Raw genomic sequence first — 70,621 nt, forward strand, 5'->3', positions numbered from 1 at the left:
CTATTCGTGTGGGTAAGATGAATGTCATTACAGTTTGCTGACTTTTCGTTGTCTATGATTCCTACATATTTATGTTCGACTGTTTGTGAACAGGATCAAAAAAAATGCAAAACATACGATTCTGTTACCTACTGTAAAGATCTCAATGATGTTTGGAACGCGTGTCCAGATTTTAACGAGCTAAATACACTTTTGGTCGATGATTCAGCGGAAAAAATGATTTATAATCCGGTAAGTTGCATTTATGCAATATGTTTTTCCAGTTGAACATGTGTTCAGACATTGATTATTTTACCAACTTATGTGTTTATATAGAAATACAATTACATATGTCCACATACCTTTGACGCTGCTTCCCATTCGAACGACAAAGCTCTAGGTATGACACAAATTTATTCATGCTTATGCGAATTTAATTTATTGTTAGTAAAATTGCACCTCATTAGTTTGATAATTGAAATTATTTATGTATGTCCTCAGAAAAAGGCGGAAACATACGAGAGTATTTGGAAAATTTGTTGAAGGCCTCTAATGTTCCGGACTTCGTTAGAAACAACCCTTTTTCATCGGATTAATTTGTTTGTCGGTACATTATTTGAACATTCTTGTGTATTTATAATTTGGTGTGATTATATTGTGTGTATATTTCATTAATTATTCCATATTCGCTTCTATGTGTACATATACATTTGAGGATTGTTGAAATATCAATACTAATATATTTTACATCTACTTGCAAATGTATCGAAACACATGACTATAGCATTGTTTTCGATATCCACAACAAAGTTTTCACACTTTTTAATATTGTGTCTGTACTTTATGTCCAGAATGAAAGAGAGTTGTGTCGATACCATTTAAAAAAGTGTCGATTGAAAAAACATCGGAACCCAGATTTATAATGTAATAGACAATTTTGTAATATAACCGGTATAAATATACCGGTTTTATGAGCGAATAGGTCTACAACCTATATCGACACTTTCTAATATTGTGTCGGTACTTTATGTCCAGATTGGAATAAAAATGTGTCGATACCATTTAAAAAAGTGTCGACATTTACACATCGGAACCCATATTTATAATGTAATAGATAATTTTGTAATATAACCGGTATAAAAATACCGGTTTTATGAGCGAATAGGTCTACAACCTTTATCGACACTTTCTAATATTGTGTCGGTACTTTATGTTCAGATTGGAAGAAAAATGTGTCGACATTTAAAAAAGTGTCGACATTTACACATCGGAACCCAGATTTATAATGTAATAGATAATTTTGTAATATAACCGGTATAAAAATGTGTCGATACCTTTTTATAAAAGTGTTTATACTTTTTTCACTGTGGAAAACATTAATTTAAGGTTATCTTTTGAGTGAGTTTTAAGATATTAATTTAGTAATTATAGGCGTCTAATGATTAATTTTTTACGTTACGGTATATATTATTATTAAATTAAAAATTCTTAATATTATTTTATAAAATAATCAAAACACTCAACTAATTTTTTGTGCAAATGAAATTATTAAATTAATATTGTAGGTGGAAAACATGAAACATACTTAAAAAATATTGAAACATAAATTACATATCTTTAAAAAAAAGTATCGATCCTTTTTATAAAAAGTATGGACACTTTCAACATATTATAATAAAATAGGTCCATATTGGAAGAAAAATGTGTCGATACGATTTAAAAAAGTGTCGACATTTTACACATCGGAACCCATAATTATAATGTAATAGATAATTTTGTAATATAACCGGTATAAATATACCGGTTTTATGAGCGAATAGGTCTACAACCTATATCGACACTTTATAATGTTGTGTCGGTACTTTATGTCCAGATTGGAATAAAAATGTGTCGATACCATTTAAAAAAGTATCGGTAATTTGAAGTAACGCGGTTTTTCTTCCTTCATTCAAAATATTTATATGTACATACAATAGGAGTGATGTTGATACTTACGATATATTATGGAGATCGTTGTCATTCCATTCCGTCTTCGAAAAAATCAGTTGATGTAGGCTGTGTGCTTGTCCTCAAACTAAGCTTGACTTGAGGACATGTTAGTTTGTTATGCCCCTCACCGTTGCAGTACCCACATCGCCTAATTTTCTTCTCGACCTTGTTCTTCGGCACTTCTTTTCGCTTGCGTTGTTTTCGTTGAGGGTCACGAACATTGTTTACTACAATGCTCTGGTTGACTGAATGATTCAAACCAAACGAGTTTTCTAATTCTTCTATTAGTTTTTTCATCTCATCTCTTGCGGTTTTGAAAGACTCGTCTGTCTTTGATGCAATGTAGCATAACCTACTTGACGTTGAACGTAGAGCAGCGAACCTTGCCATTTGCATCACTTCTGGAGACACATTCAAATCAACATAGCTGGGTGCAGAAGCCTTCGCATCATTAGTCCACCTACTTTGAATCAAAGTCCCGGGCAAATATGTGTAGTCCAATTGCTTCAAAATGTGAAGTTGATGGCGACACGGAAGTCCAACGGTCTCGAATTTTTTGCAGGAGCAAATTAGAGTTTTCGTACGAGAATCAAAACTAATTTCAAATTTCCTATTTTTTCTGCGTACTTTGACAAAATATAATGTTGACATTCATCTGATAAGGACTTAATCTCTGCCTCAATCCGGTACAATGTCTCCCGTATAAGTTCATCTTGGAACACACGAAAAGATTCGCGGGTAAAAATCGCAGCGGCATGGCTTTCAAGGTCGACCAGTTTTGTGATCTGGAAGGGCTTCGTATGGGAACTTAAGTAATCCGCTTTCAACTCGTTCATACGCATTCTACTAATTCCATCTTCAATTGCACGAACAACATCTAAATATGTCTTCTTGTGTTTCAGTGCAATAGCTAGTGAAGCATTCATAGACTCGCACCTTTGTGTTGAGCGAATATTGGCAAAGAAATGACCGGTTAGATATGCTTGTGCCCATAAGTGTCGTGTATTTCCCTTCTCAATCACCCATGGATGCTTTTGGACGTTGAATTCTGAAACAATCGAACGCCATTGAATATCAAATTCCTTGGTTGTCCACCAGGAAGCCATGCATTTTGAGAATGCTGCTGTAAACTTTGGGTCACCAATGTTAGCTTGTGCATTGCGAGAAAGATGCCAAGAACATAATTTGTGCTTAGCATAAGGGATAACAGATTTGATAGCCCTCTGCATTGCCCTATCCCCATCGGTTACAACAGAAATAGGTGATTTATTCATCATGGCTTCTAAAAATTCTGTAGCACCCACTCGAAAGATTGAGACGTTTCGTCAGCGATTATGGCAGTGGCAAACACAATTGTGTTATGGTGATGATTGACACCAACAATAGGCATAATTGGTCGACCATACAAATTATCTTTGTACGTTGTGTCGAACGCAATTACATCACCGAAGCATGTGTAATCCGATCTCGATGTAGAATCCGACCAAATAAGATTATACAATGCCCCCGATTCGTCTACCGAGTATGTCATAAAAAACCGGGATCATCATGTTTCTTATAATCAAAGTAGGCAATAAGCGCATTCACATCCCCATCGACGATTTCCTTTGCTTTACCTCTTTGAAGTGCATTGTAGAGGTCTTTATGTGTAAATCCAACATTATGATAGCCCCCTGCCTGCTGCGTTAAATAGTTCATTACTTGTGACGTGCCAACACCGACCTCTTTCAATGTTGTTGCCTCATCGATATCAGCCTTACTTACAGCTCGATTAGAACGCATAAATGGTGTCATAGCAGATGTGCACAATGCATGATTATGTTTCTGATCAGACTTACTTATAACCCACTGATCGTTTGTATTTGTTGCTGTAACTACGACTCTAGCCTTACATCCTGTTCTTGTGACTGGCGTATGAGCACGTTGACGATCAACAGTATTGACTTTTGATACTCGAAACCCTTCTTTGGAACAACAAAATTCTTGTGTCTTCACATTCCCTTCCACGTCAAGCCGTGTTGTTCCTTACGTGCACTAAACCCATGTTCCCGTGCGAATCCCTTGTAAAAGTGCCAAGCTTGATCACGTGAACAGAAGAGCTGACCAACCAATCTGTCAGATTCATCAACATTATGTACTTCATGGCATTCCTCGGTTGGCTTAACATTGTCTACATCAGTATTATCCATGGCAAAAATTTTGTTGTGCAAGTTCAGTGCTCCAGGAGTTGATGGATATGTAAACGAAGGTTCATTTTGAACATGTTTCTGTCGTGCTGCTTTCAATAGGATGTGGCATTGGTAGTGGTAGTTAAAGGGTGGGTACAACATTAAATTCGCAGTACATATTTAGGTATGTACAATAACTACAAGTATATTATCATTTTAAATTCGCAGTACACTGTTAAAAAAATTGAAACATAAATTACATAAGTTTAAAAAAAAGTATCGATCCTTTTTATAAAAAGTATGGACACTTTCAATATAATAGGTAAACATATGATGTAATAGGTAGCCCTTATATAATGTAATAGGTATCGTTTATATAATGTAATAGGTAGTGGTTATATTTAGTAATTATAGGCGTCTAATGATTTATTTTTTACGTTACGATATATATTATTATTAAATTAAAAATTCTAAATATTATTTTATAAAATATCAAAACAATCAAATAATTTTTTGTGCAAATTAAATTATTAAATTAATATTGTAGGTGGAAAACATGAAACACTGTTAAAGTATCGATCCTTTTTATAAAAAGTATGGACACTTTCAATATAATATAATGTAATAGGTAAATTTGCAATGCTATCGGTATAAATATACCGGTTTACTTATAAAATAGGTAAATATAAGCGCTACCTATTACATTATATAAGCGCTACCTAGTATGTTATTGTACTTTATAATATTTCCGGTTAAATAATATAACATAACCGGTCTAAATTTTAACCGGTCACTTGTTTAACCGGTCACGCCGTATATTAGCCGTTTTTTAGGCGCCGCACCGCAGAACCACCCATCATCTGCACCTCACACATCATCTAGAACAAGAAGGAATATATTTACGAACGTTAAACAAATATATTCGCAAACTCTAAACGAATGAACATAAATATTTTCAAAAATAAATAAATAAAAACAAACAAACAAAATATTAAAAATTTAAACAAATATTAATTAAATACAAACACTTCAAAAAATAAATAAATATAATTTTATTAGTTAAAATTTATTAATTCACACCCTTAAAATGATCGACGGAATGAGAATGAATATTCATTCACACCCTTAAAATGACCCTGGAAGCGTAAATGATGACAAAAGCTTCAATTTTGGGCTTCACTTTTTATAGGCAAATATCATCATCGGCCTAACCCACTGGTACTGATTCCGTCGGTCAAAAAGAAGAAAAACAAAATATAATGGTGGAGGTCTATGATGCTTTCCAGGAGCATATACAACCAAAGATTAAAGTTGTGTTTACAGTTACGTTTTTTTTTTGTTGCGTTACATTTATTGTAGATAATATAAAAAGTATTATTACAAATATTTTGCATATAATAATCATATAATAACAATTTCAAATAGTGCCACTCTTAACTGTCATTATTGAAATAGTGGATCACAAACATTTGGAGACAAGTGTGTGGAATCTTGATAGTGGGGTTCTCTTGGCAGCCAACATCAACAATTTGTTTGACATTCTAATAGTTTAAACAATGAGTAGTGTGACTGAAAGTGAAGATGATGGAATAAAGCCAGGCAGTAGACATGATTGGAGAACCATGGTACGGTAGTTTCTAATACATTTAGTGACGTTGTTGAGACTATTGGTATTCAATTAAGTTGATTTAAAAAAATTAAATTAATTAAATTGACGAATTATATTTTAATATTTGAATCTTATTTAGAGTCTAGTTAATTTTTTTTATTTTTAAAATTTAATTATAAATAATTATAATATTATAATATAAATTGATCAAATTTAACTACTTTTCTGATCATATATATTTTATGATGTTATTAAATAAATCAAATGATACCCAAAATTATAAAATATTTTATAATTTAAATTTTTAAAGAATGAATTTTGGAGAAAAATATTGATGAGAGTATAAAAGAGTTGAGAAAAAGAAATTGAAAAAATAAATTATAGTAAAAAATAAATTGAATAAATCATAAAATTAAGAGATTAAATTATAAAAAATAAATTTATTGTTAAAATTAGAAATTGAAGGTACATAAATATTTGGAATTGAAGTTATATAAATATTTTATAATATTAGAGGAGCGATTCTAATTTGATCAAGTTGGGAGTTAATATTTTAATTAGTTGAATTAATAATTTCAAATTAACCGAGTTAACGAATCATATTTTATCATTTAAATTTTATTTGAAATTTTTAAAATCAAGTCTAATTTTACTCACTGACTAGTAGATTTTGCCTTAGCCACTAAAGAATAAATATTTAGTTTCACATTTTTTTACACGGATAATCTTGAAACAAATTCTCTAAAAAATAGAGATTTAATTATCACATTAATAAGTTTTATATTTCTTTTTTTTTTTAAAGAAAGAATCCTTCAATACAAGTGTAACTCCATTAAAACAGTAAAGAATCTTCACAGTTCATCATGTAAATTGCCTTGTGTGGAACGAAGTTTCAACTCTGCTTTAAGGAGATGGGTGGTAGCCAATGATGCATGAAGAGCAGCACCATAATGAAGAACATCTTCATTGATCATGAAGTGTGGCGTGTGGACTGAGCTGAGCTTTGGTCTGCTCTCATCTTGCATTCCAAGGAAAAAGAAATACCGGGAATCGCCTCTTGGTAAAATGCAAAATCCTCGGATCCCATCAATGGTTTCATGTCATTAACTTTGTCATTGCCAAGCATATCCCCCGCAACGTTCAGGAAATGCTCGTGCAAATCCTTATCATTGACCGTCGGAGGGAAAAAGGGTACCGGTTTATCGTGAAAATCGATGGTTGCATTGCACCTTTGCACGGCAGCTTGCCCTTTGATAACCTGTCAACTTGAGTAAATCAGGTTTCTGAGATAGTAAAACCACAACATATATGAACCTCTTTTGGAACTTTCAGTCATTCACAGAGCTTTTCTTGTCTATTTACCTCCTCGATCCGGTTCTTAAGTTGTACTAAACTCGCTTTCAAAAATGCTCGGAAGGTCCCTCCGATAGTAACGGAATCTGGAATAACATTGAAAGCACTGCCTCCTTGAAACTTTGCAACTGTCACCACCTACAAGGAAATAGTGTCGCAAAAAAGGACGCATTTGAAGAAAGGAGGCAAAAAGATGAGCCAAATCATTTCCTAATGTGCATAGAAAGCAAAGGACTAATGTACCTGGGAATCTAATGGATCAGCTTCGCGCGACACAAGATGTTGTAGGCTGACAATAACATTCGAGGCTGCCAAAATTGGGTCAATCGAATGTTGAGGAATCGCTGCGTGGCCTCCTCTTCCGCTTATTACAGCATTGAATATGCCGCTTCCAGCTAATAAAGAACCCGACTTGGAGGCCACTGTTCCGATCGGATTCTCATGCGTAACATGCAGTCCAAAGATTGCTTCGACATTGTTTAACACACCTTCATCTAACATCTTCTTTGCCCCTCCACCGCCTTCCTCTGCCGGTTGGAAAACAAGAACAACTGTGCCCTGATTAAGAAACAAAACCAAACAGCATCAAGTACCTCATAAGGGAAACATGGAAGCTAACAGGCCTAACACACTTGAAACCGTCGGAGCACAATGTGAAAATCAGTAGGCAAACTGATACCAACAACAGAATCACAGGCTAAATTGACAGTAAGCTATATTCTGCAGTCGGTTTATCGACGATTACTTCAGTTCGACTCGGAACATACTATAAGCATCAACAAGAGGCCTAAAAACCAAACTTAAAGGCTCAATGACATCGGTTTCTGATAAACAAATCAACAATCAAAATCTGCTTAGAGTGAAATGGCATTTGGTACCATTACTAATGCAAAATATGAGCAGCAGACAGATAATTTAATCATAAAACAAACGATTAAGCATAAAGTTTAGCAAGAGAAAATTAACACGACACACCTTCAACTCTTCAAAATGCTCTTTTAGTATTTTTGCAGCACCAAGAAGCATGGAAACATGAGCATCGTGCCCGCAAGCATGCATCTTTCCAGGAATTTTACTCTTGTGCTCCCAATCCACCTCTTCCTGCACATTTAAACAGCTCATTAATGGAAGTTATAGTTGATCAAAACTCAATGATGAACAACACTAACCCAGAAATATGTGAAAAACTGAAAAAATTTCAAACCTGAATAGGGAGAGCATCCATGTCTGCCCTTATAGCAACAAAAGGGGGTTTACCGGTCCCAACAAAGCCGACAACACCAGTGACTGAAACAGGGTAATTATAAGGAATACCCAGTTTATCCAATTCTGATCTGATCAACTTACTAGTCTCAAATTCCTCATACCCCAATTCAGGATTCTCGTGTATTTTCCTCCTGATTCCCACCATCCAATCAACGAGCTCCTTTCGTTTAGCGAAATTGAGAAACTTTTTAGGGATTTCAGACAACCCATTGGAAGAGCTTGAAGACGATGAAAAAACGACTATTGGATTAAGGAGATGAAGTATCAGAACCAAAGAGACCAACTTGGAGAAACCCATGCTTGTTTTCATGGAAAAAATCAAGCTTGAAAAAAGTTGATTGAAGAGATAGCGGAGGAAATGTCCAAACGCTCGCCACTCCAACTGTGCCCTTTGAGTTGTCTGCTTTATAAAAAAGCTGTAGACGACTTTATAGATAGAGAGTTGAAGTTATCGCCGGCCACAGCCTCTACACGTGCTTAATTGTCTTCATTGTTTCTGACATTTCTGGCGGTTGTAATAAGTAGCCCTAAAATCTTGGACAGTAAACAAGGAAGCACGTTTTTTTAACGGACAGTTTCGTCGAAGTGTAAGAGGTGCTGCGTCGTTTGTTCATCTAAATTATGCATTAGAGATTAATGTTAAGCAATATTATACTTCTTTTTCTAAATCCAATGATAAAATTAAATTAAATTTAAGATTTCAACTCGATAATTATCATTGATTTTAATAAAATTATGATACGAACTAAAAATAATTTAAATTATATCTCTTATTTAAGTTAAATATTTTAAAAAAATTGTCAAATTAAATACGTAAACTACGTAAGAGATATAACTTTATACTTATTTTTTTTAATTAAATCTAAAATTATTAATAACTATTCACGATTTTAATTCATTTATTTTAAATATAATATATAAGATTTTTTTATCAAAACTATTAATAATCCACGACGATGATTTTAACAATTATAATAAAAGTATTCTATTATCTTAATTATTTCATTTCTCTGATTCTTTTTTGGTAATAAATCTCTAAATGAAGAAAAATTATGCCACATATGTTGTATAACGAAACACACCATGAATATGATTATACTGAAACATATCACTAATTAAATTATTCTTATTAAGTAAATATTAAAAGGGTAAATTATAAGTTTAGTACTTAAATTATCACTTTTGTTTGTTTTAGTGCCTAAACTTTATTTTTTTCAAAATAATATCTAATGTTTAGTTTAAATTACAATTTGATACCACCATATATTGATTTGTCATGACATGTCAATTTTTCTAATTATTTTTTAATTTCCACATCCCTTTATCTTTTGGTACTTTTAAATTTTTTTTTGGAAGAAATTATTTTTGCTGCCAAAATAAATTGAACCTAGAATACTTGCATGAGATGTAAGGCACTTAACCATTGAATTAAGCCACCCATTTAAGTTAATTTTCGCCACATTTTTTATTTAACTTATATGACAGTATCACTACAAAATAAATATTTTTCGATGATAATAAGATTGGAATATGATACATTTTATATTAATGACTAAAAGTTTAGCCACTCAATTATAGTGTGAATCTTTCTTTATTATACTGAATTTAATACTTATATTATATCCTCCATCAATATTGGTGTTAAATTTTCAACAACGGTGTATCAAATTGTTATTTTAACTAAATATTAAATATGATTTTAAAAAATAAAATAAAATTTAGATATTAAAATTAAATAAAAGTGATAATTTATATATTAAACGAATAATTTATAATTGATAATATATTCGGACAAATCACATATACATCCCTAAATGAACGGTCTTTGTCAATGGGTGTACATGATGTGTTTGGCCGAAATTCTAGGGACCTCAAACGCAAGGACATCTACGGTTACCAAACTGGATAAACATGTTGGGAAACGTGCCCTCTGAAATTATTTCAACTTTTGAAATCTACTCGTATCTTAAAAGTTGACCCCCAATTCATTCACATGCTTGAATTCATTAACACAATTGCCGTGCAATTCTAATTATTACATCAAATAGTGATGTTTTTATTGAACGCTAATTATTAGATTGATCATTCATTATGTTTAAGTTGACAATTGCACTTTAAATTTTCAATCATTAGATATTCAAATATTTTTATATCTGGTATATTCGAATTCAAGACCTTTAATGATTATAATATTTTTTATGTTTTGAAATAATGCAAACAACTTATCGTGAAATTCGTCGAGATTTGATGAAGGTAAGCTTGATTTTGAACCACCAAAACCAGAAAGTAAACCAAGATTCCATGAGGAAGATGATCGTACCACATGAGCAGTTCGATTACTAAAGTCTCTGAAACTTGTCGCCTTCTCCGATTAGGTATCTTCCTTTCCAACTTTCTTGTCATTGTTTATGAAGAATATTGCCATTGTCAACAGAAACTCTAACCTCTACCACCCAAACTTTTTTTAATCTCTTAGGAACTCAATGTGAAATTTAACAGTATAATTTACTTTATAAAAATTTATTTTGCGAGAAAAAAAAAATGAATATGTGATGGATGTTAACATGTTCCATGTATGTAACTCATATGTACTTGGGATATTTCTTAAAGGTTGAATTTTCTCTTCTTCGCTCGTGTTTTTTTGTCATTCTATTTCTTTTTCTTCGATTTGATATTTTTTTTATTACAATTTTATTCAATTTCGTTGGCTGAATTACTTTTTATTCAAATTGAATTATTTGACTCGATATGTATTTATAAAAATGTTATTTTTTTTGTTAGTATAATCATTGGTATTCGATTAATCCAAATCTGGTAATATTAAAGGTTTATCCCTTCCGATTTAATTTTCTTTGTTCTCAACCTTAATATCTGAAATTCTGATCAAAGACTAATATTCCATCCCGTTAAACCAATTGAGAATTAATTCTGGAAATGTTTATTGACGAACCAGAAAAAAGGCAAAAGCATTATTCCCAATTCTCGGAAAGTGCTGGAACTGGCATCTGATTCCAGTTTCTTTCGATATTAGCACCACTTATTTTCCACTACAAACTAAATCTTCTTTGTTTACATCGAAGATCAAACCTCATTGTTTAATCCCAATTCAGCATCTTGTCTTCCAACTTCGGCTGGTTCATATGGTGAGAAAATCCTAAATAACTTTGTGCTTTTCTCCTTGCTTGGCTTCTTAGATAATTGGACATATAGTTAACTTTGCATATGGAACTATCAGTCGAGCAGTAAGAAAAAGATGAGTGTGATGGTAGGACCATGGGGAGGAAATGGTGGAACTGCTTGGGACGATGGGATTTATCACGGCGTAAGAGAAATCACACTCGTTTACGATCGCTGCATCGACTCGATTAAAGTGATTTACGATAAGAATGGTAAGCCTGTTACGGCAGAGAAACACGGCGGTGTAGGAGGAAGCAAGACAGCTGAGGTTAGCCTAAGAACCTTTTTTTTTCGTTTTTTTTCTTTTGATGTGTTATACTCGTTATAATCATTGATTGTTTAAATTGCTATCTAGATTAAGGTGAAATTTCCTGAAGAATTCTTAATCAGTGTAACTGGTCATTACTGTCCTGTGGTTCATGGTGGTAGCCCCGTGATTCGATCACTCACGTTTAAGAGTAACCGAAGAACGTTTGGTCCGTACGGAGTTGAAGAAGGGTCACCATTCTCTTTCTCCGTAGAGGGAGGACGAATCTCGGGGTTCAACGGGAGAAGCGGATGGTATCTTGATTCGGTCGGTTTCCGTCTGTCTCGTGTTCAGTCTCCTAAACTCTTTCAGAAGGTGCAGAAAGGATTTCAAAGGCTTACCAGTAGTGTCTCAAAAGCCTCTGCCTAGCCTTGGAGGATTGTCAAAAATCCCCTTCCCTTTAATGCAAAGAGAATAAAAGTCCAGACCATTATATATATATATATACATGTATATTGGATTCTGTTGTCTTTGGCATGCTATTTGATGTTAGTAAAGAAATGGATTAGTGTTTAGCAAGTTTTTTTTCCATGGAAATGAGCAAATTAAGATCAAAGATCCTAACTCTTTGAGTTCCATAATTATCAACATTAAGCATTAACCTAATCCATAGACTTGATGAACAATAAATGATTGAATCACTTCTCAACCCTCACAATCACAAGAATCAAAACATTCTTTGACCATAGGATTAAAGCCAGAAACACCAATACCAACCTCCCTACCAATGCATTCACACAGATCAAATCATCTCATATACCACATTCTTACAGGAATTTAGAGGAAAATCTAAAGTCAAAACTCACACTTAAGGCATCAACTCATTTATAGGGAACAAGCACGACATATGACATCGGAAAACATAGCCTGAATAAGCAAGATTTACACAGAACAAGATCTTTGAGCATCATTGAACTGCATTCAACCGTTGTTTCAACAGCATTTACCTAATCCATTCACTTGATGAATAAATGATCGAACCACAACCTTCAGAAGCATAAATGCCTTCTTTAATCATGCGATTAAGCTGAAACATCTTGGCCGGAAGCATCAACAACAAACTAGCAAACCTCTCTACCAATGCATTCGCAAACACTAAATCATCCCACATGCCTACATTCACACAGGAATTTCGGGCAAATTTTACAGTGGAAGTTCACACAGAAGGCAACAGCTCATTTATATGAAACAAGCACAAGACGAAACAATCGAAAGAGGAACCCAATTCAGTAATTATATACACATACAACTAGATCTTTAAGCATAAATAATAATCCTAAATATCAGTCTTATCACAAGCGCATTCAAATGGATTCCGCCCCTTAATATTTTTAACCTCTAGCCTTAAGCTCTGCAAGCCGGCTCGACAAATCGTCCTCGTCAACCTTCTCCTGCGTCTTGGTCGGCACGGCATGAGCAGCAGGCTGTGGCAACCCAACAGAGACCTCCAACCCATAATCATCAGCCACTTGTTGCATCAAGCTGTTGACCTCACCTTCTGGCGTGGACAATGAAGTAGAGCCGGACATAGCACTCTCCATAAACTCTGCCTGGACCTCCATATTCACAAATTGCTTCTCGAATTTATCCATTGTCTCCGACATTTTCTGCAAATTGCCTGCATCATACAAAAAAAACCCCTTAAACTTTACCATTTTGATATCAAAATAAAATTTATTTTAAAAAATGAAAGCAATGCTAACAAATCCATAGCGTATTATTTCATATAAATACTTAAAAATTGAAACTTTGAATGATAAATTACCGGTGGCCAGGGAAGATTCGAGAGACTTGACGATGTTACCCATGGACTTGTTGATAGTGGTCATCTTAGCCTGGGTATCGAGCCTGGCGACCACAGCATCGAGTCGGGAAGCGAGACGAAGGTAGTTCATCTGCTCAGTGCGCTTACGGATAGCGTTCTCAGCGTAGATCCGAGCGCCGTCCATGTTTCCTTTCTCGATCGCCTTCTTCACTTTCAATTTCTCGGATTTCTCTTCCTTCTCGCACTTCTTGGCCTGGCGTTGCAGCGATTTGGAGGTGAATTTCAGGTCCATGATCTGGTTCAAGAGCTTCTCAGTATTTCCCATGGGTGGAGTCCTTTGAATGTTCGCAGAGAAGTTTTGAACTTGAGAGAATTTTGGTAATTTTGTGTGTTTTGATTCTTGCCTTCGACTTCTTTTTCGTCAAATTTGTTTATGCTTTGGATCAACAAAAAAAAAAAAAAAAACCAACGAAGGTTGAAAGGCAGGGTGGGCTCAACTTCACATGCAATTTTTGGGCCTTCAAATTTCAACCAAATAAATCTGTAATTAGAGAATAATTCAAATAAACTAGTACAATATACATTTAAAAAAACCATAAACTCAGTTTAAAAAGCTTAATCAAATAATAAGTGTCCATTTTTTATTTTAAGTGTTTAAAATATTTTTCGCTTAAATAGGTATTTATTTTTTATGTTAACATTCTAACTATTTGATTCATTACAATCATTAAAAAATTATTAACCACTCAAAACGAATACGTGTTGACTAACCGTTAGATACTCTCAAACTTATAATTATGATTTTTAAAAAAATATCTCTAAACTTGTAAAAAAATTATAAAATCTCTAATTCCAATCCCCTTATTCAAATCTAATTATCATATGTGCATAAATACATCATACAAAGTCTATAAATTTAAATTAATATTTAATTAACTGATCGCATTAAATTCAATCAAATTTTAAATATAACATAAAAGTTTACAATAAAATAAAAATGAAAAAAATAACAAAATATTACTGAGGTAGACTTTTAAGAACAGTTATATAAAATAATCAAGTTAAGCTCACGTTATGGATTCTTTTTTTCCACTCTCGGAAATTGATATGTGAGCATGTGATGACTGATGCAAAAGTGGATTAGTTATTGGATAATCTGCAGTGCATTAGATATTCAAACATGTGATACGTTGACCTCGTCATTATTCAAAAAAAAAATTTAAAAATTTAAGAATAGAATTATAAAATTTTATTATATAAAATTGAATTATTAATAAAAAATATAAAAATATACTTACATTATATAAAAAATTAAAATATTTAAGAACACAACAACTATCTCAATATCCCCACGGCCAATCACTGAAACTATATACATTCAATATTACAAATCTACGGACTCCAATATTATAACTTCTAATATTAGAAGCCTTCAACACTGTATGCCTTCGACTTGATGTCATATGTCTCTGACTTCATACAAGTCCGAAAATATTATTTTTTGTTTAATATATATTTTTTACTTAACATTTTCTTTTTATAGATTTGTATGACAGCTAAAAATATAAGACAATAATTACATTATTCAAATTATCTAACCATTTCAGAATCAGATAAATAAACAAAATAAGTTGCCAAAAATTCAAATAAAGGAGATAAATCTCATGATAAATTTGAACTCATTATCAGTAGGTTGAATTCAATGTTGGAGGTTTTGGAAAGGGATGTGTTTCCTGGTGAAACTTGTAGTTCATTCATATGCTCTATTACCAACTTGAGTTCATTCTCAAACGAAACGAAGCAAACCAAACCGATCCCCTACTTCCTGGAAAGTTCCTGCTGTCTATTTCCTACAACTTGGAATTGCAAATACACTCCTTTTGTACTTGTAATTTCTTAAGGCTCTGCTAAGTGGGGTTGTTCCAAGGTATATTATTTATTTCTGAGCTCTACAATTTTTTCACAAATTTGTCCTATATATCTGCTGTGAGGTATTGTCTTTTCCGAAAGCAATATCTATTTACCAGATATGAATGCTCTGCAACTCGGTTAAAAGAACACGCATCATTGCTGCCGTCAATATCCAAAAACTAAGGTGACAAGAGAATGATGATGTATGAATCTCAAAAATCACTTTCGTGAACCCAATCTTCAACACCGTATGCAGCTAATTGCAGCAACCGGACAGCACAAAATAATAGACTGGAAAATCAGCCAAGTGGCGATAAGGATATTTTTCTCTGGTTTTTACAGATACAGAAACCAAGAACATAAACAAGCATAAAGGGCCGTGCCTTTCATGGTTGGCATTGCTTAGTTCATCGTTAGATTCATTATATGGTCGTGCCTTTAGAGGATTACGTACTTCCAAACCGGACTCACCCAAAATACAAACAAACAAAAGCTAAAGTGACAAGTCACGTATGACGTGGCGGTTTCTTGTTAAAGCATCCTATCTGTCTCTCTCTGTCTTCAGCTTGAATCTTTTTCCCCAATAGCCGACTACATAGATTTATCCTATGCTATGTACCAATATGTATACATGTAGTTTTCTTCTATGTATATGTGCCTAGTTTTTTTAACAAAAGAAAGAAAAAATTGCTTCTTGAATAGGGTATTTAGAGCTAAAGAGACAGCCACCCACTTCACCCCCCCCCCCCCCACACTCTCATCTGTTGCTTTATTAATTAGGGTAAAAAGGTAGAAAATAGTAACCAATTTAGGCCTTATCTCAGTATTGGGAGAAAATTATTGTCCTTTGAAAGCATTAACCTTTTCGTTGATCCCAAAGGAAATAAACCTTTAGGTTGGTTTGCCTCGAAGTAGACACCTTTTTCTCTTTGATTAGAGAGACCGATTTGCCCTTTTGAGTTGACACTTAGACCCCATTTTTTTTAGTCATTACAACGAAAGTAAAGATTTCACCTTTCGTTACTTTCGAATGCAGGTCGATGGCAGGAAGGGATCCTAAATAGGTTGCTTTTTTAAACCTCATTGGTTCTTTTGAGCTACAGGGTCTAGATTCAGGTGGTGCTTCTCTTTCTTTTTGAATTTGGGCCCTGGAAAATGAATGGGATTGAAGAAGAAGACCCTATTGTTTACGAGATTGCTGTGGTGGTTCCCAGAAGGAACCTCAAATTAGAAAACGAGGGTTATGATTGTGTTGAGGTTCTTGTCAATGAGTTCGGAAATGTGGGTTTTATCGTTGAAAGAGTTCTTGGCCTCCATGATGAATTTATCAAGGTTTGATTTCTTTCTTTCTTTCCTTTTTCTTTCAAGTTTGAACATTTTCTACTTTGTCCCATGGAATCATTTGTCCTTTTCCGTATTGTGTTTTCTTGAAAATATCTTCATTAATAGTTTGTCTCCATCTGCTGGTTGTTGAGGTTAATCTACAATTAATCAAAAAAATGAGGTTAATCTACAATGATCATAGAAGATGTACAAAGTTTGCCTTTGGCTCCTGCCAAGTGTTTTAGCATCTGTGTTGAACATGCAAATATGTCGTAATTTACATTTTTATCAACAAAAATTTCCTTTTATGCAATCCTGGTTTTTATGGGAAAGTTTATTGTATCCTAGTTAATGTTAATGGTTTCCTTCAATGAAAGGAAACTCCATGGTCTTAATTACTTAAGGTTCCTTGCTAGAAAAATGGGATGCATTTAATTGAGGACCACCCCTCCAACCCTCATTTTCCCCTGAGAAGTATAAAAAGATCATTACAAATTTGCTTGGTAGAGCTGGATTAAACATGTTTTTTTTACAATGTATAATGTTATTTTTAAAGTTGAATTTATTGCCTATTATGCTTTATTGCTCAATTTAGTTTGTTGTCGAAATTCATTCTTGAATCTTTAGTGACTGGGAATGGTATATAAAGTAATCTTGAGTTAAGTTGCTTTCTTTCAGCTGGCAGCACCATTAGAGACTTTGGGAATAGTAGCAGCCAGGCTGCATATGAAGAAGACCACTCATATTGGTAATAATTCTCTGGCTTAGATATTGATGGTTCAACGGTTTCTTTTACTTCCTTCAATCCGATTATACACTTTGTTTGCTGAAAATAGCTAATGAAGCTCTGCACTTCAGGAGTTGATTTACCATTTGAGTGGGAAGAGATTGAAGCTTTCATGCGGCAACCTGATGGCTCGTTGTTCAGTTGGTGTGAACGTTTCCAGTGCTACCGTCACTTGATACATGAAACTGTGAGTTATTTAATGTACTCCCATCTTACTTTTCCATTTCTTGATTAACATTACTTCTTTATGAGACATTTAGTCTACATTTACAGGTCTTCATTGGGAGGCAGTAAAAATTAACTTTGTATGGCTTCTTTATCTATCGGCACCTCTTTGTTTATGTTGAACTTTATTTTACAGTGCTTCTCCTTTTCGTTGCAGTCAAATTCAAATACAAATGCATGTTCCTCAATGAGATGCAATCTCTATTGAATTTTATGCTATTTTACTCAACTATCAGCTCATGTTTGAAATGAGCAATGGTTGTAGGTTGTCTTCTGTATTTTAGTTGTTTTAAGCGGCCAGTGCATATGATGGGATCAATTCGGATATCTACTGTTTTGATATTCTCTATATAGTGAAAATTGTTCCCTTCTGGAAGGATGTTTTGTGCCGTAGTGTATGTAAAGAAGTCTTCGAATCTGCTATTACTCTCCGAATACCAGTAACCAGATGGAATATTTACAGGTTAATAAGAAGAACTCAGACATAACTTTAAAATTTGATGGAAAAGAGATCCAATGGGAACCTGGGGAATCATTACTGCAGAGGTTGGAACTTGAAGGAATTGTTAAACAAGTTTTCCCTTTACATGGTATTCATTGTTACGTTTACTAGCAAATTTCCTACGGTTCTGATGGCCTATAAGTGCTGAAGTACAATAAATGTTGCCTGTAGATGAAACAAAGAGGAAGAAACTACTTCGGAGTTGGGCATTAAATTGGTGGGACTTGACAGCTCAACCAATTGATGAGATATATGTTTATTACGGGACTAAGGTAATTATAGATTCATGCTAGCAGCATCTTGCATATTGTTTTTTGCTGTAGTTAGTCTATTGCTTAATCAAGGAATTTTTGCATGGTAGATTGCAGTTTATTTTGCCTTTCTTGGAATGTATACACGTTGGATGATTTTTCCAGCTGCATTTGGTCTTATCTTGCATTTTATTGATTTCGGGTAAGCGTCGCCTTTCCTTCTTCTCGTTAGTTGAACTGCTTCATCCTTGGTTTTAATTTAGTTTCTTGGGTGTATTGATTTATCCAGATCTTTAAAATTACTAGTATTCCCTGCTTTCTTCATAAGCATAGTATTGTGGGCAGTATTGTTTTTCCAGTTCTGGAAACGTAAAAACTCTGCACTTTCAGCCAGGTAAAATGATATCATATTAATAGAAAACCACCTTTCTAAATAACAATTTTGTTTCTTCAGCTTTTCTTATTTAGTTCTCTCTCTCTCTCTGCCGGGGTCGTTTAGGTGGCATCTTAATTTTTCTGTCGGAGCAAGCCATGGATATAAATTATCAGGGAGGGAGTGGAACTGCCTACAGCCTCCCATGGAACTTGTAAAAGATTCGGGAATAGATAAAACAAAAGAGAAAGAAGATTTGCAAAGATACGAATGGTTTGGTTATCTCAGACGATTCAGGAATGATGTTATCGTTATTTTGAGTATCATTTGCCTTCAATTGCCTTTTGAGTTGGCTTATGCTCATCTCTATGAGGTCATCGAGTCTGATATCGTGAAGTAAGATCCTAAGTCTTTCCTTTCTTTTAACTGTAATTGCTGTTTTGGGAGTTCTTTTCCTTCTATAGTATTTAAATCACACGGTTTCTAACTTTATGTGTTTTGGTGTCAGGTTCGGTTTAACTGCAGTTTATCTTCTGGCTATTCAGTACTTCACAAAGATCGGGGGGAAGCTATCAATCCGACTCATCAAGCATGAAAACAATGAAAGCACTGAATATCAAGCTGACAGCTTGGTCTACAAAGTACGATTAGGAAGTAATACGTCAATTTAGTTTTCCCTTTTTCCATGTCGAGAAGTTTTTTTTTGACGGATAATAGTTATGTTTCAGGTGTTTGGTCTTTATTTTATGCAATCATATATTGGGGTTTTTTATCATGCTCTTTTACATCGCAACTTAATGACCCTTCGCCAAGTATTGATCCAGCGTCTCATTCTTTACGAGGTAAAGACGACTATTGTTTTTCGTTGCTTTGTACTAATACCTTGCAACATCTTGGACTCAAATGGTTTTGAACTGCAAAATGTCATTAGGTGTTGGAAAATGTTTTGGAAAATTCTTTGCCGTATCTGAAGTACAACTATAAAAAGTTTAGAGCTGTTAGGTAAGATGTTCCGATTCTAATGCATAAGTTGACATTTCACTCTAATGCATCTCAGTGTACCACATAAGTTGACATTTCACTCTAATGCATCTTTATTATCAAGAAACAAGAAAAAACGCGAGAAAGGTTCAACTGGAAAGATACAATTTGCTACCAGAGTAGAGAAAGAGTACATGAAACCCACATACTCCGCAAGCATTTGTGAAGAACTGGAAGATGGGCTATTTGATGGTAATGTGCCAAATATGTTTTAAACTAATTGCACTTTCGGAAAGCAATTGGATGTATTACTTTGACTATAAAGCACCACCTGAGAAAAACATACGGGATGTAGATTTTTCTTCTTCTTAGTGAAAGTTTAAACCACGTGCAGATTTTTTGGAGTTGACACTACAGTTCGGAATGATCATGATGTTTGCCTGTGCGTTTCCCCTTGCATTGCATTCTCTGCCTTGGTATACAACGCTTTTAACAGTGCTTTCACGACTTGTGTTTTATGGTTTGATGTTGATTTCAGTTTTAATAATCTAAACTAAACTCGATAGTTTGATATATAGAACAACATTGCCGAAATGAGAACGGATGCCCTGAAGCTGCTTGTGATTTTGAGACGGCCTGTTCCACGAGCTGCTGCTACAATTGGGGCTTGGCTGAACATTTTTCAGGTATTTTCTTTTTACCTTAAGAAACTATGGTGCCAATACACCTGCTTTCAACACTAGCATATGGGATTTACTGATATCTTTTAACTTCAAATTTCAGTTCCTAATATTGATGTCGATATGCACCAATTCTGCACTCTTAGTATGGTTATACGATCAGGAAGGAAAATGGAAAATCGAGCCTGGCCTTGCAGCCATTCTCGTAATGGAACATGTTCTTCTATTGATTAAATTCGGATTCTCCCGCTTTGTTCCCGAGGTATCTCCTCCTAGTCAAGCACGTATTAGTTCGAAGAAGTAGGAGTATGCAAAGCACTGACCTCTTTTTCATGTCAGGAACCTGCATGGGTGAGAGAGAAGCGGATGAAGAATGCAACACAAGCGCAAGACATGTGTTCTAAACAGCTTTTGAGGAGCATTTCTGGGGGAGACAAGGCATTTGGTGGATATGTTCCGAAAAAGAAATCTGATAGAACAAACAAATCAGATTAATGCAGAAACTACTGGTTGGTGGTCTCCTAGAGTTCCATCGAACTCATCGCCTGTCGAAACAAAAATCGACAAAGGCAACGGAAGGTTCAATCATTGAACCTAAGCTGACTTACAAAGATGTATAGGTTTTGCTTTTAATCTTTTTTTTCTTGCTTTTTGCTTCGTTTTTTCCTCATGTAAATTCAAGTAATAGTTTTTTTTAGGGATTCCTGCAACAGTTGTTTATCTTCAAATCAGTTGAATCTCAAAACAAGTGCTTTTTTTATTAATTTTTTTGGCAGAATAAAATTCTCAATGTATTTCAACAAAAGAAACATAATATTTCAGAGAATCTCAAAAATCCAAATAAAACTATATACATAAGAATCCAAAACAATGCATCGATAAGAAGAAAAACTGTTTACAAGGCAAACAGGATTGGTTTGAACTTTATATCACCCAAAGATTTGAACCCATTTTTTTTTATTTTTAGTTGGATATCATCAACATATTCTCATAATCTCAGATGTACAGTTCTTCAGCCTTAAACTAGCCATAGCTACCGCATGTGATGAGAGCTTCAGGAGCTCTCATGTCGTCGGTCACTTCTCTTGGTACTCCCGAATCTTCCCACTAACTTGACGAGCATATGCCACAACAGCCTTAGCCCATCTCTTGATCTCAACCTTGAACTTGGTCGAATCGAGGTCTTTTAATGACGACACCAATTCAACCTGAACTTCCTTGAAGGAGAAACACTGGTTAAACCGTCTCCACTTTCTGTTTGTATCAGTAACGTTGCTCTTGATGGCTTCGTCGCCATTGTCAAAAGCCAGAGTTTTGTTGACAGACATGGTTTACATGTGTGCTTTGAGGACCAAAGAAGAATATCTGGAGTTGAAATGACTGGTTTGCAGCCATTGATGAAACATTTATAAGGGTTGGCGTATTAAACTTGGATAAGCAAAGTAAGTACTAGGGAACGTGCGGCAAAAGGAATACTTTGACTTGGAACTTTTCAACATTCCGACAGATATAGGTTCCTATGAAAGTTTGGTTAATGCCATAATAAAACCGTGTTCGCCACCCTAACCTTGTTTATCTTTTTAACTTGGAATACTATTATTAAGATCACAAGTTTCTTTTTTTACCAAATAATAATAATAAAACTTGTTTTGAAGTTTGTATACAAAACACATAAATAAGTAAAACTTCCAATCTTGGTTATGATATAAGGCTTTTATCTTCTATAATATTTCTCTTTCTACCAATCATAATTTAATTATAATAATACAAGTTCAAGGAGATCATTTTCAGTCAAGAGTGAGATAACTTTTACCCAAAATAATTTTGTACAATAAAGATATAAACATTCATGAATACGTTTAAAGATCACAATGCCAACAAGATAATGACAGGAAAATGCTCAAAATGCTACAATATTATATAACTTGGAAAAGAAACCAGCAATGACCATGAATATCTGCTTCACAATCTAGATAAAAAATCCACCACCCCAGCTACAAAGACTGACAATAAGGCAACTTCAAAATTCGGTGTAATAAAGAAATGTCTAGAATGAAAACCATGGCACAACACAACTTAAACTTGCCTAGCTTACTTCCTGCTACGGATATTCAACGCTTGCCTGTTCCTCCTCTTGACACCAGACTTGGCAACTGTCAGGCTCCTGTGCACAGCACTCAGTCGCGCTAGGGCTGCTTTGGTTAAATCAGGCCTGTAGTAGTTGTCTGTCACCTGCAATTAGTAAAAGCATAGAGCATTAGGAGGCAATTGGAATGTGCTATGGTCAGACAACTTAAGACTAAATAGGAAGAGCATTACTGAAAACAAAGAAACCGTGTGTCTCAAAATATCATAAAAAATCTACAACAGAATTTCATGAAAAGAATTTAAGAATATCATTGAATATATATATATGCTCAATTTCCCCCCTGAAGTTATCGTAACTAGCTTAAGTTATGCTTGCCCTTGTGTTAAGTCCTTTCCTCTTTTGTATGATAGGGACATAATACAAAAACAAACATGACATAAGCTAGGTACATAAACCTTGGAGGGGAAATTGAGCACATATGCATGCATGCACGCACACAGAGAGATTTTCAATTATATTATAAAATTCTTTTCAGCAAATATGCACTGTTTAAACTTCAGAAGCTCAGAAGCCAAGCGCAACAACTACATTTCACAGAAGAATCCAACAAATAGATCCCTCTTACATGTTATTGCTTCATCACTGCAAGACAATCTTCCAAGAACAATTAAATTTGGATATACACAAAAACCACACCTCTAGACATTCAAAAGGGACATAATACAAGGGCAAGCATGTAACCAAGCTACATGAACTTTAGAGGGGGTGAAATTCCACATGCACACACACATAGTGCAGATTTGGAATGGTATTCTAAAATGCTTTTCATCAAAAATGAATTGTTTAAATTTTGGATGCTCAGAAGCCAAGCGTAACAAGCACATTTCACAGAAGAGTCCAACAAATGGATCCTTCTTACATGTTATTGCTTCATCAAGGCAAGACAAATCTTCCAAGAAAAATTAAATTTGGTTATGTAAGCAAACTACACTTCTAGACAAATTAAAAAAGGGACATAAGACAAGCACAGGTAATTTTCACAGAAGAATCCAACAAATGGATCCTTTTTACATGTTATTGCTTCATCGAAAATTAAATTCGAAAATGCAAACAAACTGCAAACCACAGATCCAGACAAATCATCATTCAAGCAAGTAATCCAACAACTTCTGCCAGTTGTTTAAGAACTAATATTAGATAAGCAGAAAAAGACTTCTCTCAGCATCATCAACATTATTAAGAAAGAAAAATAAGACTTTTTTCTCTTCAGGACAATAATGAAAAATAGCAAAATATCAATAGGCAAACCTAGAAAAAGAATAAATGGATATCTTTCAAAAGGCTCTCCCAATATACCTGGTTTTTTACTGCCTTCACCATCCTGGGGAACTCCTTTTTCATGACAGATTTATGAAGCAAGGCCGACGGCTTGTTCTGTTTCTTAGTTTTGGTGGTTGCCAGCAGAACAGACTGATCTTTGTCCCCTGGCTGAATGGTGACTGTTTTCTTGTTTGCCAACCCTAAAATTACACGGATCCAACAAAAACAAGAAAATTAAAAACCAGAGGACATATTCTAATGTTCAGAATCGGGAAAAGTTAAGAGATTAAACAATAAATAAAATACAAATACAACATCACAACTAATACAAGTGATAAATTCATGTTTCCCCTTGAAACCATCATCTAGACAACCACAAACTTCTTTTAGATCACTTGATAACTTGTACAAGTTCCACATCAATTACAATATACATACAAAACAATTGCATATGCATATAACATATTTTCTATTTCACTTTTACTCAATAATATCATTTCTTTTGCAACAAGCCTAAGATCAATATCATTGAATCGTCCATGAATAAGGAAAAAGAGAAAACTTTGGGATCAAAAGAATACCAGAGTGTTTGTAGGAGTTGAGATTGTAGAGATTGTTAAGCTCTTTGCTGAACCGAACTCCAGCATTTCCTCTTCCGAACTGCTTCACCAAAAAGCAATTGCTCTTCTTCACTACCTCCCAGATCAACTGTCCTGGAGCTGTCACCATTTTCTCTGCACCTCACTGCACCAGATTCACCACAAAATGAACCTCCTTTGTAAGATTTGAAATACTCAAAAACAAATCAAACAAAATAAAGAATGAACTATTAAAACTGCGAAAATAATAGAAAAATAACCTGTTGGCTTCTAGGGTTTATATTAGGAACACAAAAGTTGCGGCAAGAATGAAATAAATATATCAAATTTATGGAATCCTTTTTAGGGTTTTTAGGATTCCTTTCTAAGGTTAAAGGTTGGATTTTGGGCTTTTCTGGATCATGTTTTACGGCCCAATTGCTTTTGGAAAACTTATTAGATTTAAAAAATGGTATAATGCCAGAATTAATCTCTACCCCTAACGTATCTTAATGATTACTTTAGTTCTGATTTCTTTTAGAGCATTTTAGCGCTCATTGTTTTAATCTTCGATTAAAATGACCCATGTTAGATGTAAACTAATAATTAAACAACGATCAAAGTATGTTATTGATGTAACAATTTCACATGTATTTATATTGATGACTTAACACATGACATATCATCATTTTGAATGACGTGACATGTGTTACACCGATAATTCAATACATGTGAAAATATCACGTCAACAACATACATTAATTGTTAGTCAATTAACGGTTTACATCCGGTAAGGGTCATTTTGACCAAAAATAATAACTTAGGGGCTAAAGTGCTAAAAACCAAGACCAAAATATTCATTTAGACAAATATTAGGATTAATTTTAACATTATGCCTTAAAAAATTTAAAATGAAAAACAATTTCTTTATTATCGTCATTCGATAATTGAGTAATTTCTTTCACTAGTGATTTTGATTAGTTGTCATGTATTTTTCTTATATGATTATTAATATTTCATCTATTAATCGATTAATTTACTTATATATTGTAAAATTTTATTATAGAGACGATATTAATTCAATTTATAACTTCTTGATATAAATATTAGACCTTATTTAAAGGACAAAGGCTTCATCCTATTAGAATTAAATGTGTTCTTCATCATCCTTCATAGTCCTTTTAACAGTTTCCCTCTACAACCACCCAATGTCGTTTGTTCTGTTGGTTTTAAGATAAAAAGGCTAACTACCAGCTGCCGAATTCTTAGTTGAATTTTCGATGTTGTTTTAGATCGCTTACTCATGAATTGCCTGATGTTAAAGATCGCTGCGATTGCCGTGCGAAGCCATTCAATGCTTCTTTTATCCTGCTGAATACTAACTTCAGAGTGATACAAGCTATTACAGGACCTTTGGGCTTCTCGACTACTGGTTTCTTGACGGCCACACCTAGCTTCTGACCAGTCAATGAAGACAACCTTCGAATCTTCTTAGACAATAGTCTAGATCTCTTTGCTTTTTTTTGATTTACAATGTGGGAACTGCAATTGCAATTTTATATGCTTTCTAGGAACTCGTCCACCTTCTGAAGTTTGCTTCGATCCGTGGTCAAGTTTAGTGCACTCCATGGCAACTTCTTAACTCGGGTTGTCATAGTAAACATTGTTCAAAGCCTCAACTGTTAGGGTGATCTACTACGGCTTTACCATCCAGTTTACTCACAAGGGAAACTAATGGAACATGATGTGGCTGATAGTCAGCTTTAACATCAATCTTAATATCATATAATGATGAATAGGCAGAATAAGTTTTTCCAGGGAAATCTGTCATCTGATATCTGGGGTTTACAGTATAGCGGGACTGACCGTACAGAAGCGACCTTTGAGGGTTAATGGAACCATCTCACACAAGGCTGCCGAGACTTCCAGTCCCCGAACCCATCAAGCTGATCTTCAACAGTGTTGCAGTCAACTTTCTGATCAAAGCCCTGGGAAAATCCATCCAAGTGATTTATACCTGCCACACAAGCATTTGGTTCATCAACCGTGTCAGCATATTTTTTAGGGTCGTTTTTTTTCCCACTTATTTGTCTCGACTTCCTCTTTCCTTTTAACTGCCACTCTGCAGCATCTTTCTCTATCCTCCGGCTAATACTAGTTGTTTGAACATCCACTGATCTGGTATAAACAGATTCATGCCCCTCAACTTCAGCTTGTCTTCCTATATCACCGACTTCGGGCGTCTCAGATGAACATGATACAAATATTGGAGTAAAATCTTCCAGAATCAAAATTGATATATCAGTCTCCAACTCTCCATAGAGGAAAAGGTAAATTGTATAGCAGCAAAATACAAGACAGAGTAAATGATAAAGGAATCAGGTACAGGGAGAGACTGCACACACTGAGTGGTCACAAACTGGAGGTATTTGCATGAAAAATCTATAAATGAAACAATCGACAAGGAGTACTTTGTTCAACAAAATGTACAAATCAGACCTTGCACTTAAATCATCGTCTTCACGTTAGAAAAGGAATAACAGACAAAGAAAACAGTGGAAGAAGCAGATCCGGCGATGTAAACTAACCTTATTTCAAACTGAATCAGTTGTACCAGAAACAAATTCTGGTAGAAAAGGTGCATGAAAAAGAAGGAAAAGAAATCCTTAAACAAAGGGAATCTCTTGTCTTTAATCAAACTTGAGTATACAGGTAAATTGCTATTCAAAAGGGACTTCTAGCAGAACAATTCATGTTGTCAGTCAAAATTATGCCCTTATTAACATGCAGTTTTCAGTTCAGCTCTTTATTGTGTGATAGCATAAACATCAACGTGTTTAACTTCCAATCAAATCACATGCTAACTCAATTTTTACAGTTAGAAAATTCATCTCAGGCTTATTCAGGTTCTAATGATATAGTGAACAATACCCTTGACGACACTGATTTAGACATAATCGGCTTCTGGTTTAGCTACTCCTGCATAGTTGTTTCTTTTAGCATTGATTTCATCTCAAGCTAGGAAATTTGTCCTCAAGCCACCAAACTACTAGCAATGGCCTGCAGTTCATTACTTATGGCCATTTAGAAGCCCTAAAGGGCCAATCAAGCTTGAGTCCAGCTAATTTGATTGGTGAACAAAAATTTTGAATAAGTAGGCCAGTTAGTAAACAGTTGCTCCAAATGTTCTGAATTGCCAACACACTCATGTATGTGTGTGTCTTTCTCAGTATGTACTTTCATGGGCACACTACTTCTAAATGCAGCTCTCACCACTACAAAAGCTAAATGCATGCAGAATGTAACATTTTTAACATTTCCGGTTAAAACCGAAAATATTATGAAGAATGTGACATTTTCGGTTGCAGCCAGAAATGTTAAAAAATTAACATTTTAGGTTGCAAAAATGGTAAAAGATTAACATTTTAGGTTACGTTTAACCGAACATATTTAAAAAAAAAGTTTAACATTTCTGATTACGTAATTGATTAACGTTAAATTAGACTATTGTACAACATAACTATCTATTTTAAACATAAACCTTTCAAATTATTATTTTAAACATTTTTTTTTCAAAAAAGGTAAATTACATAATTAACAACTGAACATTTTTCTTACTCCTATTTTGATCATTGTACATTAAAAAAATTCAATTTACTAATTTAACTTTATACATTCAATTTTTTTTATCACTCCGCTGTTTTTTCAATTACACTCTGATAACATGCCTTATTTTATTATTTTCTTCAACCATAGTTTTTCAACTTCCGTGTCATGGAGATCATGTTCTTCTCTATTGTATGTCTCCATCGCTAGTCTCCATTGCATGGAGACCATTACTTATCTATGCTCCAACTTTATATATGGAATATTTTCTCCACGCACTTAAGCTTTTCCTTAACTAGCTGGACCACCTTGAACATCAAATGAACCTAGATTTCGGTTATCATGTCGGTCATCGTTCTAAACACCTCCGACCACCATTTCAGCTAAATTCAATTGAGATTGTCCAATGCTGAAACCAGCTGAGCGTTGTATACACCCACCAGGGGCTCACGAGACTGGAACATCAAAGATATTCCATCCTACTTAGTTTTGTAGTTCAGCAATAAAAGAATCCATGAAGCTTAAACAAACGAAGCAAAAGGTAAAAACAAATAACGACCATCAACCAACCTCTAATAACCCATAAGTAGGGTTAAAAACCAGAAAAAATGAGCATACACTCAGAATATAACAAAAAAGTAATGCAACTTGAGGAAAGAAGGTGATGCATCCCGCTTTTTGGAAGACAAATATTTCTACTCTATGGCCATAAACTATAGACCACAGCAAACCTCTAATGGCCTATTAGTAGGGTTAAAATGACAGCAGAAAATGATAAAAGGAAAAATAAAAAATAAAAAATGTAAATTTAGGGAAGACGGCGCTACAGTTCAAGAAAACTACTCGTTTGACGACAAATATAGCACTCCACGGACTGGATAATACTCATCTCAACAGTTTTTCAACTCACTGTAGCTGGGTGAACTCCTACCAAGGAAATGAAGATCAATATCATAGCAAAAGGGCCAAAACATACTAGAAAGCAGAGAGCTACACATTGTACTCAGCAAGAATCAGTTTTGAAACAGTCAATACAACTCATAACATTCACAATTTTGCAAGAACAAGTTCTGGTCACTATTCTCAGACGAAAATGACCGGCAGTGGTCGGCATGGTGATTGAAATCTGGGTTCATTAAAGTTGAGGAGAGAAATGGAAAGAGAAGGGAAGGAAGAATAAGAAGCAAGGAAAGAGAGGAAAATTAAAGAAAAAATAAAATATTTTTTATTTAAACTCAAATTTAGTAGTTTTGGTCTAAATTTATTTTTTATAAGATTCAAAACTACGTCGTTTTGGTATTAATTGTCATATTATAACACCGTTGAAAAATTAACGGCCAAATGACCCAAAAAATACAATGTATAAAATTGAAAAAAAAAATTAAAAATACAATAAGTGAAATAAAAAAAATAAAATTTAGTAAGTAAATTTATAATTATCCAAAAAATTAATTTAAAAACTTTTTACCATATCAAGCTCATCAAAGTGACAAAATATAGAAGATATTCGCGTCATTAGCTCTAATAATAATAATAATAATAAAAGAATGTTTTATTTCCAATTAATGTTGTTGTCAAAGTATGTGAGAAAGACACGTAGCACTAGAACTTACAATTTTTTTATAGCGAAACTATTACAGGCTGACAGGCAGGCCAAAAAATTAAAATGTTTTCTATTCCAACCTTACAACTATCATCACACATTGCTCGTCCAAATTCCTATTCCAATGAAGTTATAAAATAACAACTCATCCATTTCCATGTCTTGCACTAGGCACTACTACAACATTACATGTATGTTACATTGAGATCAGTCGTGCCTTTTTCTTTTTTTATCCGGTAATGATTCCGACGACGATACGAATACGTTAATAGCTCTCCAGTTTTCTTGCTATGGAGTGAAAGTCTCGAAATGGTGGTCATTGGAACTGATCCACAATAAATAACTTTATTTTTCTATACACATCCTTGATCAGTCATGGCTTGAGCGATGGCCAGAAAGGCGGAGATGACTGCTCCGTGTAGCAAAGCCCTGTTAAACGAAAACGAGGATAGAGAATGTGAACAATAGATCACTTAGAATTCAGAATAACATGATATCAGTAACTACCTATGTCGGTACCCTTGGATGATATTAAGGCCATGAGTAGAGAAAAAAAAATGAATTGTTACCATGTCGGTACGATGCTGGACATACCAAAATGGCATCCAACACTTGCACCCAAGTCTGAAATAACATACGTTACCAGATCTTAGGTTCTCAAGCAACGTATATACCTTCCAAAGCCTGCCAAGATCTTTAGGAAAGTATAAAGATGATCACCAAATAGCCACACTACATAGATTGGCAATAGAATTTTTCTGGTCCAGTGCAAAACTGTATATGTACTGTAGAACTGAACTCGACATTAATAAAAACAGTCGGACAACATTTTGGTGAAATAATCTGGTAATACCAGATCAGCAGCATGTAAAAATTAGTGTTCGATTCATGTACCATGCACCAAAGGAAAAAGAAAAAAATAATGAGCAAAAGGCTTCAACTACGAAGGTAGTGCTAGTGCTAACACCGAAAAAAACCTTACTCGGGACTTTCTTTTTGATAACCGAAATCATTTGCTGCTTTGAGTGCTCTATTGAATGTCTGTTTCATTGCTTCCTGCAAGTTAATAAATACGCAGCGAAAACAAATCTTCACCAAATTTGGTCATAACTAGATACAAAACTACTTAGTCAAGTTTAAAACGGAAGAAATCTTAAAAGTTACGCTTGTAAAACCATAAGAAGCGAACTCAAATTCGCTAGTATCATACTTACATTATGTTTGCAATTTTCAATACTTCCAATCAGGAAAAAAGGTATTATAAGTTATACACATACAGTTGCCAAGAATTGACTATTTCTAAGTTTGAACGACTCTATTACACGCTAACTTCACCTTAAATGAATGGCTTGTGCCGAAGCAAATAAAGGGAAATGTTGCTCAAGAATAAGTCCAATTACACACCCTTCAACAAAGACAAAACTAAATCTTACCTGTAATTTAGATTCGAAGTCTTCCGGAGACCAATGCATTACATTACATTCATGATTTAATTCTATTTCTCCTGCAACAACCTGTGATTAAGTGTCATTGAATCAGAGAATAAAAGTAACACTGTAGATAACATTAATCAATCAAAAGATGATTTTCAAACTTAAAACCCCGTAATTTATGATCAATTTCCTTTTTGCTATCCGAGAATTGGTGGCTCTCTTCTCCTTTCAAAGCATCATATTCCAATACATTGATATGAATATGAACAGTCCGAAAAGTGCCCGTTATGCTTCTAAAATGCATATATTAACTTCACAAGACTTGAGGTTTTGACCCCAAAACTCTAGAATTGCATATTCTTCTGATATCATATAGAATTAAGAAATTATTTCATGAAGATTCTTTTTTCTTTAGAAAGAAAGTCAAGTCTATTCTAATTTGAGCAAAAGCAGATGAAAGGAATGCATCATAATTAAACTATGATAATAAAGATCGATTTCATCAAGATAATGGAGAAAGTAAAGGTCGCACCCCTCCAGCAGCGGCAGCCATGCCAGGAGCAATGATGACATTAGCCTTCTTCAATACATCAACTGCTTCAGGAGTGCAAGGCATATTGGAGCCTACGAAGACCACAATAACACACAGCTATTAGGTAATATAATTAGTATTATAATTCCTCCAGTAGAAAGATGTAAAAATGTTTTGCAATCATATTACAGACTACTACCTTCTACAAGTATACGACAACCTGAATTAACCAAATTAATGGCATCAGCCTGGTCAATTTCATTTTGAGAACCACAGGGAATTGTGATATCACACCTTTCATTCCAAGGCTTTGCTTCATCATAGTACTTCGACCGAGCATAAGTCTTTGAATAATCTCTGCATGCTCAAAATTTAAAATAGCACCTCTCATCTCAAGAATCACCAAAAGAAATGAAATTTACATTTTATGAATGGAAATGAAAGTGAATAAAACATACCTCAAACTTCTTTGTTGAGCTTTGAGATCCCTCAAAAATGATATTTTCATATAATCAAACCCATCCTCATCAACCAAATATCCCTTTGAATCTGTGCCACATTTCAGGCACAGGCATGTGTTAAGATATGGACAGCTGTTTCAACCTGCCTTTATTCACTGATCTAATGATCTTTACTAAGCTAAAAGCGTGATCAACTTTATTTGCTTGCACAGAGACTATTATACGTCATGTAATATCCAAATAATAGCATCTCTCAAGTTTCATTTCACAGTGAAAAGGCAAAAATATGTATGTTTACTGCCAGGACCATTTTCCGAAATTAATTTAAAAGAGTTTAAAGAAAGCAAGTGTAGAGCTACATGTCAAGGAACGTAAAATGAACTTCTTGGCAATAAGAAAAATGAACTTTAATACAATTACTAAGGCACTTTTCTGAAGGAAAACAAAAAGGATAAGGTCCTTTGACCACTTTGAAAAAAGAGCAGTGAGGAACACCAGGTTAACACAACTAAAACACTTGCAAACAAGAAATAGACAAATTAATATGCTTAGTTCAATGGTCAATGCATTAATACATGGTGCAACTGCAACTGTCCAGAAAAAAAGGGTAAGAGGAAAAGAGAAAAAAGGAAAAGAAATTAATGTTTTTACAGAAGGAGCCCATTTGGCCTCACCATGGGCATTTTTCATTAAAATAAGTGAAATCTGCACTGTGACCATATATCTTTTAAGCTAGAATGATAATAAAACCGAAGGAATTATGTAACAATCATCACATAAACTAGCGCACAGAAAGAATATAATGGACGATTTTCCAGATGTACACAGTGTGGAATGGACAATTACCTGATACTGTAATGGGGAGAGCACCAACAGCAACAAGCTTTTCCAGAACGTGCATTGCAATCTTTCCAAAACCACTTACAACACATCTGAAGAAAGATTCAAGGGGAAAATATATATGTCAATACTTTAGTGAAACAACTAGCAATAGTGGACTCATTTGCAATAAATCTACTTTTTGGTATATCAAGCCATTACCAGGTCTTGAAATGAAAAAGGAAAAAAATGGACAGAGTTATTCTATAGAGAAAAGTCCACATTTTCCCGTTTGCACAAATTATCGAAAAGTCTAGAATGAACTGTGATAGACAACAACGTTTTTGAGTATGGCTAATAAAAAGCATCAAGATCAACCTCAGCCCTTTGATATCTTTATTCAACTCCGCAAGAATGAGTCGGGCAAAGAAAACCTGCAGAAATATGCAAACTTTATCAAGTCCCAAGCTATCAGAAAGAGAGATGTACATGGAAACAACAGCACCCATCTTAAAGATGGGCATTCACCCAGATGTTTAACAACCTATCTATGCTTAAATAGTATTGACTACTGAGCAGGGATAAGACATTAATTACCAGCCCATAAGCAGTTGCTTCAGTTCGAAGACTAGAACCTGACCAAAATACCCTTGGCCCTGTAAAACTTCCCTGCATAAGTAGAAATAAATTGAAGACATAAAGACCAAGTCATGACATTAGGCTGCAAACTCTATACCATACAAGCAAGTAGATTATTAGGCTGCAATCTCTATTGATTATTGAGCAGAGATGTGACATTGTTATAATAGTTAAGATCAATCAATGGTATTATGCGGCAATCTCTATAACATACAAGCAAGTAGTGAACATTTCCAGGTTATATTGAAGACTAAAATGGAAGTTTGAGTGTTCAAAATACCTGAAAATTACCAGTTAGACGTCTGTATTGTCCAAAGAGGTAACCCATTTCTCGAATACCAACTCCCATTTCCTCTGATGGAAGATCCTGATAATATACAAATGGATAATCAGATACATAGACCTGCACATTAATGAGCAAATTCAAAATAGGAGCAGTGTCTGTCTCACTTACCTTGTCCGTACCAAAATAACGATATATCTCATTCATGAAACTTTGACAAAACCGCATGATCTGCCAGCGTGGGTTTCATAAACAACTGTAAGAGGAATTGCTAATGTTTCTAAGAAGATTCTTATTAAAGAGACTAATAAAATATAAGAAAGAAACACACCTCGTTATCACTTTTTCCCTTGGGATCAAAATCACTTCCACCTGCTGCTCCTCCTAGTTTGTAAGGTGATAAAGCATTCTTCAATGTCTGCAAACATGTGAAATGAAAATTCCTCATTTCTTAGGAGATAAAAGCCAAATAATTTATGGAAAATTGATACCCATTTTATTATTGTTACCATTCTGAATAAGTAGTTCCTTCTATTAGCAATCAAACAGATTTCTATTTCTATGTATCTTCTGCTGACATATGTTCAGGAGCTGGCCTAACCAACAAATTTGAGTTTCCAAGAGCAACAGTTACCTAGGATGAACTTAAAGATAAAGCTGAAAACTACGCTATATGGAACTTAGTTAAGAATGAGTAAATTAGCATGAAATTGAAAGCTCAGGAAGTACCTGTTGAAAACCAAGAAATTTGGCAACACTTAAGTTCATTTTTGGATGAAACCGAATACCACCCCTACAGGGACCCAATGCCTGATTAAAGTGCACCCTGAAGCCTCGATTGACATGTGTTTCACCTCTATCATCCATCCATGAAACTCGAAAAATAATCATTCGTTCTGGTTCTAACAAACGCTCCATGATGCTGACATAACTGAAGTAAAATGGAGCAAGATGAGACCCATTATACATTTGACTGACTCTTCACTTCAAATAATGAAGAGCAAATCATATATAACTTAAACTCTTTTGACAAAACTCACTGGGAATTTTTTGCAATCACTCTATCTAAAGCATGAACAGCTTCTTGGACAGATTGTATGAACTCAACCTCATGGGGGTCCCTTTTCAGTGCAGCTTCAATAATTGATCCAGCTGTTTTGGACATAAGAGCTTCAATTGTGGAATTTTTTTTCAAAGGAATAGACAAATTAATTTAAAGGTTAGATAATTAATCCTTTTGTTAGAGGTAAAAAGAAACTAAAAGCATCATTTGGAAATATCATTTAAAACAAAATTTTATACCAGAGGTATTTAGTTCATGAAAAAAGTAGTTAAAACCTCCAAACTTCATGCTGACAAATTTCACTGTTAAAGACGCATTATTTCTATTATGCTTTATGCAGCAGTTACTCTTTTTACTAAATATTCCGAAGGGGTAGAGAATTAAAGAATTGTGTAGTCTTCAACAGCCTAATGATATAATGTATTGTCATGCAAAGTGCAAACAAAAACCCTGTTTTGTCATCTGTGTCAGAAAAAAAATTTAATCTATAATGACTGAAACCCATCTTCTGTAACTCATTAAGACTTTTAGTAGTGCACAAACAGAAGCTAGACAGAAAATACCAACTTTCAGAGGGAACTCCCATTAAACTTTTTATTTTAAAAATTAAAACAAATTCTAGCATTTGTATTCTAATGAAGGGCACTCGAAAGCAGTCTTCCAAATTACATACTAGAGCAAGCTCATTCTATGGCGTATTATATTAATCCGAAGTAAATGAATGACTCAAGTTCACTATACTAAACTACGTATAGTAACACCACCTTGCAAATAAAATAATAATAACAGACAACAGCATAAGGGAGCAGTTAAGGCCCCTTGTTGGCATTCCAAATGACCATGGTTCAAACCCTATTGTTGTAATCTCCCCCCTCCCCGCCAAACTTGTAACTCGACTCGGTACCAAAATAATAATAATAGTAGCTAATGCTTGAACAACAAGATTAGAAGAGTTTAAGGTTTCTGTATAAGTGGAAGCTAAAAATAGCAAAATGTAATGGCTTATGATGAGCATGGTTGGCATCAATCTAATCCAGAGAATAAATTTGACAGATTGAGGTGACTAACCTTTTACATAAATGGGTTTATCAACAACAATCTTATCCTTCGAGGCCATTTGGAGACGAAGAGCCTCCTTGTGAAGCAAACTATTATTGTGCTCTTCCAATGCACTCATCTGCATGTTTCTACTTCCTTCATTGCCATAAGGATTCCTTCTATGCTTTCTACCATATTCTTTACAAACAGAACAGAATATCCTTGCCGTTCCTTCCTTCACATCAACATATGCCCACTTGTATGTATCAGCCCATTCCTCTCTCCATCTTTTCACAACCTTCTTCTTCCTTTTTGCAGGTTGCACCTTCAAAATATCTTGATCAGCATTTGGGAGTTGAGATCCCATTGACATCTGCTTACTTTCGTCCTGCTCTTCTGCATAGGGTTCTTGTGATGGGCCACCAAGGAGAGGAGTGTTGGCAAATGAAGGGTCATCATCTCCAGGTCCAATTTCCAAATCAATCTCCTCACCAATATCCCTGACCAGATGTCTTTGTGCTTGAATCAAGTTCATATCATCCATGGAAGGATTCATCCCTAATCCACCACCTGGTAGCAACATTAGCATGACAATCGCATCCACATCTTAAAGAACTAGGTTTCCTGACAACATCAAAAACCACATATTCGAGAAAAAAGTATTACACATATTACTCAGCATCAAACTGATCATAGAGAATCAAAAGTTCGTATTTCTCCCTGAATTAAAAGAAACTATCAAATTTCTGTCATCATTCAAAAAGCAAAAGAACACTTAATAGAAAATCTGGAAGTTTTACCTTCCAAAGATAATGTAATTGCATCAATTGCTTCAAAGTTTTACCTTTTTTGAATTTCAAATGACATAGTATTCAAAATTAAACCTTTTTTCATTGCCTACATTTTTATAGCGATTGTTAAATAAGTGGTGAGTGGTGACTGTAATAAGCATGGAAAAGCTGTGAACTCAAACTAGCTATTATCTTCAACCTCACAACAATTAAGGGTAGATAAACATGGGTCAACTTGACACAAACAAAATCAAGCACATAAAAACCCTACATTCTTGTATCCAAACTTACTTTCCAACATACTTCATAACCTAACCATTTTTTTTTGATAAGAAGATAGGCCTCGTTAAAAACCCCCTTCATGATTAATGGAACAAAAAAATGTTCCTTAATCAGCGGAAGGAGGAAAAGAGTGCCTTAATAACCATTAATAAACAAGAGTTACATAATGTTTAACAACAGAACTCTCCCTTACAATAATAAACCCAAATGCTGAAAGAATCCATACACACTGAGAACTAACCGATACCGGCCTTAGCTAAGCTGTCAGCCTCAACATTAGCTGATCTAGGAACCCATCTAATAATACCATTTAGATCTCTTAACAAAAAACCAATATCTCTCACTAAAACTCTATAAACAACAGGACATCGATCATAGTTCTTGACCCACTCCACTGCTAGTTTGCTATCAGATTCAATAATAAGACGATCCTGAACCCTCGGAAGAAAAGATTCAAAGAAAGATAAACCCTTCTTATTTGCCAAAATCTCCACCAACAGCGGAGGACCTGGACCAGCCGCCTCTAGGAAAGAACCCTTCACCGAGCCATCCTCCAATCTAAGAATGCCACCCACACCACTTTTCCTCCAATCACCACTCACTGTTGCATCCACATTAAGTTTTATAAAACCCTTTGGAGGGGGGGACCAAGACACAGTTTTGATTATCGAGGACCTTGAAAGGGAACAATAATCCCCAAGAGTAGGATCCGAAATAAGAGAGTCCTTCATAATAGAAACATCGTTGAATTTTGCTAAAAACCAATTCGTCAATCTGCACCTTGCCAAAAAGAACAGATCAGTCTGATCTACCCTTCCCCCATCGAACACAATGTCGTTTCTACTCTTCCAAATGGTCCATATAACCACTCCCGGAATGAAGGGTCAGATTTTAGAGTCTAACACCATATCATTCCAAGCAACCATAAAACTTTTAGCATTGTCCTGCAAAGCCGAACACACTCCCCAGAATTTCAAAAATTTGTTCCAAAGAGTCCAAACCACTACACAAGTGAAAAATAAATGTGAAAGAGATTCGGCCTCCTTTTTGCATAAGGGGCAAGCAACATCACCGATAGAGGAGACTCCTCTCCTTAGAAGTTCTTGTTTAACAGGCAGTTTGTTGTGCACCACCTTCCACAAGAATACCTCCACTCTAGGAGGCACCAAACCCATCCAAATATTATTCATCCAAAAAGGGTCTGACGTCGAAACAAGACAGCAAGACTTCACACTGGATTTAACAGAATAAATTCCTTCTCCGTTCCCTCTCCAGACCAACCCATCAGACAACTCAGAAGAAAGAGTTATGTTGTGAATTATAGCCAATAGATCGGTAAACTGACTCAGCTCCCAGTCGCTTAAATTTCTTCTCAATTGAACATGCCACAACCAAATAGAAGATCGAAACTGTCCATACTCATTAAGTTTCCCATCCCTATTTAAAGAGAGGACAAACAGTCTCGGGAAAACATCTTTTAAAGGGAAGTCAAGCGTCCAACTATCAAACCAGAACCTGATTCTCTCACCATTCCCCACTCTAACTTTGAACTGATTTCGAAACCTGGCTCCAAACTGATCCTCATTGAAATGATTGTGAACTACTGATTTCCAGATCCAAGAAGAATGAGAAGGAATATTATCCTTGAAAAACAGAGATCCAATGTCCATATTATACTTAGTGCAAATTACCTTCTTCCACACAGATTCCCTATCATTTGCAAACCTCCACGACCATTTACCTAGTAGGGCTCTATTCATATGATTGAGATCCAAAACGTCAAGACCACCAACTTCTTTAGCAGAGCATACTGTAGACCAATTGATCCAGTGAATTTTTTTAACCTCTGCCCCTCCTCCCCATAAGAAACTGGTTATGATGGAATTTAGTTTTGTCACTACCGAGGAGGGAATTTTGAATAAAGACATGAAATAGATAGGTAGGGAACACAAGACAGACTTCAATAAAATCACTCTCCCTGCCATAGACAAAGTCTTAGCTTTCTATCCGGTTAACTTTTTATGAAATTTCTGGACGATCGGATCCCACAAAAGAATGGAGTTCATAACCTAACCAATAAATAACCCTTCTGGTTCCAAACAAAAGGCTAAGCAAAGTCTGGCTGTAAATTCAATAGTAAACACTGCAAAATTTAAAATTGAAACAACCCCAACGCCAAAAAGAATCAGTAATTACTATATAATTCAAAGTCTACTAGGTGACATACAAAAAATCAAGAACCCCAGAAATAAAAGAGTATAAATTCAAAATTTTCAACGTACCCAGAACTTGATTTGGAAGTTCAAGCAACACCCAGAAGCCAAAATCAAGGGCAACGAAGGAATTATCTTGGAAATTCTGGGTAAAGGTAACAACTTTGAAAAGAAAAGAAAAATGAGCCAAATATTGCAGTCCCTTCAAGAACCGGGCACTTTTATTGTGCCCTGATTCCTCTTTCCTGTTTTGTTTAACAATTCGGGTAAGTGAAAGTGAGATCGGGCTCTGCTTGACGATTGATTCCAGTAAAAGCAGATAATGGTATAAAAATAAATATAAGAAACCTACGCATACAAAGAGGATGACTAGGAACATTGTTTTATTACTGTCTACCTAACTCAATCAAGTTTGTTTTACTTTTTTGAATAAATTATAAATATTATAAAAAAAAACTATTTGATGACTGTGTAAAAATTATTATTGTTTATTTTAATTTTAATTTTATTATTTAATACATTAGTAAAATTTATGTAATTTATATACTTTAATCATAAAACTCAAAATTTAAAATATGGAAATCCTACAACATGAATCCTATATTCTAAAATTTAAATTATAAACTTAAATCTTAAATTTTAAATTTATATACTCTACATCTCAAATAGGATCTTTAGATTCTAAACTAGATAAATTTATATAAATTAAAATTTACATAAACTGTGTATCAAGTTTTTTTAATTTTAAATCACAAAATTAGAGTGAAAATAGTGTAAATAATAACGTTAATTTTATAATTAATATTATGGATATATAAATTGTGTAAAATTGAGGTCTATTAAGAAAATTAATGAATTAACTTAAATAAACTTCAAATAATGAATTTAAAAAAACTTATTCAAATTATTTTGAATATGAATTATCACAAAGATTATATTTTATTTATTTATGAAATCAATCAATATATTTAAATAATGTCTAACTTTTTTTTAAGCAAAATAATGTCTAACTTAAATAAAGTTAAAATATAAATCAATTTCTCATTTAAAATAAAAATAATAATTTGTTTATACTTTTTATTGAAGTATTTAATTGCAAACTCATCCACCGACTCGTAAGCCGTATCCGTGACTAATCGGATAATAACCCGTACCGAGAAGAACAAGGGTCTAAGACGTTTACTATGTTTCTCCATAGAAGCAAAACAAAAGATACAGAGTATCGAAGAACTATTGATTATTGAGATGTTACCTTAAAAGCAATTGATTAAGGTGTCTACGTTGCATTTACCAAAAAAACAAGCAAACTGGAACTTTATGTATTTGAGTTTCCTGGAGCCATTTGACTTTTAAGAAAGATTCGAATTTTTTTTAACTCTATGAGAACCAGGTTTTGCTCAGACTGAGTTCCAAAACTGTTAAAGTAGTCAAGAATGATCAAATTTAAGCTGAAATTTATTTACACGATTTGCTAAGGTGAAACTTTGAACAAAATTCAAAATTCAAGGCTTTATGTTGCAAAATTTAGAAACTGTTTTGAGTGGTGGTTGGTTAGTGAAGGAATCAGCTGTCACTGTGACTAGTTATCTGTTCCATGATGCCATTTTTCCTACCTTAAACTTCAGGCTTTTGTGCGTGATATTATAATGATTTTGGACTCTTAACAATCCTTTTTGAATGTTGCAGTTAGTGTGAAATGGCGAAAGGAGGTATTTAAATCAGTGAAAATTGACACCAGTCAGCCTCCATACGTTTTCAAGTGCCAGTTGTATGATCTGACTGGAGTACCTCCTGAAAGGCAGAAGATTATGGTTAAAGGTGGCTTATTGAAGGTACTTGGCTTTTGTATTGAATAGCTAGAAAAATTGATTGATTACCGATACTTAGCTTCCTTAGTCAGCACATGGTTTCTACTCCTATTTTGAGTATGATTCATGAAATTCTCTTACTTTTTCTTTGACTATGTAGGATGATGCAGATTGGTCAACAGTTGGAGTAAAACAGGTACGATCTCAATAGCATTTACTTTTTCCCCCTTTCTTCCCTTGTTTGTGCACAGTTTCCTAATGAACATGTGCCTTGTTACAAAATGTTTTTTCCAGGGTCTAAAATTGATGATGATGGGCACTGCTGATGAGGTTGTTAAGGCCCCAGAAAAGGGACCTGTTTTTATGGAAGATCTTCCAGAGGAAGAACAAGCACTGTCTCTGGTAAGTGCCAATTTCATCCCCTGCTTTTACTAGCATTTTTCTTGTTATTGTTTCCCTCTTTTAACTGAAAATAGGTTGTTGCATTTTAATTAACAAAAAGATTGGCGTAACTGTAGTATTCCTTGGTTTTATAGGTGCAGTGTGATTTTATTGCATGTTCAGCCGGTGTCAAGTTGTATGCTTACATGTGAGTTACACAGCAGTCTAGCATCTGGTCTATTGATCTCAAAGAACATGAGGAATAGCTAAATATCATTGAGGTTGTTAGTTGACATGTATTTTTTTTTAAGATATAAACTTTAAACCTATTCAATATGTACCAAGATACTTGGATGAAATCATTATATATGTTTCTAAATTTTCCTTGCTTACACTCAAAACATGGCAACAAAGGAACCATTCCTCATATTAAACAAATATTGATGGATTTGCCTATTTTTGTGTTACAGATTTGCCAACTATTCTTATTCACAAATTAGGCTGGCCTGAGTTTCTGTTGTTTGATCTGAATCCTGAAGTGTATTGAGAGCAATTTGTTATTTCTTTTTGTTATGTTAGGGCGATGGGGGAAGGGAATTAGCATGTGGTGATAACTTGACTCGCTCTTTTTGTTTAATATATTTTTCCTTCATCGATTGTTGGTACAATTTTAATCAACTGGAGTCTTAATCTACTTATGGGGTTCACCCTTTGTCCTTTTCTTTAGCCTTGCAACTTAGGGCTCTTACCTGATTAATATTTGTTTCAGGGTCTTAGTGCTGAGCTGTTTAATCTGGGAAATACCTGTTACATGAATTCCACCATACAATGCCTGCATTCTGTCCCCGAGTTGAAGTCTGCTTTGTTAAAGTAAGTTTTTCTTCTGTTTCTAACAATAATTATGTGAAAATCTGAGAATATATTTGCATGGTTTTTTGTATGGTGCAGATTTAATATATACTGTCTTAGTTGTGACCAGGTATTGACATTCGGTAAGAAGCAATGATTTGGATCAGACTTCTCATATGTTGACAGTTGCAACTCGTGACCTATTTAATGAACTTAATAAAAGTGTCAAGCCAGTTGCGCCAATGCAATTTTGGACGGTTTGTTCCCTTTTTCTCTGTCACACATTATTTGAATCTTTATGTTCTCTCTGATCTTGGAAGCTAATAGTATATCATTAGAGGGAGGAAACATGTCTGCTAGAATTTAGGTAAATCCTAGTATGCAGCATGCAGATTTTATGTGTAGGTGAATGATGCTACATTTTGATATTTTCATTAAGTAAACTTCATGTAAGTTGCCTTGTCTGACATTTTCTTTCTTATTCTGTCAAATCTTTCTAGATATTTTCTATCATCCACTCCTGGAGTTTCATGCAAATATCTTTTGTTAGATTATCAACGAATTTGTTGCTATGTTCTTCAAAATTCGTTAGAAGCCTCATTGTTTATGTATGTTTCTATATTGAACTTGGTTGTAGAACTTATTGTTTTTACAAATCTTGGCTTCAGGTATTGCGTAAAAAGTATCCTCAATTCAGCCAGTTGCATAATGGTGTCTTCATGCAGCAGGTTTTTCTCTTAATTATATTCTGTACCTTATACTCTTCCCGTTTTAGATTTCTTTATATGCCAATATATATTTCGGAATATTCTACAGGATGCTGAAGAATGTTGGACACAACTTTTATACACCCTTTCTCAGTCTCTTCAATCACCGGGTTCCAGGTAGTTCTCTTCATCTTTGTTGCTTAGATCACTAATACTAGGTTGTGCCTTCTGACATAAGTTTTGAGCAAATCCATAGTACTTCTCAAAATCGAAAAAGTTTCAAGCAAAATTTTTATTTTTATTTGTTTATTTTTTTTAATTTGTTTTTTATTTTATTTTTATTCTGACTGTTTTCTCGCATAGTTCTTTTATCTACTATGGTGCTTTCCTAGTATGTATCTTTTTGTTCCACTAACCAACATTCTTTCTCTCTTTACAGTGCTAGTGTTGCTAATGTAAAGAGTCATGTTGCTGTGTATGCAAGAAACACAGATAAAAGTAAATCATTGGTATACTCACCGGAGAAAAGATAAAGAAGATCAAGTTTCAACATAGTCTGGACAGCAAAACCCAAATTTCCTCGTTTTTCATACCTACGTCAAACTAGTTTATGCAGTTCTAAGGTAAATGGGTATTGGGATTGTTCTGTTGTTTATTTGGTTTATGCTACTTTTGGGTTAATTATATACCTAATATTTGGTCAGTTTGTCCATATGTCATAAGTTTTTGTATAACCGAGCAATGCATTGTACAATTTGCCAACTTGCTTTCTTTTCTGCTTATTTCTCTCTGAACTGTACTTTGAAAAATTACCAGTATTATCCAACCTTTGTTTAACTGCTAGGATTCATTGCCAAGACAGCGGTGAAGAAAGTTCTGAGACAGAATCAACTTATTTCACAGGAGGTGAACCATTTGCACGATGGTCTAAAATATGTAAGAAATATCTGCTATATTCTTTCCTATTCTATATATGTATTAAGCATATTAATTCCTTCATGCAATGTTTTTGTTTTGATGTTCTCACTTGCCAACTTTGTGGCCAAATGAAAATGGGGGAAAAAACTGTGTTTGGGATATTTATTTTGTTCAATTCCCTCTTGCTGCTGTTTCAACTTGTAATGTGCGTTAATTTTGTCTTTTTAAAATAAAAACTTGACACTTCAATACTAATTTCTATTATTTATATTGATTCATCTCTATCAATCGAAGAACATTGTTCTTAGTCTGTCGATAGCCAGATATAATTAATAAGGCTTATATATAGGGTTTGAAATCAGAATTGGAAAAGGCTTCACCTGCCTTGGGACGCAGTGTAATTCACTTCAAAGAGTCCTGAATTACTGGGTTGACAAGGTAATGGCTTTATTGTGCCATATATATTGTATTTTGCTAAAATGTCATTTATTTCACCGATGTACATTCCATCTTCTATTTTGATGTTTCATAGCTTACATGTTTTGGAAGAGAATGTTTTCATAACTCCTTTATTTTTGGATGTATTCCAAAGGTACTTGACTATTCATTTCGTGCGTTTTTTCTGGAAGAGGGAGTCAAATCAGAAGGCTAAGATATTGCGGGTAAGCAAATTGTATTATCAAACCTGGCATGCATGCTTTTTGTAATCAAATATTTATGTTTGATTAACAGTTCGAGATGATGTGAAAGCCCAAGGTATTCAGACCCTTGATATATCCGTGTATTGAACATTCAATTCAATCACTCTTCATGTTGTTATGACATTGTTTATTTTCAAAATTTCAAGCAGTTCATAGTTTCTTCTTGGCATTAATATTTGAAGTACCCTTCATGTTGTTGTGATATATGTTTCCCTTTTCTTCAGAAAGTGGACTATCCACTGGAATTGGATGTTTATGATTTGTGTTCAGATGAACTTCGCAAACGATTGGAAGGTCCTCGCCGGGTAGCCGTTTTTGCCTTGTTTCAACGAATTATTCAATTTTCAATTTTAGTATCATTGACCAACTTTCTCTTGGTTTGTAACTTTTAGATTCTGCGGGATGAAGAAGGTAAAAAGCTTGGTTTGAAAGCTAACGAGAAGAGCTCCAGCTCAAAAGATGGTGATGTTAAGATGACTGATGCGGGGGTGCGACTACATTATTAAGCTATAAGCACGGACATGAAGTATGTATCGTAATTAGTTGTGCTTGAATGGTTTTTCTATCTTATGCATGCAGGGGTCATCAAATGCTAGTGGGAAGTCATCTGCGATTGCATCTCAAGAAGGTAAAAACCCTCTATGATCCGATTCCGTGTTCATGGTTTCAAGTCCATATATACACACATTATCAAGTGGTATTGACTTCTTGTTTTGTTCTTTTAGGGGCTCCCTCTGACAAGGAAACATGTTTAACTGGTATTTATGATTTGGTTTCTGTGCTGACCCACAAAGGTCGAAGTGACGATTCAGGCCATTACGTTGCTTGAGTCAAGCAAGAAAATGGTCGGTTTTCAGGACATAGTTTTATCGGTACTAATTTTTTGTCATTAAGTTTGTGTATTTCATTTCTCTGCTATTTTTAATAATTTTCACTAATCAGAGGGAAATGGATTGAATTTGATGACGATAACCCTATTCCGCAGCGTGAGGAAGACATAGTTAAACTGTCCGGAGGAGGTAATTTCAACCCAACCTTCATAAAATCCTAACCCGTTTTGCTCATAAGCAAGTCGATACAAACAAGTTCTACCAACAATTCATCTCATCAATATACTCACATTTGTCGACCCTATATCTTGATGCTTTATTTGTTGTGTTTAAATGGTAATGTTTTTTTTCTGTTTTTAGTTTTAGGTGATTGGCACATGGCATACATCAGCATGTACAAGTCTCGTACCGTTTCGATGTAAACTTGCTTCGGTAACGAGGTTTACGGATTATAATATTAAACTCTGAAATGGCCAAGATGTTTTTTTTCATATAGAATTATTGGTGGGACTTGTATACATTTTTCACCTGCATTCAGCTCTTCTTAGGTTGTGCTTTAAGAAAATTTGCTGTTCTTCCAAAAACATTGCATTTGTGCCTTCAAAAGAGACCTACTATTTTGATCTCAAGTATGGCTACCTGGGTTGCAGATGTTATGGTCGTACGAGTCGACTAGGTTTAATCTCGAGTTACTTGTCAAATATTTTTGCATTCAAAAAACATTATTTCTTAAAACGACACTCATTTTTACTACATAGGATGAAGGTGTGTTTACGTGGCAGAACTCTTTGGATAACGTCCTTCAGATGATTTGTCACATAGATAAAACGTTTCTTCAGATGACCTGTCACATATTTGAGGAATAATTTTTCAAAATGTATTATTAGACAAAATGGTTGAGTAAATGATGTTGGGAAAAAATTTCTCAATATAATCCATCTCTGTGATTATTTTTTTCATCTAGGGTGAATTGCACAATACCAATCTAAAGACATCAGGTACTCCATAATTCTTCAAGCTAAATATGAAGACTCCACGATTACATACGTCTTCAGGTAAATGAAGAAGATCCCACGACTGTATGACGTCTTTAGACAAATGAAGAATATTTCAGGAGTACACATCATCTTCAGACCAATAAGAAGTCCTAGTTTAAGAAATAATATGATGGATCTCTTATATGAAAAAAATCATTTTTTTCACAACCTTATATGGACGAGGAAGCCGGTACTATTATATTGGTGTGTTTTTATCATTTGGAAAATAAATGTCATTTTAAGAATTAAAAAATTTTAAGTGTTATCTTATAAAAAACTAAAAGATATTATTTTAGCCGACTTTTTGATATGTTTAAATTAATATTTAATTTGAAGATAAGATCAATATCCATAGACGTCCGAAATTATTTAATGCTTTATACTACTACATTTATGACATTCGAGTGTACGTATAGCTAGATGGTATGAAAGCCAAGTGTCGTTATTGAATTTGGACTTTGACAGTGAAGTGTGCTAATTAATTTCATGCCATCCCTGGATAAAGTATGTTCAATTTTTATTTTGGATGAAATTGATTTTAAACGTAATGCGAGCATATAATATGCATATGAATATGAATATATATATATATATGAGAAAATAATTTATAATTTATATCGATGTAAAATCGATGAGATTGTAATTGATAGTATTTGATATGATAAAAAATAAAATGTCAAAATCAATCATTTTAATACGAGTGAAGAGCTATTGATAAGTGAAAAACCGCATTAATAGGAGAAGATGATTCTGTTATAATCTTTAGAGAGAGAAAGAGAAATTCTTACAGGAGAATGATAAATTTTTTATATTAGAATAATACGTAACATAATCATATTAGAAAAAAATCTTTATATGATTTTTATAAGTTATGATAGTCTATAACTAAAGAAGGGGTATATAAATAAAGATTCATTAATTAATTGAGCGGTTAAGAATGTTATATTATCCTATTTAGTGTGAGTTCAAATTTTATCATTTATTTTGAAAATGTAATACGTCTCTATTTAATATTTCATTAAAAATTAATATAAGTTAAAAATATTATAAAAATATATTATTCTTTTACTGTAATTATAATACAAACATAATAAAATTACGACACAAATAATAAAGTCAAAGATAAAACAAATCACGACATCACATTTTGTGTTGAATGATGTTGCCCTTACATTAAGCGGGAGAATGAAGCAAAGTCAGAGCTTCTTACTCTTCAAATTGGTGGCCGAATCAAATTCCAAAACAACTTATTAACACGTATATCTTTAATGTTCACACAAATTAAATAAAAAAGAATAATCAAAATTCATAATTAGATTTTTGTGATAGATATTATAATTTGAAATTTTAAAAAAATATTAAAACTAAAATCTTTAATATTTTAAATATCATCCATCGATAATCATCATATAATTAAATTAAATTAAATTAAATTTTGCTATGGTTGCCAACTAGTGACAACAAGTAGGAGTCCAAGTTGCCATTTGGCAGCAATATAGGAGGACCAGCATACACAAATTATGCAACTTTATCAAAAATTTTCATTTCAGTCCGTTTCAAATTCTCCAAGAAACTTGATTCCATCCATTGGGGATTTTTTTTCAATTTTCTTGCAAGCCTAATGATTTCTCAATTTGTTGTTGCACTTGCAGATATTACATGAGATTGTCAAACCAAAAAGGGTGGTCCAATAACACATTATAGTGGGTGGACCAATAACACATTATAGTGGGTGGACCATTAAGGTCACCAAGAGAATAACCTTCGGCATAAGCATTCCATATAAACCTTACAAATAGTATATTCTTATTGTATATATATATATATAATTTGAATCCAATATTATAGAGGATCAATATGATGACAATCTTTCCAATCTAAATTATTTCATTCACAACACCAATATTCAAATTCATATCCTTATTTAAGGAGTTAATGTTTGAAAAGTAAAACTAATTTAATAACTAAGTTAAACATTTTTAATTAAAAACCAATTACATACAAATATGTTTCATTTTGGTAGATTTATACTTTTTATGAAATTTCGTCATTAGTCCTTGTACTATGTATAATTTCTTGTCTTTGATTTATATATTTAATTTTTATTCAAATTTTTTAAAAAATTTAAAACTCTAGTTACAACCCAAATAATATAGAGATAAAATGATTAAATTACGACGACTTAAAATGATCCATAGACGGATATGAACTAAATTTAAAACTTATGCATATTACAAAATTTAATAATAAAATTTAATTTGATATCATTAATAATTATTTTGAGCCAAAGTCAGAATCAGAATTTCAAAATTTTAAGAAGTACACATGATGATAATAATATAAAAATAATAATAATAAAATTAGAGTAATAGATTAAATCCACAACTTTTTGCATACTATATGAACTAATAAAAATTGATCTTTTTATGCTGTTAGACTTGACTCAAAATCTATAAAAACAATTTCAAATATTGTATTAACAGATCACGCAATTATCGATATTTTGATTGATATATTTATTGTTTTTACATTTTTTTTAGAAAATAAATATACTTGTAATATCAAAGCGAATGACATACCAAAATATCCAATGCGTGCTCCACTTTGAAAATGTGGAAATGTGGTCAATTTTGTCAAGTTGTGAAGATATGACATTGAAATGAGAGATCTGTCTTCCTCTTTAAAGACAAAATCTTTTTACATTTTTAGGCTTTAACTATGGAGGCTGGATTTGCTCTATCCTTTCCCACCCCACCAATTTTATTTACCACCCAAACTACGCAATTGTCAAATCCCCACATAAATGCCTCACTAACTAATAAAAACAATTAAAATATATTTGTTATAATTAAATTAAGGGTAAAGTATAGTAATGGTCACTGAACTTTTCTAAAGCTTTCATTTACGTCCCCCAACTTTTAAAACTTACAATATAATCCCCCAATATTTAGTCCATTTGCAATATGGTCCCTCAACATTTAGTCCATTTGCAATATGGTCCCTGGTGTAACTGTTGGGGGACCATATTGCAAACAGACTAAATGTTAGAGGGTTGTATTGCAATTTTTGAAAGTTAGGGACCTAAATGAAAGCTTTAGAAAAGTTTAATGACCCTTATTATACTTTACCCTTAATATTACCAACTTATTTTTTTTCCAAGATGGTTAGCATGGTATCGATTAAGAGTAACTAAAATTATACTCTATTCAAAAATTAAACTTTTAATTCGATTTAATGTTAAAATTTTTAACTCAATTTGATTCGACTCTTAAATTAAAAAAACCCAATTAAATTTGACAATTTAAATAAAATTTGAGTTATAAAATAAGACTCATTAATTCTAACTCAAAATTTGTTGACTTGTTTGATCAAGTCTCTTGTATCAATATTCTTAGAGATGAGATTTTTATTCAAATAGTGATGGATTTATATCCAATCTTATAAGATTACTTATTAAAAATTTTGGGTTTGGATAAGTTTTTTAAAGATAAGATCATATCATGTCTTAGATTTCACAGTAAAATGTTCTCAATTTGACGGTTTGGCCCAATAATAATATACATATATTTGTTAGGTGCGGGATTTTACCTTAAAAATTAAATCAAATTACGGATCAAGTGTATTTATCTTAAATCTATGGAAGGATATTATATTCGATCAGATTCGAGTAGACTAAAAATCCGTCTCGATCCATAATCATCCTTCATATTATTTGTATCGACTTGTACTAGTTATAAATTAATATGTTAAGTAAATTACATTTTGTTTCAGTTAAAATTTTAACATTATATAATATATTTCAATAAGTGTCAACCTATAATAGTTAATATAATATTTTTTTTAAATATGTTAAATTAATTTTTTCTCCTAATTATTTTTATTTTTATAATAATCTTAACATTTATATTTTATATATTTATACTTTAGATTTTAAAATTTTCAAATTTAAATCTCATTATTCTTGGATATATTATACATAAATTTTCAATGCAGATTTACTCTAATTTGTGTCCAGTATATATTGAATTTTTTATTTACAATTATTTTATCGATTAACTTTTTATAAATATAATTTCAAAAGAATGATATAAAAATGAGTTAAAAGTTAAATAAAAAATATAATTAATAATAGCGTAAAGTATAGTAATGGTCACTGAACTTTTCTAAAGCTTTCATTTAGGTCTTCTAACTTTTAAAAATTGCAATATAATCTCCTAATATTTAGTCTATTTGTAATATGGTCCCTCAACATTTAGTCTATTTGCAATATAATTCTGACATAACGTTGGAGACCATATTGCAAAAAGACTAAATGTTAGAAGACTATATTGTAAGTTTTAAAAGTTGAGGACCAAAATGAAAGCTTTAGAAAAGTTCAATGACCATTACTATACTTTACCCTTAAATTAATTCATTTATGATGTGAATTTAATTATACACTTAAATTGTAAATATAACCAATTAAGATTTTAGTTAAAATTCATTAAACGATCTTATAGTTAAACAGTATTAATATTACTATTAAAATTTTAAATGCATGTATTAAAATAAAATCTATACTAAACGTTAAGTATAATTTAAATAAATTAATAATTTATAAATTAAAACAAAATAAACGTAATAGTTTAGGTACTAAATTATTAATTTACCCTTAATTTTAACATAATTTTATTCTAAACTTATAACAATTACTAATAAACATAAGATTATTTAAAAAAATATTTAAACAAATATCATTTTGTAATAGTTTTAAATTATTAAAAAATTGAAAGGATAAATAATAAATATTATCTTAAATAAAATAAAATAAATTAATATTTTATCAAATAAAAATTTTATTCAAACACAAATTAAATATAAATATCTTATCTCAATACAACAAAAATATGATTTATTTATAAAATTGTAATTAGTAAATAGTTAAAAGAATATAATAGTTTTAGCGAATACAAGTATTCTATCTCCGGAAACTTGAACCTGGAGTGTAAATAGCAAGATCAGGCCAGCCATTGTTATCGCCACTCCAACAACTTGTATCCGCACCACCCAAATAACTCTCCCCATTATTACTGCTCTCTCCCAATACCGGATCCCGATCCGAACTCTGAACCATCCCACGACCCGAATCCAAATCTCCACCATAATTATTCGCCGTTTTAAAACCCGACCCATTTGAATTAAGCCCTTCTAGAAGGTTTCCAAACTGTCCACTCGATGCCAACAGCGAGCTGAAGCTCCCTCCGATTTTCATCACCTTCCCATCCTGATGGTTAACCGGCAAGAGATACATCCGGGTAGGGTCGATATCCGAATCCGAATTCTGAATCCCCGAGTTCAAAACAACCTGCTGGGGAAACATTGCCGATGATGACGACGTCGGCGGCTGTTGGATCGGGCCAGGAGTTGGGTTGAGGTGGCGTTTTGGGTTGTTGGTGGAGGAGGAAGAGGAGCGTTTGGTGGTCTTGCGGGTGCCGCCGCCGACCGGGATGTTACGAAGGGCGCCGCCCTTGGTCCAATAACGGCGGCAGTTCTTGCAGAAATGGCGGGGCTGAGATAAGTTGTAATTGTTGAAGTAACAGAATTTGGTGTTGGAGGAGTCACAGCGCGGGCATTTCAGCTGCTCTTGCTCTGGAAACGCCGGTGATTTCAGTTGCTGAAAACCCGTGGGGTCTTGCATTTAAATCAAAAATCGAAGATAAATTAGGGTTCGTGGGATTGAATTTATGAGGATCTGAACGCAGCGTTCTTTTGTTTCAAAGAATCGAAAGGTGTGAACTTTTAAAGCTTGTGAAGTGGCGAACGGGACAAAGACAAGAACAGAACGTCGTTTTGTTATTATTTTTTCTTGTTTTCAGACCAAAATCTTGGGATTCATACAAACAAAGAAAATCTGTAAGAAAGAGGAAGAAGAAAAGGCTGTGTGTCTGAACTGAGAGTGACCACTGAGACTTCAAATAAGCAGAAGAGTCCACTCACTTGTCGTGTCTTCTGAGATTTGACCCACCAAAATATATATATATAAAAGGCTTTCACTAATCAAGTAATTAATTAAAATTTAAAAGGTAATCCCAAAATTGCTCATATTCTTTGTTAATGGCGTTGCTGTTCATTTCTATTGTACAAATATTTTATGGGTTGGAGAAACAGCAAATGTCAACGGAAATGATTAACAATGTTTTTGTTAAGTTTTTTATTTAATTATAGAATAATGTTTTGTTAAGCACTTCGTTTATTAAAAGAAAAAAAGATCATTTAATCATTTTATATATTTTATATGAATTAATGTTATTTGTGATATGATAAAATATAATCTCATAATCGTCTTATATGTATTTTGTAGATTTAGTGCTTGAAACATTTTGTTATCGAGTCAGTACTTAAAAGCAACGACGGTGTCAACAAACATCATTAACATATGATTTTATCATATTTTAGCTAACAGTTTAACGCCCATCTTGTATGAGCGTCAATTTTCTAATGAAAATGATGATTTTGGAACATATAAATAGTCAGATGATCATTTTGTAATTTTAAATAGTCAGAGGGCTTAACAACATTTTATAACATTTAATAGTCATATGACTCAATAAAACTATATTATATTGAGGAATCGTTTATCTACTTTATCCTTGAAAATAACTATCTAAATTATATGGATATTTGTTTTAAAAAAACTTGATAAAAAAATTAGATACTCAAAAAAATAGCTGCATACATATACCTCAAAACTAATATTATCAGACAAACATCGAAGGAGATTGGCGTAATAGCACGATGAACGTTTAGATTAACTTTTGTCGATTTTGACTGAGTTTCACAAAAAAATACTTCAATGAGAATAAATAGATGAAATGTAAAAAAAATTAATATCAATCTTGCACGAATGAAGACCGGTGACAGGTACTAGCTACCAACAACAACTTCAACGCTTAAAATGAACCTTTTTAAAGTTTAGTGATAAATAGATATACTTTTAAAGTTTAGTGTCTAAAACGATATCATTTTGAACATCTATAGGCACATAAAAATGATATAATTTTGTCTATATCATCAAAATGATGAAGAGGTTTATCTATATCATTATACTATTAAATTTAAAATTTAACGATCCAACAATACAATTAAAACTAAATTCAAAATTTATTATTATAATTAAAATGACTAAAAATTCAATATTATAAATAAAACAATCTATAAATAAAGTATTATGTGGAACACAGAGACAAAATCAGACAACAATATAACACAATTTATTATTATTTTGTTTCATTTTAATGTCTAAATTTTATTTTATTTTTTTAAATCATATGTAACATTTAATTTAAGTTTTAATTTAGTATCCGTTATTAAAAAAATTAATAGAATTATTGATGTGATATTTTTTATTTTTTCAATGATGATGTGACATAATTTTATGACCACACATTAACATCAACGTTAAATTTTTAACTACATAGCACTACATTAAAACCTAAACCAAATGATTAGAAATGATTTAAAAAAATAAAGTTCATGTACTAAAAAAAATAAAAGTAATATTTTATGTACTAAAACATGTAATTTATTAAATGAAACAACTATTTAACCCTATCGGATATGATAAAGTCATTATCAACACGTGGCGGAACCCGTCGATAGATCGGGAATACATTAGGACAGGCGGTGAGGTGTTAGGGTAACAGCTAAATAACCGGAGGAAATATGAAAACTTATAAGGTGGGCCCATTTTCTCCGTAATTTATTGGGTGTCGTTTGTGTTACCGACGTATTTTTCATCAACATAAACATTGGAGAAACTCCCGAGCCGGGATGGCAAGATGAATTATCTTGGTTAAATTCTTATTAGTTCTGATAGTATTTGTTTTAATTTAATTTAGTCCTGAACCTTAAATATTTTAAAATTCCGATCCCAAATCAAATAGTAGTAGTGAAATATGTTAACCCAAATCTTTCCATTAAGATTCGTAATGTGTAAACCTACTCATGATTCAATAATTCTTAAATTTAGATAATTATATTTAGGTGCACTCGAATCAATAATCTTATAATAACAATAATATCAATCGAATAATATTGAACCGATTTTAAAATAATAAATAATCTTTAATCATACTTATAAATTTGGATCTCACTTAAAACAATTTTCTAAAGTTTTTTTATTACAAGAACATTTAGGAAAATGATTGAACAAAAAAATTGAGTGGTGAGAGTAGAGACTAATAATTACAGTAGGCCCCATATGAAAATGAATGAACGGCTATGATTAGGGGGATAGCTTGAAGGATAGATGGGGAGTAGGGCCCAGGAGGCATGGTGATGGGCCCAAGAGGCCTAGCGTGAGTTAATGGTCCTTAATGTAAAGCGTTCCTGTCGTTCCCGCATGCAACACGGCTCAAATAGCGTACCTCAAATCCCTCCTTTATTACGCTTCTACTTTTCTTTTTCCTTTTAATATTTTATAATCACTTATATTTAATTAATAGATTAATTCAAACTAATTATTATAAAATATGATATTTTCAATCCTCGATTCGGAATATCGAAATTCAAACCTGAACCTTATTTAAACAACCTAGACCCTTATTTTGGGTCTACTATAAAAAAGCAATAATAATAACAATGTGTGTTGGGTTTTCCCCACGGAAATTAAATTTGAGTTCGAAGCCCTAAGAAAGTGGGAATTTGGGGGTATCGATGCTCCTCTCCTTTTATTATATTGTGAAAGATGTTTTCGATCGTCCTATTGTTGTGTACGCAGATTCGATGCCTTAAAAAATGCTTCATTCGTGGTACAGATTAATCCATGAGAATCAGCTTTAGATTCGCAGCCGCCACACATGTTAAGTTTGTCGTGCATTGAATATGTCTCAAAGAATATAACATACTAAGTTTCAATTGGCGGACTCTATTTTTTTTTTTTGAATAGTTAGAATAATTATAAAAAAATTTATTTAATTTTTTAATTATTGACAATACGCATATATCTCACAAAGCGGTTATTTGAACTCGAAACTTCTAAAAAAAGTAATACTCCTCTTTCCTCTCTACGATTCATGAGTTTGGACTAAGTTCTTGAATGGAATATATTAGGGCACTTGTAAAATCCAAAATATTTCAAAATTCGTATTCATGTTCGATTTTTAAGTTTAATTATTATTTTATTTTAGAACGATAGGACGAGGGTTACAAGATGACAACGGATAAGAACTCGAACGAGTCTCATAATTATTGTTTGTTTATTAAAGATTGAGCGTTACTAAAACCTTCAATTTAGCAAAGGTTGATACACTTTGAAGTATTTGGGTCAAAACCTAGTCACCAAAATCAATCAAGAAAAGCAATAAAAAAATTAGAGTGCTAGTTTAGACACATCCATCCCACCAAGATTTTTCCTTTTTTAGTAAAAAGAAAAGACGAAATTTTCACCTTAGAAACCTAGTTGCAATTACTCAACATACTGTAGTTTTGTTGTAGGGAGCTACAGTCACATTTCTGCCAACTTCAACCCAACACAAATTATAAACATTGCTCCCTCTTCTACTTTTTAAAGTAGGGGATTCAAAAGGGATCTTTTGGGATTCGGGAGGAGAGAAAACATGAACCGAGCCGTCCACCACGGAACAAAGGCAGGTTTCTTCATGGCTTCTTGACCTTGATATCATGGCACGTGCTATGGGTTTTGGGGGCATCCGGGGTGTGTGAATCGATTGGGGGGAAAGAAAAAGTAGCTTTTGCCATCACCAACCCGAAAAAAGTTAAACCAAGCAAAAGCGTTTCTTGGACCATAGTTATGCATAGTACATGTACAAGCTGTTTGCAGCAGCACAGGCAATTAAGTTTTCGGTTGGGTGCCATGCTAGGTGCAGCAACTTTGTTGTGAAATCCAAAGCATTTCCATTTGCATCAACTCCCGATGTTTCGGCTCCTGGTATGACAAATTCACCCCAAATAAAAGCATTTCAGTACAAATAATCAACCCCTCACCCCCCAAAGAAACAACTCAAATGTGTAACACCAAATCACTACCTCGTCTGACAACACGTGTTATACTGCTTAGGGATCTGGAAGGCCTTGAAGGAGTCTGAACCTGTCTCCTGAAAAGACATGGATGTTTATAACTACCAACTAACATCAATACAGAAATCATAATTCACATTGCGCAGAACTTGTCTTTTACCCTGCTAGGGTGAATATTTTACCTCATCGGATTTTTGCTGGCTTCCAAAGTTGTTGCCTCTGTGCTTCCCGGGGCACAACCAAACACTCGGAATAGATTGCTGATATCATAGAGGAATTGTAAATATTATGTTACATGGAAGAAGAAGTCAACAACAAAAAGCTACACCTGACGGCTTTGTTCAGAACAGACCTGTAGGAACCCGTTGCCACTCGCAATCCATCTCCACTTACGCAACACTCAATTTGTCAAAGATGAATCATTTCATACAAATCACACAGCTGAAACAATAAAAAATGCCATAATCAGCAATCACAGCAGATCCCAAATATGATTATTTCAATTTCATCACTTTCAGAAGATAATAATAATAATACCTTAGGTCTCAAATATCATGAACCTGGAACGTTGAAACTGGACCCGAATCCATATTGATGTCCCAAAGCTACAACCAAGTGACACGTAATCATGTTATATGACAAGTAAGACCCCCATGAAAAAGGAAACATCAAATATATATGTTATACAGAACAAATCAGTTTAGTTTTAAAACATTGAGCTTGTATATATGTGCTCAAATACTGAGTAGAGAAACTAGCAAAACATTTACCCTCAGCCCACCATTTCACGTCTTCAGATAAAGTTCTCTATGAGAAATTTTGAGTATTTGATTCCTAGCCAAAATGGCAACAAAACAAATTGTTGTCCCATTTTAATCAATTGCTATCATGTGTCCACAAACTAAATCTTTAAAGACTTACAATTGCAGCCAAATGTACTTAGAGCTTCACGTGTTCTACACATTACATGGAACCAATTGTGATTGAATTCTATCAATGTTTTATAATGGAAAATAACATCAGGGATAAAGTCATCGTGGCATGCTTAAGAAAAAATGCATGCATAATGTGATGCTCATGCAATGCAAAGTATAATTTATATGTATCAAATGCAAAGGCAAATGCAAGGAGAGAAGAAAGAAGAGGAGGCAAGCATAAGAAAAAGGAACCAAGTCAAAACCTTAAGAGTCATGTAATCACGGCTAATATATATATGCAAATTTAATATCTGAGATTGAGGCAATTCTCTGTAAAAAATGATCTAGAACCAGGTGCCTCTGGTTCTTCAAATCTGTTTCATAGAGAGTACTCATTACTCATAAAGGTCACTAAAAAATAACATAAAGACCCTTGCATACCAGGTTCCATAGCATGGTATTAAACCCAAAAAAAAAACCATGAAAAAACCTGAATCTGAACCGCCCAAACCTGACTTGACCAAGAAGTCAAAGACCAAAACCCGATAAAATCTGAACCAAAGATGAACTGGACCCAAATAAACCTGAACTTGAAAAGCTTACTCAATGGTTATATCTTTCATAAAAGTCTAAAAAAATGACCTAACTAGCCTGAATACGAACCCAGCCCGAATTCGAAAGGATAAAATCTGCCAAAAAAAAACTGAAACCTGAATGGGTTCGAGTGCAAAATGGACCAAACCAAACTGCCAAACTACCAGTTTGCCACCTCTAAATGTAAGTAGACTAAGCAAAAGAGAAAAAAAAGTAGAACACTTACAATTTGGCATGAGAATCACAAAGCTGACTGACGCAAATCATGAGGCGAATTGAACCTTTGAACTACTATATGCTAATATTACAGTGGTAGGGTGGAACTCTGCCGATGTATAACCTCGCAAGACAGAAAATGTAATAGTTCAAACCTCAACAAAGCTTATGGGTGAACAAACCTAGGAACTTGAAACAAACTCTGAACCAACCATTAACCCAAAGGGCCATTGAAAACAGATTACTATGGGGAATGCTTTCATGAATTACTAAATATCATCGATGCTGAAAATATATTAAGAAGTGGAAGCAGCAGAGAAAAAAAATACTAACATGCTAAGAGGCTTACCAGTTAGATCCTCCATGTTTACAGGCTTTACATCAACAATATTAAAACTTTGATCGCTGATTTCCAAGTTCCAAAGATTTATACGCAGATCATCAGCAGATAAAAGGTTTCACCATCACTAGAAAGATAAACAGTGTATCAGTATATGAAAAATGAAGCTACTATTGAAAAATGTAAAACAGAGACAGGATGCTGTTTCAAACATGCACACGTGCTCACTCTTCTCATACAACAGCATAACTGTTATAATCCATGAAATATAAACAGCTGACAAGCTTGAATGTCAAGAAGCTTAAATCACCATAAGGATTTCAAAAAATTACACGACTTCGGGTAAGCAAGATAGTTATAGGAACTAGCAATTTTCAAGCAAATAAGACGTCCTGAAGAAACAAACATTCCTGAAAAAAACCTCTATCCCTCCTATCGTTTAGAAGTTCTCCAGTTTACTCAAGATTACTCACCTTTCATTTCTAAAGCATGAAAGGTGTCATCAGAGACCATTCACAATCACAGCTTCTTGCTTGACATGACAACACAAAAAGTTCAGCACATAATGTTATAAGAATCAGGATTCATATACATAATTATGTAAGATTAATCATACTTTAATCTGCTGGAAACCCTATTTCTTCAGCAAAACAGAATGTCGAAGTTTGAATGAAAAAGAAAAAAAAATAGAAGCCCAATTCATGCCAGTTTTGACTTTATACTCCAATCTAGAAACTAAAACTAGTCACCATCACTCTCTCAGGATACCCTTAAGAATGCCACTACAAAATACCAAAAACAATCAACAAAAAGACAAACCAGAGGATAAACATATTATCAGATTGACACTCTTCAAGTTTCTCAGGTGGCAATGGGTTTTTTTTTTCATCAGAATAAAAAGGTAGTGTGCATGGTTTATAGTATACATAGACACACACACACACATACACACACACACACACAAACACACATACATATATATACCATAAAGTGGGGGGGGGGGAACCATACTTCTTCAAATAGATTTAAAAAAAAAAAGCAAAATAAATTTGCCACAACACTAAAGAGAATATCAACCTGTTATTTGAAATAGAATTGATGTGATAATCATGAGCATGGCATATACTCTTCGACATCTAGCGACTAGGTTGGTCTCCTGACTTGTACCTAGAAACAGTAAAGATTAAAGGTTAGTGTGCCGAAAAAGGCCAAGAAGCATCAGGCAATAAAAATGGTTCATGATCACAAACCATAACAACCAAATGCTCTTAAAAGGACTTGTGTCATTATGGTTGCCAGGGGCTCAGCATCCAAAAAGATGCACAGTATACAGTTGCAGATTCCAGATGATAATATATATAACACAATAGAATCTAAATTATAACAGTATATTTTACAGAAATAACTAGAAGGGTTTATGTATAAGAATTACACAAACATATATATGTAAAAGGCTGAACACTCAGTCTCATAGGCCTTCAACACCGAAAAAAGCCCTACACTAGCTGAAGTACTGCTCCTTGGAAACATCTGGTAGTAAAAGAGTTCATCACCTTACTGGCACTTTTATAAAACTCTTAAAAGTTTTTCACCATCTTCCCTAGCCTTGAGCATAGTAAAACTCATATAGCTCAAACAGTATTCAAAGTTTACACTAGAACTTAGATAACAGAAGAAATAAAATGATTGTGTAGAGTACAACTACCACAGGTAAACGCAATGAAGGCAGGCCTCCGGGTGGGAAAGAAAAATCATTGTCCAAATAGTTGTAGGATCTGTCAGGGGAGCCTCATTTGCAAGACAAGCAATGGGGCTATTGAATACTTGAACATGCCATGTTTCCATTTCCTACAGCTTTTGGGGGTCCAAATTCATTTCAGAAATCTTCTTGAGCTTCTTTTCTTGTACCTGTAACACCCACAGACAGATAGCAGACAAATAAGTGGGTACAATGGCAAGGGAAAAATGAGACAGGTTACCTAGCATGTTTCTCTTCCTAAAAACCATTTCATAAAAGCATTCTAGAGACAGTTCCATCCATGCACCACTACCATTGCAGTGGATTAAATAACATTAGGGGTGTAAACGAGCCGAGTCGAGCTCGAGTATTGCTGAGCTCGACTCGACTCGAAAACTCTGAAATGGAGCTCGACTCGACTCTAAAACTCGCGAGCTTAAAATCTTCAAGCTGACTCGAACTCAAATCCTGAACTGAAGCTCGTGAGTAGCTCGAAAAGGCTTGAAATGAAAAAAAAAATATTCTTAAACTTAACTCGATTGAATCCTCAAACTCAAACTCGAACATGAACATTAAATTAATGAAATCTTATGTATTTAAAAAATCAATACATAAATTATATTATTATAATTTAATTAAAAAAAATAAAATCTTAATATATTATATTTTCGAGCCGCTCTCGAGTTTTCGAGTCGAATATCGAGTAGCTCGTTTCGGCTCGTTAAGAACTCGAATCGATCTCGAGCCTTGATCAAGTCGATCTTGAGTAGCTCGCGATCTGTCTCGTCTCATTTACAGCCCTATATAACATATTCCACTCAGATGCATGAACATACTAAAATTCCAACCAGTACTTATTGCAATGAAAGTGATCACATAGACAATCTACGATAAAAATGAAAGCCATATGGTTAAAAACAGTTCCAGCAAAAATTTCCTTCCTACCTTCCAAAACTTCTGGTTTTATCATTGGTAGAAAGCAGAAATAGCACACCATTGGCTGTTTGGCACCATCTGATTTTGTTAATTTTTTCCTCTATTTCCAAGCTCTTGAGATAGTCAAACTATAAAATAATAATAATAATCAATGCATAATGGATCACATATGGAAACAGATGATACTGTGCATGTATCATTGAATCAAAAGTGATGAGAGCCCACCTCAGGCTCATGGCTTTGGAACTCCGTTTTGTAACGAAACTCAGGGTGCCGATTAATTGGATAATCCATTCTCTCCAAATCCCTTCTTGACGCATGCTATAAATTGCATTACAAGAAGTTATTATAAAGTTGCAATGCAAGAGAAACTCTTACGTAAAAATATTAACATCAGGGGAGGTAGCAGAACCCACATCCTTTGTATCCGTCCTCTCAAAGAGAACAACCCGGCCCCCACGGTCACCAGTGGCAAGGTGATCCCCAGTTCTATCAAATTCAATTGCGGAGATAATATCAACTGCAGCAGAAAACAAAATTCTTAAGAAAATATAACTGTACAGAAAGTGCAGTGAGTAATGGTAAAGTTTCGTCAAGACTGTATCTTTCTATAGAGAAACTGCATTGTTTTGCTAGGGAAGAAGGCCAAATCTTTTTCCTTTCTACTGATAAATCACAAATCTTAGTCTTGATACTTTTTTTCCTGTACTAAATTTTTCCTTCTCTCTGAGAACACAAAGAAAGTTACAATTTAATAGATTATAAACTATTTCTACTATGCCCTACCTAGATAATTCACAGCCACTGTAATATATATTCTCATAGCCTTTCACCCAATTACTCTGGAAAGCTTAGGAAAATAATGTCACTGTGTCGATGACAAGCTTAATTTAGAGAAACGATGGGAAAAAAGAACCTGCTAGCAAGTCACAAGCTCTTAAGGGTCACAAGTCCAAGATAATTCCTCTCAGGAAAGAATTCTTGTTGAAGAGTCTATCATTCATTGCTTATCCGTAACTCAAAATAGAATACTGAAATGTTAGGTTAAGACTACGAGTTACCATCAAAAGAATAAAACATCTACCTCAATGTTTCCATTCTTGTCTACTACCAAGTTCTTGTGGTGTCGTTAAACTGAGAATCGTCAAGCTAGTACTTACACATGATTGAGTTCAACTTGTTAAGCCAAGTTTCACTACTGACTTACTGAGCAGAACAAAAAGGTTAACATCTACCAACACTCTTACATCATTCAACTGATAGTACAATGTGCTTTCTACCTGTCAATTGGCTCAGAAGTTTGTCATAATATAAACCTTTTGTAACAGAAACAAAACACACCAAGTGAATCCAGGAATCTGTAAAATGTAGTTGCCTTCATGCCCAACATACAAACATTTAATCCATCCAAATCAATGTAATCATCAAAACATGGATTAAGACTTAAAGTGATGTATCTAAACACCTAAACATAATCTATCTCCATCCCAATAGAGAGAAAATATCCAGATTCCAGTTCCAATTCAACTATAAATACTATTAATCGGTTGCGAATCCTGAAACCTCATGACCACAAATTACTTGGAAAAAATTTTAAGCTTCAAATCACTAATACTACAAAAAGCAAAAGGAACACAACTTGTCAACGCATGCAACATCACTAACTTCATCAACTTAACTTCCACTACTTTTTCTTTCCTCACGAAACTACTATTCGGCAATGATTCAAAGCATTGTTTGGTCTGTAACCCACTATATTCCCCAAATCTAAGCCGCCACCGCCTCCCAGAAGAAAAAGTCGCAATTTTTTCCTTACCCACTACCTAAACAACAATTTCTCAATAGCTCATGATCCCAAAAATATCCAAATCACTATAATAAACCCTAATTCCAATAGAACCAAAAAATTTCAAATTAGATCCAAAGACAATAAGAAAAATACCTTCTTGAACTTCTTCTTCAGCCGTTCGTTCACCAAATACCTGAGAGAATTTCCAGTCCAAAGGTTGTGGCGGCCCCGCCGGAGCTGCTGTCACCTCATCGCCTCCGTCCATTTCCTTCCTTTTTTTTTTTTTTGAGTTTTTCAGTGTCATGTAATCAATAACGACCTAGATTTTACCACACTCCCAGGACCAAATGAAAGATCGCATCTTGAGTTAGCTTTCCCCCCTCTTTTGTTTTTCCTTATTAAATTCGAAAGTGAAAAAAAATACAATTTTGTTTTCGATTTCAATAATTCAAGTTTCAACCATTGATAGTATATCCCGAAGAAAAACAAACAACAGACACCCAAATATTCTCCTCCTGCTTAAAAATTATATTTATACAAAGTAAAATAAAATAAATTAAAAAAAAACTTTTGCTTCCTCCATATCTCTCTTTAGAAAGGAGAAATTTGGGATTTTCAGATTTTGTAAGGGTTAAATGACCGACTCGGTAGAAAAAGGATTTCTTTGAAGTTATAACTGTGACGTAAAATTACAATTTACAATTACAGATTACATACATATATTCTAACATATTAATATTAAAATTAATAATCTAATTATATTTAGGGAATATTTTTAAATCAAAGTACAACTTAAAAGATAACTCAAACTTTTAATTTTATAGAGTACAATATTTTTAATTTATATTTAAATAATTTTGATAATTGAATTCTTAAAGTTATAAGATAATTATTAGAATATTATAAAATAATCATTAAATACATTAATTATTATAAAAATAACTTTCTTTATCAAATTGTTATAAATAACCATGATATTTATTAATTTATTAAAAATAATTATTAAATTTATTAAATATTATAATCACTTTATTTCAACATACTTTAAATTTATTACAAAATTCATTGAGTGATTTTACAAGTAAAAGGAAATGTTATCTTCTTAACGTAAAAATTGAATGCAAACAATTGTGCCTACAAGATTTATATAATGATTATGAACGTATACTATTTATAATCATTATTTATAAATAATTTTATCCAAAAATATTATCTTAATCACAATACCGTGGCCATTTTATATTATGATCAAGTCACAAGCTGTGATTTTCTGTTTTAACTCTTTGATTGGGTGATTTTATTTGGTGAATGGATCAAAGTGTTTAATTTTATATGTATAAATGATCAATGATTTTTTTAAAGAAAAAAATCCAATTAGTACTTGGGAGGTTTGATGGAGATTGCATGCTCAAAGTAGAAAAATACAAATAAAAAAAAGTTTAGATATTAATTGATATAAATATTAAAAATGTTTTTACATTCATTGGTTGTCTTGATTTTTGACTTTTTTATTATTTATTTAATATAACTTGATAATAAAAAAATCGATATCTGCGCAACGTTTAATAAGATTAGTGATGGATCTAAAAGTATTTTAAGGGTGAGTAGATATATATATAACAATATAAATTTTATGCGTGGGGTGTATATGAATAAAACTTTAGGGTGAATAAACACAATAAAAAAAGATAGTATTAAGGATAAATTCGAATTTCAAATAGACATTCACATAGATGCAACTCTGTCACTAAATGAGATAGGTAAAGATGTATTTGTGATATTAAGTTAATTTCATTTTAAAATATTATGTTGAACTATATTTCAAAAAAGTAAAACTTGTTCCAATTAAAATTAAGTTATTTTTCAAATTATACTTATTCAAAACTTTATTACGGGCTGTTATCCAAGATTAGTTCCAAGAAACTTTCGTGCTCTTGATTCTGAAACGCCATGCAGGTGAGGTCCCCGCCAGTCACATTCGATCAGCAATAAGGGAAGAGAACGTGGGAAAAATCCTGGAAAGATACAGTGGCTGACTCACCAATCTTCACAGGAATGTTGAATAGCGCAGCAAGGATTGAGGAAGAAGAACTCGACTCCGATGAGGAGGATGAAATAGATGAAGATGGGATCCCTACAATCAAGATCAATCAAGATATGAAAGAAAAAAAAATTAGAAAGCCATGGAGAAAAGCCTTGATTATCAAACTTTTAGGAAAAAACATTGCTTGCAAAGTTTCGACCAACAGAATCACTTTTATGTGGAAGCTTGAGAGTAATATTGACTGCATCGACCTGGGAAATGGATTTTACGCGATAAAATTCCAAAGTCCAAATGACAGTGTGGAAGTGCTGACAGAAGGACCCTGGAAGATAATGGATCATTACCTAACGGTTCAAAAGTGGAAGCCAAATTCCTTTGCGGAAAATGGATCATATCCCGGGTCTCCCTGTTGAATATTTTGAGGAAAGCATCCTTGTGAACATTGGGAAACTGGTGGGTATGCCTCTAAAGGTGGACTACAGAACAGCCTGGACCACGAGATGAAGGTTTGCCCGAATATGCTTTGAAATTGATCTAAACAAACCACTTCTTTCGAAGATAAGAGTCAGTAATATGATATTCAATATAGAGTACGAGGGACTTCACTCGATATGCTTTCACTGTGGTATGGTGGGTCACAAAACGGTTCAATGTCCTTTAAAATATATGGAAATTACACAAAAAAGCACAGATAAAGAGTCAAAAAGCACGCAAGAACAGCAAGAAGCCCAGGAAGAAAACAACTATGAAGAACAAAAAGAGGTGAATGAATGTTCTAAAGAGAACAATTATGGATCTTGGATGCTGGTTCAAAGAAAACAAAGAATGTCAAGAGCAAATAATAAATCTCAGAATGCCACCTCTAAAGAAAACCAAGATGGAAATAGATTCAAATTATTAGAGGATGCAGCAGGAAATGAAGCTTCCAATGCAGCTGAGACGAGTGAACTGAACCTGAGAAGGGAAAATCACCCACAACAAACAGCTCAAAAGGAAAAAAAGGAAAACAGGACGCAAACGGCCAGAAACTATAATAAGGATAGAGGGAAAAAGAAGATATCCAACAACAAATATAACAACACTCAGGGAGCTAGCAATAGTGAACAAACGAAAAACTTACAGATTTACCGTGAGAATCCGATTGGAAACAAAATCGCAAACACTGCTATGACAGAAGCCAAGAATACCTTCAATGAAGTGGAAATTGTTGAAATGGAAAACCAGATAAACGAAATGGACAGCGGCCAAGTAGGAAAAAGTGCAACCGATGAAGTAAACATAAAAAACCAGAATCCAACGCAGGAAATAAACCACAGGATTATAAATCAAACAACTGTTCAAATGCAGAATGATATGGAAATCAATACGCCCTTAGCTGTAAACCAAGTGTGGATACCCAATGAAGATGATTTCATGGAATTGCAGAGGTGTGGGGAATAGTGATTTCATTAGAAACTACAAAGAACTCTTTAGAAATGAGAGGCCTGAAATTTTAACCTTTCTTGAAACCAAAGCTACTACGGGAACAGGAACCACTCTTCAAAAGAAATTGAATTTCGAAAATTCCTTTGAAGTCCCTGCCCAGGGTATGCGTGGTGGCTTGTTAATGTTGTGGAATTCTATCCAAGTAAAAATCAAGATCATCCATAATACGGACCAAGCAGCACATTACGAAGTTCAGAAGGATGACAAATTATGGTTAACTACTTTCGCCTACATTCAACCCCACGGGGACAAAAAAAAAATGAATTTTGGGAGGAGTTGGGTTACTACTCTGACACGGTGGAAAAATCTTGGATTGTTATTATGGGTGACCTTAATGAGACCGCCTCTCTTGATGAAAGAGAAGGAAGCAACTCGGACTGTATTGATCAGACTATTCAATTTAGGGAGAGATGGGATAGATGTAATCTGCTCGACGCGGGCTGGTTTGAAATCAAATTCACCTGGACGAGATGTGCCCATGGCCAAGTGGTCTTACAGGAACGGCTTGATGGAGTCCTTCACAATACTGATTTTATGGAACTGTTCCCTAATCTCCAAACGACCAATCTCCCCAGATTCCATTCGAATCATAACCTCATCATGGTAAACACCAATGTTAACCTTCCTATGGAGAAAGACAAAAGACCGTTCAGATTTGAAGTTATGTGGCTCACCCACCCGGGCTTTAACACTGTCTTTCATAATGCTTGGGAGAAGAAAAAAACTATTATGGACGGTGTTACAGAAACTGAAAAAGATGTGAAAATCTGGAAGGAAACAGCTTTCGATGACATCTTCAAAAATAAAAGAACTCTACAAAATCGTATAAAAGGCATTCAAAAATCTCCAAAATATATTCACTCGAGGCGCCTTCAAGAGATGGAGGATTGTTTGAACGAAGAGCTTCAACAGTGCTTAATTAGGACGAAATCCTTGGTTAAAAAAGTCTAGACTTGATGGACGATTAAGGGGGAGAGGAACCACGTTTCTTTCATCTTACCACAAAAATCAACGAAGGCGGAATAGAATTACTGGTCTGATCATAGAGGAAACTGTGCATTGACAAACAATCCATAATAAACCATGTTGATTTTTACAAGAATATGTTCAAGCATAAGAGGTACCCCTTCATCGGTTCGTGAAGGAAGCTTTGAACTCCGGGGAGATTGACATTAGGATTGTCAAAGTTTATATGGTTCTTATTCCTGAAACCTAGCCAGAATATTCTCATTCAATTCGCTTTTTATTCTCCATAAACCCTAAAGCTAACCCTCAAATATGCCAGATTTAACCATTTGATCCGTTAGGGGTAACAATGAGGTGAGGTCCAGTTGATATCATCAAATCTAATTCCATTTTATTGTTCGTACATTCTGTCTCCATTTTTATCTCGTTTTATTGTAAAAATTTGATCATCAACTTTTTGAAAACATTGAGTAATTTTTTTCAGTATTATTTGAAATATATGGGACAAATTTAGAGAATCTAGATTTTTAATTAATTAAAAATTAAGATTTATTATCTTTTTCTCTCTTTTGTCATAGTCGCATATAATCTCTTTTCTTCTTCATCTTAATGATCGACTGCGACACGAATCTTGTACTAGTTGCTGACCTTCGGTATTCATTACTTTCCCTTTACTTTATTATAGTGTATCTTTGTTTTTTGTTATTATGATAACATTCTGATTTGCGGTATGTCAATAGTATTTCAATAGTTTTATTCCCTTTTGTGGTTCGTATTTATCTCTTGTTCGAGTTTATTTGGTTAGATTTTTAACTTTTTGGTCCTTAAGTAGCTAGTTTCTTTTGTTTAAGAAAATATTCTTATTATAGGTTTAGTTTACAATTGTGGTTACAAACCTTCATTGTAATTTGAATATTTTATATTTTAATACAATTAATGGATTCTATAAAAGATTTAATTAATTTAACTTTTTATTTCTTAATTCAATGGTATGTAATTTAAAATGTTTAAGTATTAAAAATCTAATGGTAATCCTATTTAATTAGTTTATACAATGAACATCTTAGATTACTTTATTTTTAAATAATTTCATTAAACTAGATTAATAATTATCCAAAAATATTTTAGTTTATAATTACATCGTGTATTAAAAATAGGTTTATATATTAAATTTTACATACAATTTTTAAAATATATGAATTCAATGTCAAATGGTTAAAAATTATCTTTAGACAATGTACTTATCCTAAATTAATTAAAAAATTATTAAAATATATCAAATTTAATATCCAATAGTTGTATATACATTAAGAATAAATTATTTTATGTGCTATTAATATAATTAATTTACTCTTATTTTATTATAAACTCATCTTATATTTTAATTTTTGTCTTTATTGAAAAAAACTAACCAGTATTATTAATATTAAAAAATAACGCATGTGATTCTCATTTCTAATAAAAACTCCTTCACGTAATATTCATCTAAGTATAAACTAAAATACAAACCAACCAAAGTGTTTGTTGAACCGTTTGTTCTTTTATCCTTTCACATGCAAATACCCTTTTTTATTATTGTTATTTAAAAATGTATATAAAAACCCATCCTCCGTTACGTGAGTATGTGTACCGAGAAACATTTGAGACACTTCTTGAGCTTTCTCCCATATTTTGTGCAGCGTATATTTATTTCCTTATTTCCCGACCTTGTTTCTCGCGTTCTATTCGGTTTGGTTCCATCTCTCTTCAGACGGAAAATGGCCGACATTGTTGTGATTTTCGATTTCGACAAAACCATCATCGATTGTGACAGCGATAACTGGGTCGTGGACGAGTTGGGTTTCACCGAGTTGTTCAACCAGCTTCTTCCCACCATGCCCTGGAATTCTCTCATGGTAAAACCCTGATTTTAGACAAAAACTTGGATGTTCAGACATGTTGGTGTTTATGTGGGATAAATTTGCAGGACAAGATGATGGAGGAGATTCATGCGGAAGGGAAGACCATTGCCGACATTGTTGAGGTTCTTAAACGAACACCGATTCATCCCTGGATCGTCCCCGCCATTAAATCAGCTTATGCTTTAGGGTACTTTTTTCTTAACTAGAAAAAACGTCATTTGGAGACGTGTAGAACTTAGAATGGTGATCGGAAAATTCTTTTCAGGTGTGAACTCCGGGTTGTTAGTGATGCAAACACGTTCTTCATCGACACAATTCTTGAACACCTAGGATTGAGGGAATGTTTCTTGGAGATCAACACCAACCCTAGCTTTGTCGACGATGAAGAGAAGCTAAGGATCTTCCCTCACCATGATTTCACCAAGAGCTCCCATGGATGCAGCCTCTGTCCTCCAAATATGTGCAAGGTATCAGTTTTGTTCATCACTAATTGGATTTGAATTTGCTAACCAACACAAAAAATTTTGCCTTTAAATTATTTGAATCTTAATTTATTGTATGTAATATACATATCATCTTTGAAATTAAAAAAAAAATCATCTATAACCATCCCAATCTAAATATTACTATCAACCATCTTTAAAATAACATATTTGTAAACCAATTGAACTACGAGTGGAAACACCCCCACTTAATTTAAATGATTCGTCATAGAGAACATAAACAAAACCCATGAATTTGACATATATGGTTGAAAAATGATGAACAGGGGATGGTGATTGAGAGGATTCAAGCTTTATTAGAAGGGAAGAAGAGAATTATATACCTTGGAGATGGAAGCGGGGATTACTGCCCGAGCTTAAAGCTTGGAGAGACAGACTACATGATGCCAAGGAAGAATTTTCCGGTGTGGGATTTAATTTGCAGGAATCCGGTGTTGATCAAAGCTGAGATCCATGAATGGAGCGATGGTGAAGAACTGGAGAAAGTTTTGCTGGGAATAATCAACACGGTTGCTGTTGAAGAAGATGAAGACAAATATTCACAATTG

The 70,621-nt window shown here is 33.6% G+C and overlaps 9 protein-coding genes, 2 non-coding genes and 3 pseudogenes across 18 annotated transcripts in view; 5 read left to right on the top strand and 9 right to left on the bottom strand.

Moving 5' to 3' along the window:
* Positions 1-3,935: 3,935 nt before the first annotated feature.
* LOC120210247 (60S ribosomal protein L28-1-like) lies at positions 3,936-24,987 on the bottom strand. 3 transcript variants are annotated; one of them, XM_039209013.1, is made up of 6 exons: positions 24,915-24,955; positions 24,637-24,829; positions 24,092-24,255; positions 22,711-22,878; positions 10,242-10,244; positions 3,936-3,950 (listed from the first exon to the last, which is right to left on the bottom strand). In XM_039209013.1, exons 2-4 carry the CDS (start codon positions 24,782-24,784, stop codon positions 22,738-22,740), a joined length of 453 nt encoding a protein of 150 aa, XP_039064944.1. In that variant the 5' UTR covers positions 24,785-24,829; positions 24,915-24,955; the 3' UTR covers positions 3,936-3,950; positions 10,242-10,244; positions 22,711-22,737. The 3 variants fall into 3 exon arrangements, with proteins under 3 accessions (XP_039064944.1, XP_039064943.1, XP_039064942.1); XM_039209012.1 differs by lacking the exons at positions 3,936-3,950; positions 10,242-10,244 and having other exon boundaries at positions 22,683-22,878; positions 24,637-24,799; positions 24,915-24,987; XM_039209011.1 differs by lacking the exons at positions 3,936-3,950; positions 10,242-10,244 and having other exon boundaries at positions 22,683-22,878; positions 24,915-24,951.
* LOC120210243 (IAA-amino acid hydrolase ILR1-like 4) lies at positions 6,551-8,745 on the bottom strand. Its single transcript, XM_039209006.1, is given in 6 exon segments — positions 6,551-6,787; positions 6,790-7,003; positions 7,108-7,236; positions 7,342-7,656; positions 8,074-8,199; positions 8,303-8,745. Coding segments are annotated over 6 exon segments (1,347 nt in total). The 5' UTR covers positions 8,675-8,745; the 3' UTR covers positions 6,551-6,596.
* LOC120210245 (jacalin-related lectin 19-like) lies at positions 11,443-12,349 on the top strand. 2 transcript variants are annotated; one of them, XM_039209009.1, is made up of 3 exons: positions 11,443-11,507; positions 11,600-11,809; positions 11,897-12,349. In XM_039209009.1, exons 1-3 carry the CDS (start codon positions 11,505-11,507, stop codon positions 12,215-12,217), a joined length of 534 nt encoding a protein of 177 aa, XP_039064940.1. In that variant the 5' UTR covers positions 11,443-11,504; the 3' UTR covers positions 12,218-12,349. The 2 variants fall into 2 exon arrangements, with proteins under 2 accessions (XP_039064940.1, XP_039064939.1); XM_039209008.1 differs by having other exon boundaries at positions 11,477-11,508; positions 11,595-11,809.
* LOC120210244 (ESCRT-related protein CHMP1B-like) lies at positions 13,074-14,020 on the bottom strand. Its single transcript, XM_039209007.1, has 2 exons — positions 13,614-14,020; positions 13,074-13,466 (listed from the first exon to the last, which is right to left on the bottom strand). The coding sequence occupies exons 1-2, from the start codon at positions 13,936-13,938 to the stop codon at positions 13,180-13,182; spliced, it is 612 nt and encodes a 203-aa protein (XP_039064938.1). The 5' UTR covers positions 13,939-14,020; the 3' UTR covers positions 13,074-13,179.
* Positions 16,372-38,354, top strand: LOC120210248 (annotated as a pseudogene).
* LOC120210280 lies at positions 23,295-23,384 on the bottom strand. The gene has a single exon (XR_005524494.1). It is a non-coding gene; the product is annotated as a small nucleolar RNA R24 (small nucleolar RNA).
* LOC120210279 lies at positions 23,589-23,678 on the bottom strand. The gene has a single exon (XR_005524493.1). It is a non-coding gene; the product is annotated as a small nucleolar RNA R24 (small nucleolar RNA).
* LOC120210242 (NADP-specific glutamate dehydrogenase-like) lies at positions 29,762-40,482 on the bottom strand. Of its 5 annotated transcripts, XM_039209002.1 has the most exons (17): positions 40,471-40,482; positions 39,532-39,688; positions 36,141-36,734; positions 35,050-35,179; positions 34,739-34,940; positions 34,341-34,427; positions 34,181-34,240; positions 34,007-34,093; positions 33,685-33,756; positions 33,466-33,521; positions 33,115-33,200; positions 32,266-32,356; positions 32,007-32,164; positions 31,808-31,899; positions 31,276-31,356; positions 30,825-30,898; positions 29,762-30,271 (listed from the first exon to the last, which is right to left on the bottom strand). In XM_039209002.1, the coding sequence occupies exons 3-17, from the start codon at positions 36,697-36,699 to the stop codon at positions 30,196-30,198; spliced, it is 1,911 nt and encodes a 636-aa protein (XP_039064933.1). In that variant the 5' UTR covers positions 36,700-36,734; positions 39,532-39,688; positions 40,471-40,482; the 3' UTR covers positions 29,762-30,195. The 5 variants fall into 5 exon arrangements, 4 of the variants coding, with proteins under 4 accessions (XP_039064933.1, XP_039064935.1, XP_039064934.1 ...); XM_039209004.1 differs by lacking the exon at positions 40,471-40,482 and having other exon boundaries at positions 35,050-35,161; positions 39,532-39,727; XM_039209003.1 differs by lacking the exon at positions 40,471-40,482 and having other exon boundaries at positions 39,466-39,726.
* LOC120210230 lies at positions 37,420-38,853 on the bottom strand. Its single transcript, XM_039208996.1, has 2 exons — positions 38,087-38,853; positions 37,420-37,957 (listed from the first exon to the last, which is right to left on the bottom strand). The coding sequence occupies exons 1-2, from the start codon at positions 38,851-38,853 to the stop codon at positions 37,420-37,422; spliced, it is 1,305 nt and encodes a 434-aa protein (XP_039064927.1).
* Positions 40,483-41,060: 578 nt separating the features above from the next.
* LOC120210231 lies at positions 41,061-46,040 on the top strand (annotated as a pseudogene).
* Positions 46,041-51,492: 5,452 nt separating this feature from the next.
* Positions 51,493-52,592, bottom strand: LOC120210223 (dof zinc finger protein DOF3.1-like). The gene has a single exon (XM_039208994.1). It carries the CDS (start codon positions 52,302-52,304, stop codon positions 51,585-51,587), a length of 720 nt encoding a protein of 239 aa, XP_039064925.1. The 5' UTR covers positions 52,305-52,592; the 3' UTR covers positions 51,493-51,584.
* A 3,364-nt stretch (positions 52,593-55,956) lies between these two features.
* Positions 55,957-63,781, bottom strand: LOC120210250 (annotated as a pseudogene).
* Positions 63,782-67,024: 3,243 nt separating this feature from the next.
* On the top strand, positions 67,025-67,654 carry LOC120210232. The gene has a single exon (XM_039208998.1). The coding sequence runs from the start codon at positions 67,025-67,027 to the stop codon at positions 67,652-67,654; it is 630 nt and encodes a 209-aa protein (XP_039064929.1).
* A 1,706-nt stretch (positions 67,655-69,360) lies between these two features.
* LOC120210249 (inorganic pyrophosphatase 1-like) overlaps positions 69,361-70,621 on the top strand; it is a 1,345-nt gene continuing 84 nt past the window's right edge. Inside the window, exons 1-4 of the mRNA XM_039209015.1 lie at positions 69,361-69,564; positions 69,636-69,757; positions 69,836-70,037; positions 70,340-70,621. The exon at positions 70,340-70,621 is cut by the window's right edge and continues 84 nt beyond it. Coding sequence (XP_039064946.1) covers positions 69,427-69,564; positions 69,636-69,757; positions 69,836-70,037; positions 70,340-70,621 — 744 coding nt within the window. The 5' untranslated portion in view covers positions 69,361-69,426. The remainder of the gene's footprint in view (positions 69,565-69,635; positions 69,758-69,835; positions 70,038-70,339) is intronic.

The sequence above is a fragment of the Hibiscus syriacus genome, unplaced genomic scaffold, assembly GCF_006381635.1.
Source record: "Hibiscus syriacus cultivar Baekdansim isolate YM2019G1 unplaced genomic scaffold, ASM638163v2 tig00109921_pilon, whole genome shotgun sequence".
NCBI lineage: Eukaryota > Viridiplantae > Streptophyta > Magnoliopsida > Malvales > Malvaceae > Hibiscus > Hibiscus syriacus.

Coding starts and splice junctions, on each gene's coding strand:
- LOC120210223 (XM_039208994.1), bottom strand. CDS start 52,304: ATGCAAGACCCCACGGGTTTTCAGCAACTGAAATCACCGGCGTTTCCA.
- LOC120210247 (XM_039209013.1), bottom strand. CDS start 24,784: ATGGTGACAGCTCCAGGACAGTTGATCTGGGAGGTAGTGAAGAAGAGC. Junction 24,256..24,636: donor CAACTCCTACAAACACTCTG/GTATTCTTTTGA, acceptor GTGTAATTTTAG/GGTTGGCAAACAAGAAAACA. Junction 22,879..24,091: donor TGAAGGCAGTAAAAAACCAG/GTATATTGGGAG, acceptor TACTAATTGCAG/GTGACAGACAACTACTACAG.
- LOC120210232 (XM_039208998.1), top strand. CDS start 67,025: ATGGGTGACCTTAATGAGACCGCCTCTCTTGATGAAAGAGAAGGAAGC.
- LOC120210230 (XM_039208996.1), bottom strand. CDS start 38,853: ATGGACATTGGATCTCTGTTTTTCAAGGATAATATTCCTTCTCATTCT. Junction 37,958..38,086: donor GTTGCTTGGAATGATATGGT/GTTAGACTCTAA, acceptor GGCAAGGTGCAG/ATTGACGAATTGGTTTTTAG.
- LOC120210245 (XM_039209008.1), top strand. Junction 11,810..11,896: donor GAGGAAGCAAGACAGCTGAG/GTTAGCCTAAGA, acceptor ATTGCTATCTAG/ATTAAGGTGAAATTTCCTGA.
- LOC120210242 (XM_039209002.1), bottom strand. CDS start 36,699: ATGCTAATGTTGCTACCAGGTGGTGGATTAGGGATGAATCCTTCCATG. Junction 33,757..34,006: donor GTCTAACTGGTAATTTTCAG/GTATTTTGAACA, acceptor CTACTTATGCAG/GGAAGTTTTACAGGGCCAAG. Junction 31,900..32,006: donor TTGTCGTATACTTGTAGAAG/GTAGTAGTCTGT, acceptor TGGTCTTCGTAG/GCTCCAATATGCCTTGCACT.
- LOC120210244 (XM_039209007.1), bottom strand. CDS start 13,938: ATGGGAAATACTGAGAAGCTCTTGAACCAGATCATGGACCTGAAATTC. Junction 13,467..13,613: donor CGAATCTTCCCTGGCCACCG/GTAATTTATCAT, acceptor TGTATGATGCAG/GCAATTTGCAGAAAATGTCG.